Source organism: Pelobates fuscus, chromosome 2 (assembly GCF_036172605.1).
Source record: "Pelobates fuscus isolate aPelFus1 chromosome 2, aPelFus1.pri, whole genome shotgun sequence".
NCBI lineage: Eukaryota > Metazoa > Chordata > Amphibia > Anura > Pelobatidae > Pelobates > Pelobates fuscus.
Window position 1 is genome coordinate 428,621,598 of NC_086318.1, and position 65,811 is coordinate 428,687,408.

General features: G+C 40.7%; 1 protein-coding gene across 1 annotated transcript; it reads right to left on the bottom strand.

Moving 5' to 3' along the window:
- Positions 1-10,754: 10,754 nt before the first annotated feature.
- EHD3 (EH domain containing 3) lies at positions 10,755-53,516 on the bottom strand. The gene is made up of 6 exons (XM_063444074.1): positions 52,842-53,516; positions 43,956-44,132; positions 39,741-39,838; positions 20,112-20,524; positions 17,257-17,421; positions 10,755-12,570 (listed from the first exon to the last, which is right to left on the bottom strand). The coding sequence occupies exons 1-6, from the start codon at positions 53,063-53,065 to the stop codon at positions 12,043-12,045; spliced, it is 1,605 nt and encodes a 534-aa protein (XP_063300144.1). The 5' UTR covers positions 53,066-53,516; the 3' UTR covers positions 10,755-12,042.
- Between the last annotated feature and the right edge of the window lie 12,295 nt (positions 53,517-65,811).

Genomic DNA, 65,811 nt, shown 5'->3' on the forward strand with positions numbered 1-65,811 from the left:
TTTTAATAGCCAAACCAATAGACACCTTACCCAACAAAGACCAAAAGCTCCTAAACAAAATAACTCTTGCAGCCAGGAGGGCCTTAGCACTGACATGGCTTCAAGCAGACACCCCACACATGGACAAGATAATACAAAACATCAAAGAAGCCTGTCTCATGGACAAGCTGACAGCTCAGGTATGAGACACATACCCACGCTTCCTCAAAGTTTGGGAACCCTGGGTGGAATACGCAGACCTACACAGAACGACATAACCCTTCCCCCCCCCCCCTCCCGGCAGCAGAGCCCACCCCATCCCGGGAAAGGTGCGCCTACAACTGCCCAGAAATAGGCCCCCTACACCAGCACCGGCTCGAGAATATACTCAGACCTCCGGTAGTGAGCCCCATGTGGCAAGAACCTAACGCACAGACCCGCATACCCCACAGCATGGGTCTCTTTCCCCCTCCCCTCTCCCCCCCCTATTCTCCTTTTCTGCTCTTTCTTCTTTTCTTTTCTCTTCCCCTACCTAACCACTCCTCTAAACTTATTTTCTCTACTGAATAATGATCAACGAACATGTAATGAGCACAAGTATAATACGATTTGAACGACAAAATTTTGAAAATGTCAGATGATGGGAGTGCTGGTCGGCACCCACGCAAACCGACTGTGAAGACACCCACACTAAAGTCTATATTGGCTTCTGCGTAAGCAACGAAACTATGACTTGTAACAACAAAAATGTATACGTTTTGGACGGTTTCTGCGCAAACCGGTCCAACTGCACAAGACGTGTTCTTGCATTTTCTGACAAACCTAAAATTAAGAATAAAAAAAAAAAAAAGTAAAATTAACTATTTAGATATGAACTGCCCTTGAACTTTTCCCGCTTGCCGCGCACTTGCTCTGTGGTTGTGTTTTTTCAGGGGAAGGGCTGCATATTGGAGGAAGGAAAAGAAAAGGCTTAAAATAACTGTGTGTGTTTTCTATAGTGACAGCTTCCCTGGAACAGAAAATAGGTTCCAATTAGGTGAAAAGGACATCTCCTACCACATCGCCGTCAGCCGCACTCAATGTTCCACAGAGACCTCACTTTATTTTCACATTTCGATTGGAAATAGACGAGAAATATATCAAACATCAGTTCTGCAACAATAACTAATCACTCTAGCACTAGAGTGTTTCACAATAACGTGGTTTTATGTGGTTTTCAAAGAGAAGGTCCGTGTGAGCTCTTTGCTTACCCAACGGAAACATTGTGGTGAAATTTGCAGAAGTTAAAAACATATTTAACATTAATTCACTAGGCACTAGGCATTATTTCCTAGGAGTCTACAGTTTTGTGCTGCACTCAGGGAATCTCTGTATACATTGAATTTGCATTGAATGCCAGGCTGTGCCAAGACACTCTTTGATATACATCAAAATGCAATAAAAAAAAAATCTTAATAAAAAAGTAAATAAAAGCACAGCAAAAATGCTTATTTTGCCATCTCACATTCTCTAGGTACCTTGTATAAAATAATTTTAACCACTAGGTCTCAGCTCATGGCAGGACCCTTCTTATCTTTTATATTGGTCTTTGTATATTTACAGTTTCTTCCCCCAATTGTGCCACACTGCAGAATGTTGGCACTTTATAAATGTCAGTAATAATAATAAGAATAATCTTCCAGATGTTATATCTAATAATCATGGATTTAAGTTAAAGTGTTATCAACTACAATGATTTGAAGTGGTCATGGTGTCTCTAGTCCTTACCTGCAGTGTTTCACTGTGAAATGCTGCACATACAGAGATTAACATCTTTTCTACCGAAGGTGTAAGTCCACCTCTGGCAGCATTATTGGGAGTCATTAGCCAGCCCAGAACAAGAGTCCTGAGCTGGCTAGTATCAATTCTGTTCAAATTTGGCTTCTGATGTCAGCATGCTCTGCATGCTGACCCAAGACGGTCTATGGTGGCACAGTCCCCTCCCTCTGTCCTTCCCTCAGTCCACAGTCCCGGACCTTCATCCTACTCCAACGAGGAGGGGAAACATCAGCTGAGGAAGTTTGAAGTTGACCTCGGCATTGGAGAGTAAATTAAGTTTATGACTTTTTAAACTTTTTTTCTTTTGCATTGGATAGGGGACACCACATTTTTTTATGAGAACACTGTTTTTTTTGGTTGGAGTAACCTTTTAATATCCATCAGTTTTTATTTCATATGTCTCAAACAGGTCCAAAACAGTTTATTCTGGCCCAGGTATCTCCTGCCTATCTTAGTAGTGGACCTTTAGTTCACTGTATTTCAGGGGTCAAGTCCTGGGGAAAAAAGTGTGGGAACTCACCCAAGATTCCCGCCCCTCCCCCTTAAAAAAAAAAGTTTTACACTCCTATGCATATAGTGCAGTGCAGGGTGTGTATAATGAATGTAGTGTTTGTAGTGAATGCAGAGTATGAATAATACATGTAGTGTGTTTGTAGTGAGTGCTGTGTGTAATAAATGTAGTGTGTTTGTAGTGAGTGCAGAGTGTGTATAATGAATGTAGTGTGTTTGTAGTGAGTGCAGAGTGTGTATAATGAATGTAGTGTGTTGTTGTGAGTGCAGTGTGTGTATAATGAATGCAGTGTGTTTGTAGTGAGTGCAGTGTGTATAATGAATGCAGTGTGTTTGTAGTGAGTGCAGATTGTGTATAATGAATGCAGTGTGTTTGTAGTGCGTGCAGATTGTGTATAATAAATGTAGTGTTTGTAGTGAGTGCAGAGTGTGTATAATGAATGTAGTGTATTTGTAGTGAGTGCAGTGTGTTTGTAGTGATTGCAGAATGTGTATAATGAATGTAGTGTGTGTAGTAAGTGCAGTGTGTATAATGAATGTAGTGTGTTTGCAGTGAGTGCAAAGTGTGTATAGTGAATGTAGTGTGTTTGTAGTAAGTGCAGAGTGTGTATAATGAATGTAGTGTGTTTGTAGTGAGTGCAGAGTGTGTATAAGGAATGTAGTGTGTTTGTAGTGAGTGCAGAGTGTGTATAAGGAATGTAGTGTGTTTGTAGTGAGGTCAGAGTGTATCTAATGAATGCAGTGTGTTTGTCGTGAGTGCAGAGTGTGTATAATTTAATGTAGTGTGTTTGTAGTGAGTGCAGAGTGTGTATAATGAATGCAGTGTATTTGTAGTGAGTGCAGAGTGTGTATAATGAATGCAGAGTGTGTATAATGAATGCAGAGTGTGTATAGTGAATTCCGTGTGTGTAGTGAGTGCAGTGTGTATAGTGAATGTAGTGTGTTTGTAGTGAGTGCAGAGTGTGTATAATGAATGTAGTGTGTTTGTAGTGAGTGCAGAGTGTGTATAAGGAATGCAGAGTGTGTATAAGGAATGCAGAGTGTGTATAATGAATGTAGTGTGTTTGTAATTAGTGCAGATTGTGTATAATGAACGCAGTGTGTGTGTGTGCTGGATGAAGTGTGTGTGTGCTGGATGAAGTGTGTGTGTGCTGGATGAAGTGTGTGTGTGTGTGTGCTGGATGAAGTGTGTGTGTGTGTGTGCTGGATGAAGTGTGTGTGTGTGTGTGTGCTGGATGAAGTGTGTGTGTGTGCTGGATGAAGTGTGTGTGTGTGCTGGATGATGTGTGTGTGTGTGTGTGCTGCATGATGTGTGTGTGTGTGTGCTGCATGATGTGTGTGTGTGTGCTGCATGATGTTGCTGCATGATGTGTGTGTGCTGGATGATAGGGGGGAGCATTTTTTTTTAAACTTTATGTGTTTAGGTTTTTTTTTTTATTCCCCCTCCCTGCTTCTTACCTTGTCAGGGAGGGGGGAGATCGCCTGGTGGTCCGGTGGAGGGAGGCAGCCGCTGCACACAGGGGCCATCAAACGCTGTGTTTCCTCTCCAGCTCTAACTCTCGCGAGACTCGCCTGTGCGGAGCGTTGCCATGGTAACCCGTGGCAACGCTCTGACAGCCGCGGGTCTCGCGAGAGTTAGAGCTGGCGAGGAAACACAGCGTGTGATGGCCCCTGTGTGCAGGTAGCAGAGCCGGTCCTGCAGGACTGGTAACGGGAACGGCGTTCCTGCTTTGGAAAAAGTGCAGGAACGCCGTTCCCATGCGTTCCTGCAGGACTCGAGCCCTGCTGTATTTAGGTTTGAATGATATAGAAGGCAGACCTCAGAGTTGAAGGTGCTGGTATAAATGCATGAACACTTGATTTGATGCCACAAGGCCTGCTAATCAATGGACGGTGTTTATTCACACATAGAATGGATTGGTACAGACTCATTTCAAACTGAGCTCTTGGAGGTGAGAGGTCCCATCCCCTCTACTCCTACTGAAGCTGCTATTTTTTAAGTCATCTATCTGCTCTGTGTGCTGATTAAGGTGCACAGCAGGGGGAGGTGAGGGGAAAAGAGTTAAGAGTAGTCAGGAACCACAGTTTTTAGGGAAAAATGGACGAATAATAAAAAAATCTCCATCTTTAATTATTTTAAAGATTGGCTAAAATATTGAAGGAAAATCTGGGCCTCTATCCTAATATGCTTATGAAAGATCTTTTGTAATAAGTTCATCCTTTACCGAAATTCCCCCTTTAAAATGTTATATATGGTTACAGGGTTTTCTGGCAAAGTGAGATCTATCTGATAATGCAAATTTTAGACTAAAATAGCAATGGTGCATATATAGCTGATTTGGAGAATCTTTCCAATTTAATAATTTTGTCCTATTTTGGAAACACATGCACAAAACTAAATAACAAGAAAAAGGAACCTTAAAAGGCTGGAAAGTGGGGGTGGGGGTGGGGGGGGGGGGAGGAAAAGACACTCCCGTATCCCACTGCCGAGCCTCCAGAGTATAGAGGTCACCTGGACTGGTTAAAAGGGGGTAACCCTGGAAATTGTAGAAAAAAGGAAGAAAAAAACCCAAAAAGGGATGTCTTATATAAAGACCGCCCAGAGGGTAAATACCCAGTCCAATCTCAACAGTAGTGTAGTTGCCAAAAAATAAAAAAGCCTTTATTGAAATCTATTAAAAACCTGGGTTATCAGTGATGGACAGAATAATATAGGGAGAAATATGTATGGTAGGAACAGGGCTAGTCAAGAGCCTAATAGCCAAAAGGAACCCTCACAAGAAACGGAGAGGGGATAGAAGGCAATATGTACCCCCATACATAACTCGGGTAACAAAGCAGTAGGAGAGAACAGGGAAAGGGAGAAACACACACTCCCAACCAAACAGTAGTGCTATGCTAATACCCTATCTCCTATAAAACACCTTTGTGGGTGTTCTGATGAGGTTTTGCTATATTTATGGAGGCATGAGGGGCCCAGGGGGGCTAGATTGTGGTTTTAACACTATAGGGTCAGGAATACATGTCTGTGTTCCTAACCCTATAGTGATCCTTTAATAAGGCCATATCACACCTAGTTGAGTCAATATTTTTTTATTGCACGTTCGAATTACAATATGTTGGCTAACTCTCCATCTCCATCGTCAGAAGACGCAACGGCTGAGGACAGCACAAAATGAGCAGTGATTGTGACTAAAATACCTCTTTTTTTACATTTACTCCTAACACGAATTATGAGAAAAGAGTTTCACAGCCTTTTGGATTTCTTTTTTTTTCATATGGCTTTAAATAGAGTTTTTGCTATTGATTTTTTGAGTTCTCGGAAGATTGTCCTGTGGTTGACCTTTGAGGTTTCGGCATGCCTTTTAAATAAATCTCTTCACATGTTTTATTATCCTTGTGTTTGAAGAAATTAGAAAAATGCACTTTTATATTTATTTAGAAAATGCTTTACCAGGAGGAGTACATTGAGATGTCCATCATTTTCGAGTGTGCCCTAGCATCTTTAAACCAGGTTAATTTAGCATTTATAAAACAGATACCTATCTGCAGTGATTACGGTTTGTTTTGATTTAAGGTAAAGCATGTTTTAGAGATTATTAGATTAGAGGTTATTCCATTTTTGATAAAGCCCCAGCGGTGAAACGCTTTAAATGGTTATTTATATTGTGTTATTTTAAAATAAATGATTTTTTGGTTAGACTATTGTACCACTATCATTTTATATACACAACTATCATTATTTTATTTTTTCCTGGCATTTTTTACTCTACATATCCTGAAGTGGGGATTATACAACTAACGCTATTTCTAAAGTGCAGTGTGACCTGCACTTTACTTGTGAGTATATTTTATCTTATTTTATTCATCACCTTTTAATATCATCGGAGAGCACTATTTGCTGTTTTTATTTCCCTCTTCTCCTGAGAGTTGGACGTACCCCTTGGAGGACAAGCACCAATATATCCCATAAGCAGGGATTATACCGCTGTATGCCTACAAACCCTGAGCTGGCTATAGCTCACCTAAATGTGAGTGTAACATATATATTTTCTATACCATCACATTAAGTGTATACACTCCGCACGATTAGTCCTTTCACCTTGTGTCTTCCATATGACGAGACGGTAGAAACTACTACAACAAGAGAACCTACCCCCACAGCGGAATTAGTGACTATACCTACCTTATCTCCAGACACCCATTGGAACTGACCAACTATTCTGGACTGTATCTATATTTATTTATTTATTTTTTTTTTTTTATATATTTTTATTGTTGTTTCTATTTTTATCTTTATTTATTTATTTTATCCTTGGCGCAACCTTTTTTCTTTCTTTACTGTGTATCTCTTATATAGAGGGTTAGAGGGTTACCCTCTAAAGGTCGCTGCCTGTTTAATATATTATTAGCGCTAACCTTACCCCCCTTTTTTATTATGTTTTAGAGATTGCAGGTGTGTGTGAGATTTTTGTGGGAGGTTATTGCACAGTCACAGTGCTCTGTGTTAGATGGCTGCCTTGTTATAATGAGGAATGCAGGGTAAGGAGCAGGAATTAAACCTAAGCTCACCGGGGTCGTGGACAGCAGGCCTGAGCATGTAGCTCTGGTAATGTGAGGGTTTGCTAAAGAAGTGGTTGTGAGTGAAAAAAGATAACTAAATAGATGTCAACAGTCCCCTAATTTATCGGGACAGTCCCCCATTTTGGGGTACTGCCCCAGCAAAACTGGTCCTGGAACCTGGCCCATATTTAAAAAAATCTGCCTGCAGACTTTGAAATGCAGGGGCTGATTGGACACTAAGACCATGCACAAAGAGAGTCAGCCATACTCCGGGCATTAGACTTGGACATTCGTTTATGGTCTCTAAATAATAAAGTGGGGGATGGACCTATTGTTTATTGTCAGTGGTAAGGACTAACAAAAATGATTCACCCTTTTCATGACTAGCGATTCCCAAGCCAATAACGTGCACCACCATGGGGGCAAAGGAGACCTGTGTCAAGTCCCCCTTTATTGTATTAGTGACTGGGCAAATAGATATGGCAATCTCACAAGGGTACCAATTGAGGGAGTTTTCTAGTAAACTGCTGCAAGATGCAGTAGCGGCCTACGTCAAAGATCAGAATTGAATTTGTCCGAATACAATTTTGAAACAAAAATAATGACCAAATTTGGTCTGAACATGAATGAACAAATGGACGTAAATAGTTTCGGGCGAAACTAAAATTTTTGTTGCACCCAAGTCTACAGCGCATGGTCAGCGTGAGGGGAAGACTGTCAGTCAGCCTGCAGGAGTGGGCCAGCCCTTTGACTAGCAGACCTGCCTTCTGCCGAGTGTGCAGTTTGCACTCTCCCTGCCCACCTCTGTCCTGGAAGATGGGCAACGAAGATTGACAGGTATCAGAGTTGTATTTTGATAAATAATTATTTTGTGAAAATGTCTTTTTAGATCACTTTATTAAATTAGATGAAAATAATGACAGAATGTAACCATCATTTTTCAGAACACTTTGATAAATACCCCTCAATGTTTCTGCTCTCTTTACTAGCATTGTGTGCCCTGTGCTTGCATAGACTTGGGTTGTGATGTCACTTGCTAAATCTTTAATATGTAGTTTAAAAGACAATTGAGAATGATTAACACAAATTACAGGGGATTTTTCAATCTTATATATGACAGTGCTGTTTCCTGAAAATCAGTCGTTCTGCTTACAGTCCAAATGAGAGTACACACTCGAAGAATATTCTGTATATATAAAACATGTAACAGGGGCCAAATTCTAAATCAACAGTGCTTTGATGTTTAATTGGGGATTGTTTTATTTAAACAATTTTTGCTTTGTTCTAACATCACTTTGACAGGTTTGTCAGAATTACAAGAACTTGTCTTTAGAAACCCAACACTCAATCATGGAGTTGGGATCAGAGAATATTTGGATTTTATTAGCATGGTCTCCCGTAATAGGTCGTACAGATGGAGCAGGTTTTAAAAAAATATTAACATCAGTAAATAGTGGAGAGCAGACACATAAATGATCATTATTTGTGGAAGACATCATTTTGTCGATTACTCAACCCAAAACGTCATTGCCACAGTTAATGGACATATCCTCCCTCGGCTCCATATCCTGCTCTAAGCTTAATACCAACAAGACCCAGGCGTTACCTATCTACATGTCACATGACAAACTACGGTTATCCCAACAATTCCAGTTTAACGGGTGGAAAAAAAAATTGTGGTATACTTAGGAGTACGAATCACTAAAACACTCTCAATGATATTTAAACACAACCACTTACTCACTACATTACACCAAGAGTTAGAGAGTTGGAAGGATGCGAAAATATCATGGTCAGGCCGTATAAATGCCTTTAAGAAGATGGCCCTTCCTAAACTTCTATACAATTTCTGGATGATCCTATCTCCGTGCCTAAACACTGTGACAATATTCAAAAGCTATTCTCAACCTTTATATGGAATAAGAAAAAAGCATGGGTGGCGGGATCAGTCCTACAGAGACCCTATTCAGCTGGTGGAATGGGTGCACCACATGTATGGGCTTATCACAGAGCAGCTCTCTTAGCACAGACAATAAACCTACATGCACCACAGGGTTTACTGGGATGGGTTGATATGGAAGGCAAGCAACAAGGTAAATCCATACTATCACAAATGTGGACCTCGCCATCCTTCCGCAACAAAACCCTAACCTTATTCCCTACAACAAGGGCATCAATTGTAGCTTGGGATGCCTTCTTCTACAAACCGCACTCCACTGGTTAGCACCTCGACTCATTGAAAGCCATATCACCACGGCTGTCAGTACGCCAATGGAAAAACAAGGCATAAACAAAAATATCTCAACTAATAGAGGGAGGTCAACTTATCCCTTTCCCAACCCTCCAAGAAACCTTTAACCCCTTAAGGACACATGACATGTGTGACGTCATGATTCCCTTTTATTCCAGAAGTTTGGTCCTTAAGGGGTTAAACTACCATCAAACTTCACCTTTCTATATCTACAGTGCAATTCTGGAACATGTAAAACGTGCGGAGAGAACCTCCCAACCAGAGGAGAGAGACGCACAAAGCTTGCTCGTCTCTTGTTGGAACACCCCACTGAAACCCAAATTGCTCTCCAAATGCTGTAAAACACAAACCAACCCTAGAACTCTAGCTCCACTGACATTTATATCAAAATGGAAAAGAGAAACAGGGAAAACAGATACACAAGAAAGATTGGTTAAGAGGCTGAATGCATTAAGAGGAATGACCAGATGCTTCTCACATGTTGAGGTCCACTGCAAGAGGATATATCGCTGGTGCCTCACACCAAACAGACTCAAACACAGACACAAAAATGCTTCGGATACGTGTTGGAGGTGCGACTTTGATAGGGGTACTATGACTCATGTCTGGTAGGAGTGCCGAGGAATAAAACCATTTTGGGCCACTGTGGCAAAACTAATTAGAGCATTGGGGCTCAAGGTTCCAATGTCTCCAGAAACATTCCTGTGGTTAGAATCCCCACCCCACAAAAACTACAGTACCCTCTCCCACTCAGGGGCGGATCCAGAACATAACCTCAAGAGAGGCACTGGTAGATTATTTTTAAAGGAACAATCCAGGCTCAATAACCACTACAGATCTCTGTAGTGGTTACTGTGCCAGGAGTGCCTTGGCTAGGGGCTTTAGTAAGAGATAGGGCCTGTAGTAGGGGAAAGGGGCGGTAGTGTGTGCGTAGTGTCTGTGTGAGTAAGGGGTACATCTCCCCTCTGGTCCGTGAAGGCACACAACAGGGCCGGCGCTTGGATAGCGCCAGACCTGCATGGGCTGGCAAGGGAGATCGAGATTACTGCTCCTACTTAAGATATATTAGATTTTTTTTTGCTACTATTTTAGAATATATGCATATTAAGGAGCTTTGGGTGTATGTGAGTTTAATTCAAGAATAGGTAGAATCATGATATTCTATTTAAAATAGTCTGTTTCACCCACATTCCCAAAATGTTTATAATTTCCTTTAAGATATTTTGTTGCACTAGGCATTTTCCACCAATGACCAAACTCACAAGAGCATGCCTGAGGCATCATGGGACAGCAATATCACAGAGGAATGGCAATTCATTTATTTTTTTTTTTAAATTCATCTTTGCCATTTAAGTCATTCCTGTAAATGTTGCAATAGCGTTTACTGGGGTGAGGGATCGAGAGACTGTCTTTTCTCAAGAAGTGACTATTTTGCTTTATATGACATAATACCACCACTTTCAATAAAAGGATTTGCAGTTCGCGCACAGATTAATGTGAGAATGAATCACAATGAACCTGCTGTATGTGTGCTACAAACAGAAATGCCAGCACAGAAATTTTACAAAGAGGTAATTTCAAAAATAACCTTGAATAATAAAAACACAACGAAAGTAGACATTTTAGCAATTTATTTATAAAATAAGTTATATATATATATATATATACGCATAACTATCAAATTAAAATACCACTTGCATACACCATCTGTGGACCTCTCCGACTGCGGTCCAACCTGCTTTCATTGGTAACTGCTCTGCCCCATCACAAGTCTGGTTTTAGCAGCACCTCTTAGACTACGCCAACACTTACCCACTAGAATATAAACACGTCCTCCGATGTACTGACAAGTACAATATATCAAGACCAAGATAAAGGATCCAATTACTACAAGAAGGAATATATTAATTCTGCAAACACCGTGATCACTTTCTTCTTCCCTAGGTTGAAAATCGATCTTCAACCACTGCTGCACTCCACAAAATGTGTCACTTTATTTATTTTTTTAGGTCTGCTGTTCAAAAAGAGGCAAATAAAAAAATACTGGGACCCAAGTTTAAAATGATTCAAGTCTACTTGATTGATGTTTTCAAAATGTTCATTTTCTCTCCCATCTGGGCTTCAAGTAGAGTATTTTGAATCAGACACACCCCAGAGTATTTTTTAATAGTATACCCCATGGTTAAGGGGTTATGAATCTAAAGTATTTTAATACTGCTTTACTTTCATAATGTAGGTATTTCATAGGAAATGTGCATGGAGTATTTGTGGGTTTCATTGAAATTGTTAGAAAAACAAACTGTATAAAATGCTGGTTTACCAGCCTACTGTTAATCTGATTCCGTGTATTATAAAGATATAATGAATATAACGGGGGAAAAAAAAAAAATAAATACTTATGTCTTGATTACAGATCACAAGATGCACGTGAGAATTTCAGTTAAATTACACACACACACACACACACACGAGCATTTTCCTTATAGTAATTCAGTAGAACACATACAATAAATCTCTGAAATTTAACAGTCGGCAATAGACTCCGCATGTGTTTGCATAACAATACAATGAGGTATTCAGAAAGAATCACAAAAAAAAGTTTTTGTTTTTTTTAACTTTAAAAAGAAAAAGATGCATGATACATCACGAAGAAAGAAAATGGAGAGTTGTCTTTTTATCTTAACTTTCTTGAATAAGTTGTTCCCTTTTTAGTACGTGTAAGAAGCTGAAAACACTTAAATTAACTTCTTAAGCGGTTAATGTAAGAATAGATTTGGTTTTAGGATTTTAATATGTGAGTTGGTCTAACTGAAAATGCCACAGCAGGCCTTTCTCACATTAGATGTATAACTTAGGTAAACACATGTATCCCTCTTTCAATTTTGTGATTTAATTATTAATTTTTTTTTTTCTTTCCCCATTTACTCTGGAACTTTTCTTTTAGATGGTGGAAGGAGATGATATGGTAGGTCATTTGGTAGCTCATGACCTTCTAGTTTGACCTTGATAAGATGATTGGCCAACGCAAACTCCTCATCGTCCAGCAGTCCATCTTTGTCGATGTCTGCAAGCTTCCAAATCTTGCCCAGCACTGTGTTGGGCAGCTTAGACTTCACCATTTCTCTCTTGGCATTGGCACCAGTGACTTTTCCGTTGACAGGAGATAATGTGTAAAAGATTTCATCATACATGGGCTTATCTCTTGACACTACCCAGTCAGCATCATCAATGCCTTCTCCAGCTCCTTCTCCATATCCATGCCCAAACGGCCCATTCTGGGTACCCTCAAATGCACCACCTTTGACCATTTGAACTGGTTTTTGAGTCTCTTCTTGCCTAACCAGGACCATCAGATGAGCAATGTCATGAGATAGCATGTCATCCACAGTCTCCAGGAGTTTACTCTTCAGTGGCTGGAACTTGTTGAAGTCTTGTGATTGCAAAAGATCCTGAAAGAAAGACCAAGAAAAATAGTGTTAATTTACTACCCAACAGAGTCCTCGTGGCCCTCAAAATGAGCCCTCCAAATGTTTTATCTGTACACCCTCTGGAAGAAGGCTGGGATTTACTAAATCCTGAACCATTAATGGTGCATGCATTTAGCAATCAATGTAAATCACAGAAGCTTGTGACAAAATAGATTATCTACTATAGCATTTAAAAAGCAGCCTAATAATAAACATCATTCAGAAACTGAAACTGTATAAACAATTAGTGATCTTTTGCTTGTCAACAGATTAAATCCTTGATCACAAGAAACTTATTTTAATAAACAACTTTTTAATCAAAAGAGAAACATTTTTATTTGTGTAGGTGTTTGGACATCAAATTCATAGATGTACAGAGCTGTATGTAGTGTGTATTTCACATTGTTAGGTTAGACAATGATTGGGGTATTCTGTAATTTGTTGTTTGCTTGTAATTTATAAAGTACGTTGGGTTGTTGAATGCAACAAGAGAAAAATAATGTCGCAATGTGTTGATAAATCCTCCGGGGAATGATTGTTTGAATGTTTAACTTAAGCAATAGGGCTTCCTCTTTTGCTGACCCGAAATTGGTTAAAGAGCTGCTGAAAAAGATCATACCGGGATTTTGATCATTATGCCATTGTTAACAGCTCACTGGCAACTTAATATATTGAAAATTATCATACGATAAAAAGAGATTGAGACCATACGTTCCAAAACCCACTGGCTATGCCACAGTAAATGCAACATTATATGGTATGTAGCTGGAAGCTCTGTACACTTGCCGCTGAGCATGACTGAAATATGGGAAGAGACAGTTGGAACACATTAAGTTCTGTTTCTACAAAATAGGTGCCATAGCAGAGACTCATACCTGGATACATTAGAGTTGTATCCAGGAGTCTCCTGGTTGGACAAACAATTACCGGACACTGCTGCAGCTAACTTAGAGCCTAAATGAGTATTCACTATCTCTTGTCCTATTCTGTTAATCTATTGAATATGGCTGTAAGATCCTTCCCAACAAACAGTAGCCAACCCACTTTTGGAGCAAACAAATCTGATCTTCTTGCATCAGAAAGGGTCAGGGCAAAGACACCTCTAAAGTTCACCATTCTACTTGGAGTGATTTTATTTCTAAACATTAATTATCAGAAGGATGAAAGTATCAGACCATGTGATTGTGATATACTGTAACACCGTGCTTAAAGGACCACTATAGTGCCAGGAAAACGCACTCGTTTTCCTGGGACTATAGTGCCCTGAGGGTGCCCCCACCCACCGGGCTGGATGGAGTGGAAGGGGTTAAACTTACCTCTTTTTCCAGCGCCGGGCGGGGAGCTCTCCTCCTCCTCGGCTGAATGCGCATCCGCGGCAAGAGTCGCGCGCGCATTCAGCCGGTCTCATAGGAAAGCATTTACAATGCTTTCCTATGGACGCTTGCGTCTTCTCACTGTGATTTTCACAGTGAGAAGCACGCAAGCCCTCTAGCGGCTGTCAATCAGACAGCCACTAGAGGCTGGCTTAACCCATAGGTAAACATAGCAGTTTCTCTGAAACTGCTATGTTTATTAAAAAAAAAGGGTTAAACCTAGCTGGACCTGGCACCCAGGCCACTTCATTAAGCTGAAGTGGTCTGGGTGCCTATAGTGGTCCTTTAACTACTATAAACAATTTAAACTTTTACCACCAAGCACTTGGCCATTTGCCAGGGATGGACCTGAAGGTTCCTCTTTTCCAAAGACTATTTTAAACTCCCCAATATCTTTATCTTGTTGAGCATAATGCCACCTGTAAGACGTAGAGCATTTGATGACAAATACAATTTTAATAAGAATCCAAATTTTGTTTTGCTGCGGATAGTGATTTTCCCACGGTGAGAAGCATCAGAGACGTAGATGACAACTTGCAGGTTATGCTACGTGGAGTGTTTCTTTAAATTAAATGCTTAGTTTGGTAATATATGGTAATCAAAATGATGGTCTAACTAAAATGCTAACTGGCTATGGACAAGAGCATGTGAGTGACCACACAGAGAATTTTAGTTTTCATTAAGGTCATTTAAGACTTCCTAATTTAACTAACTGAGCGTACATATCGCCTCTAATATGCAACCCGATTTTTTTCTTGCTTGCAATGGTTGACACAACCGAAAAAATTATCGAGGAAACTTGGACAGAGACATTTGGTGGGATATGAAGAGAATTTGTCTGGATACATTTAAAAAAAAAAATACCAGAGCAAATACAGACTTTTGGAGAGGAACATATGTATAAATATATGGAATATTCGATTTTAATAAAGGCATTCTACAATCCCACAGGCGTGTGAAGCGATTATTGAAATGACAAATGTAATGTGACAGTACAAGCCATGAGGTTTATAATAACAGCTCAGAGAGAACCCAGCATCTATTTTTAACACAGTCTATGGCAAAGTGCCTTTCATTTGTAAACGAGAAAACAAATCTTCCAGTTTTACTTTGTTTATTTTAGGGAACTATCCAAGAATTTTATAGCCAGAATATTTTATGCTCTGACTGTTGTATATGAATAAATCAAATTAATTATATTGTTGCCTAGAAGCAATCTCCATCTTTCGTAAATAAAATCTCTAAATATATAAATGTATTTGGCGACTGTCACTAAAGTAGTTTATTTAGATTCCAACACACTTAATGTGAACAGACCATGGAATGCCAGTATACACACACAGTGTACACGTGCCAGACAATGATCTCTCTCATATAGAGGTAGAATTTATTTTTCCAAATTGCTGTTACAAGGCAAGCATGTACACACACACATATATATATATATATATATATATATATATATACACATATACACACACACACACACACACACACATATATACACATATATATACATATATACACGGGGAAACACTGACAGGGGAACTCCTTTCAATACCACGTATGCAAGGAGCATAGGTTGCTATGGTGCTTGGAGCGGAGCTTCGCTCAGTAAATTAATATATTTTAAGTCAGAGAGTTATTCACTAAAGGGAGAATTCAAAGTGAATTTCAAAGTTAAAGGAGAAGAAAATTTGCTACATGAAAAAGATTCTCTAAATTGGTTTATGCTCTCAGCTCAATTACTGTATAATTTGCAATGCACTTTGAATTCTCACTCTAGTTAATAACCATGATAGTACCATTGTGTCAAACATATTCTGAACCAGATTCAATGTATTTCTAATGTAAAATGTCACGCACACTATATATATATATATATATATATATATATAGTGACATTAGACTGTGAGAGTAGGATCTGCCAAAGATGGGGTACATTGGCGTTGTGGCAGGCTTATGCAATGTATGATCATATAATGTAACTAAATCCCCATTTTTTTGCCTAGATTAGGTGTTTTAAAAAAAAAAAAAAAAAAAACTTTTACAAACTAATACAATTTGTCAACATTGAAGTTGCTGTTTAGTAGATAGGAGAGTGCGCTGGATCTTGTGTATTGTTTATTGTATAATATGGCCCCCAGCAGCACCCCATTTAAGCATGTTTAGGTGAGTGCAACCATCCCCCCATGTTTCCTATATATATTTGGGAGTCTAGCCAACTCCTTGGTTTTGCACCCCTCCCTGTTACAGGTGCCTCATCTCAGGTCCCTATTTAGCCTTGTACTGCAGAGAGCCTCAGATGGAATTTTTTCCCAAGTAAGTGGGTTAATCTCATAAGAGCAGACATTAGACTGTGAGAGTAGGACCTGCCAAAGATGGGGTACATTGACGTTGTGGCAGGCTTATGCAATGTGTGATCATATAATGTAACTAAATCCCCATTTTTTTGCCTAGATTAGGTGTTAATAAAAAAAAAAAAAAAAAAAATCTTTTACAAACTAATAAAATCTGTCAACATTGAAGTTGCTGTTTAGTAGATAGGAGAGTGCGCTGGATCTTGTGTATTGTTCATTATATATATATATATATATATATATATATATATATATATATATATATATATTTTCATTCAAGTAGAGATTGTAGCTGTATTGGTCCAGTGATGCAGATGTAAAATAACAGATGAAATTAGGATTATCTAAAACCTTTTTTATTGGACCAACAGAATATTTGAAAGACAAGCTTTAGACTTGCAATATAAAAAAGTGATAATACTGCATACACATTTTCAAGGGCACACTAGGGTCTCCTCTGCCTGTATTCCTCAATATGAAATGGAGTATCAGGTCTGTCATGTAGCCAACTATTTTGTACATTAAGCCGTACCTGGGCCAGGCTTGAATAGAACCAATGCGGACTGCCTGGATGTGTGAGTGTACTCTGAGTATGTGCACACTAAAGGAACTGAGTGAACACGGTATGGAACGTTTCTAATCTTTAAAAGACAAGACAATCCGGGCATTATAACCACTAACTAGATCTTAAAAGGTTATGTCATCAGGAGTATCCCTGTCTCCGTCCCACGGTAAATAGGCATTCTATTTTTGGATGGTTTGACCTATAGCTGGGTCTTGCCTGTTCTTTTTATTGCACTAAAGCACAAGTTCCTACATCAATTCCATACACTCGTAGATGGAATTACAGCTTAGAAAACAAATATTTGTGGATAGTGAGGAAGAACAGCAATGAAACATTAACAAGGATAGGAATCGCTGCCGTTAAGCCGTACCTGCATCTTCTTTAAGTTTGGAAAGTCGCCTGGAGAAATTTGGTGCTCTCGCTCGATTCGGGAATAAATCTCTCCCAAACTAGCAATCAGCTCCTTCTTCTTATTGTCTTTGCCAAACACTGATGGCATTTCCTTCTTCAGAGAACTGATGATGTACGCATGGACCTTCGATTAAGACAGAATAAACATTGCAGCTTAATAACCTGCTAATGAATGCTTAAAATTAATGTCAAGAGGCTTGCCTTGAGAGGCTAGAAACTCATTTTTGAGGCACATAACTGATATCACAGAACAAAGATTTGCTTAGAAAAATACAATGATTTTCAGGAAAAAAGTAATCTAACCTTTTATCTAAAATTGACATTGAGAGGGTTTTTTGTGGATTCCCTTTGATTTATGAAATATGCACAACATAATCACTCCTATAGGGCCACTATGGAAAGCAAATAACCCTAAATATCTATAATCGGCTAGCTATTCCTTCCTGACAGCTCAGAGCTGTTCAGGCCCTGGGGAGTCAGCACAGCTAAACGGACAAGGGCCCATGTATGAGTGTGGGGATGGTACTAGTAATTGGCTATATGTGTTTAGGGGGGTGGTTACGGGTTTGTAGTGGGGCAGGGATCATCTTACCTCAGTGCCTTTTGGGATTCTGGCCAGCAAACAACTTCCCTCCCACCCACCCTAATTTTCTGTTTTTGTTCCGTCACAGCTAGCGGGGAGCGTGTCCTTGCCAACAGGGTTGGGGAGCAGATCGAATGTCAGGAGATGGACATGGTGGGTCTCAACCTCCCCTGCTCTGTAAGGTAAACTTTTAAGTTACCGAATAGGACGTGCCCATCGAGCAAAAAGCCGGCTGGTGGTAGAGCATTTAAGATTATGGGAATTTTTGGTTTGGACGAGGGGGGAGGCGAGACACCAGTGGGTAAAGTTTTGGTGCATAGGCACCTGGTTTCCATTCGTTGGCAAGGACTGTTATTTAAGTTGGAGGCTGTAGGGCAATAAGTGTAATTTATATGTTAATTATGGTATGTATATGTATATATTTATGTGTTTATTTATATTTGAATTAAAGAAAACGAATAAAGTTCGGATGAGTCCTACAGTTGTAAGTTTAATAAATGCTGTGGCCCGTTTCATCCAATATTCGTTGTTTGTCATTATTGGGAGAATTGGGATAGTCTCCTTACTCTGAGTCGCACCACATTCCCCGCTACGTACCTACATGTCTCCATCAAGAGCTGATTATTAAACTAGTACAAATATGGGTCCAAGATTCTTAGTGAAAGCAATATCTGGATCGAGTGGACTCATACAAGCACAGCCTGGCTCAAACGATGCGCTTTGAGGATTTGCACTATAGACAAATGATTTGGTCAGACATCCTTGCACTTAAACTAGCTCCCCATGGTCAAGGGTGCTCATATACTTTTTTTTTTTTTGCAACTAAAACTGCTTTGCAGTGTGGACTATTTACATATTGCGGTCTGTAATCAGAACATATGTTTGAACCGTCATGTTCTTTCGACAATGTTTAACTTGCATCCTTGTTAACATAGGTGTTGATGATGCATACCAATACTTATAAATCTGTTCTAATTAATTTTTTTCTTTTTAAATAATCTTAAACCTACTGCAAACTGGTGTTTTATGCATTTAATTCAATTACAGTTGAATCAAGTTAATTGAGTCAATATAAGGGTATATGAATATTTAATACACATATGCACCACAATAATGATAGGACACGGTCTAATTTATTATTTAACATCTTCCAGCAACTAACTGAAGGGGTGAGATCATCACGAAGGGCTGAATTTAGCAATGTACACAGGAAATACCAAAACACGAATAACGGGTAATGTGCAAAAGCTCCAACAAGTCAAAATATTTTAAAAATAGCAGCTATTTGACGTTACTATTTATACAAGAAAAAAAATACAAATTAAACAGCCTTCATACCTCCCCTCCTCTTCCGTGAATTTTTGACCTTACTCCCTAATCAACAACAGAATCTCGCTGATTTCCTGATCATACACTTAAAATATGCACTTCCGATTGACACCAATTCACCCATCATTCGTTTAGAAAGGATGCTATCTCGGGAAAACATTTTTGTCTGTTTGTACATATACGTTGTTTTAAAGTGTTTAAGTGTTGAAAGAAGTAGGTTTTAGGTTTGTTTACATTATACTTTTGGAATTGACTTATGACTAATGTCACTAGTGCCTGTCACATCTGCTTTCTCGCTGCTGAAAACGGCAACTTCATCTTATTTATATTTTAGTTTGCAGCATCCAAAATATACGAGGTATATTTTTGGAACAAACGTGTAAAAATAGAAATATATGTTGCGTTACAACACAAGTAATTCCATATTCCTTCGACTATTTCCAGACACCAAATTAATTGGCTTTGGAAAGCCAACTGAAGATACAACATGCTTAACCCCTTAAGGACCAAACTTCTGGAATAAAAGGGAATTATGACATGTCCCACACGTCGTGTGTCCTTAAGGGGTTAAAGGGATCCTATAGTGCCAGGAAACAAAGCAGTTTTCCTGGCACTATAGAGTTAATAGGTCCTACCCCCTCCCTCGGGGGCCCCCTCCCATGGGGCTGAAGGGGTTAAAACTATTCATGACAAAAGGTTTTGGTTTGGCAAATCCCTTTAAGGATGCCTTGAAAAACCATCTGCCATATAGGTGCTTAAAATGTGTTATAAAATGCACCTTGAAGAGACCATTTAAGTCTTTGTAAGCAAGTCTTGTTATGATTTTGAGAAGTAGTAAATATTTAAACTTCCAATTGTTAAAAATAATAATGTGCAGCCCTCAGACCAGTGATTCGCCTTACCTTAGCGAGGCGGGCTCTCTTTATCAGGTCGTTTAGTTTCCTTAGAGCAGCATTTCGTGGAAGACTTTGAATATCTCTAAACAGATCTTGCTCTTCAGCCTCAAAGAGCTTGCGATTGTCAGGAATGAGAAGCGGGTGAGACCAAAACGACCCAATGTAGACTCTGATCACCTCTGGAGTGTTCACAATCTTTCCCAAAGACCACATAAGTGCACCGTAAACTCTCATCAGTTGCTGGGTCTCAATCTGGTCGGCTTTATTAAGGACGACGCGCATTTTGTCTTCATGGTTCTTAAGGGCTTTGATGACTTCTGAGAACTCGTCTGAGATATCCAGCTTATGGGCATCAAAGAGGAGAATAATTCGATCAACTCTCTCAGCGAACCATTCAAGAACAGCAGCAAAATCATATCCTAGGAAATAAAAATAAGATAAAATGAATCAGGACATTTCCAAATTATTACTATTTATAATGAGTAAACAATATTTACAGAAATATTGGAATAACCTTCAAAATTATTGGTAAGAAAATAAATGTGTGAAGCGGGGAGGGGGAGTTTTCTAACTTTACTCATATGCCTTTCTTTCTGACACTCTTTTTAGTCGGGACACATTACAGTTAATACAGGACATGCAATGGAAGGCCATAGATTGGCTGAGAGATCTCGTCCACTTCTTGTTTAAAGCAGATGTTAGAACCCATAAAGTATTTTACCTCATCATGAAAAAGGATTTGGCAAACTGCTTCAGATCGTAGCTATGCTAACCAAGTCATCTTGGGTTATAAAAAAAGAAAAAAAAAAAAAAGTGTTGGCAAAATGCACCAAATAAGTCAGGTTAGACATTTGAATATGGTAAATATTTTTATTAAAAGAAACACTACCACCCCCACAGCAACTTAAAGGGACACTCCACTGAACAAATAAATAAAAATCACGGTTTATAAGATACAGTCTAAATGAAAACAAGCATGCCTTTAATTATGCAATATTTTCATTGGGGGTAAATCTAAAAAAATACTTGAAGATGCAGATCATAGACTTTGCAATGCAGCTCAAAGAGAAGCCTTTGCAAGGCAGGTGCTCTTGGCAATTGTTGCCTCTTGAGTTTAGCTCCACTGAGCTAATCAAAACAGGAAGTAACAGGACCAGCTGTCTGACAGCCGGGGGAGGGGTGTAACAACGTTCATTTATAAATTCTTTATTTTTGAGTTTACAAGAATTCTTCAACTTTGTGGGGTACAGAAAGGAAAAAGGCTTGCAACATGTTACAAGCATATTGGTTATAGTTTTAGGTTTTAACATTTTACTGTTTACATTCGTTTTTCCAGCTGTTAAACAGGTTGCTGTCGTTGCTCGGGGTCTGGAAGAACCGGGTGGGTGGGGGTAACTCCTCCGGTTGGTGTGACCACCATTTTCCCTGTGCTTAGTTACTGTGCTATGGGCGTTAGATTATGGTGTTGTTGTGGTGGGCTCAGTCATGTTCCACGCCCTGTTCGTGGGCTCTATGAGGTGTCGTGGTCTTACTCTGTCTTTTGCGTTGTGTTGTCTCGGTCCTCTGGGGATGTGGTGGTGCCTCCGGAGTCGGGGGTTTAGAACTTGGAGATTGTTTTAGTGTCGTTATGTCGTTTTACAGTGTTTGGTTGCACTCGTGGAGTTCTCCTGAGTCAGGTCAGGTGGTTGTTATGTTTGCTTGTTTATGTGGGTGGCGTCTGTTAGTAGTGGTGTTTGGGTATGTGGATTGGGTGGGTGTGGGAGGGGGGCCGTTTCAGTCCGTTTCTCCCCCCCTCCCCCCCCCCCCCGCAGTGCGAGTTCTCCTACAATGCCAACCAGGGGTCCCAGATCTTATGAAAAGATCTGGTATTCTCATGTACTAGTGCGGACAGTTCGTCCATCTCCATAGCCTCCTTAATCTTTCTGAGCCTCTGGGGCCGCTGGGATTTCAACAAGGTTCATTTATAAACGTGCCAGATTCTATTTACTGCGGTTTTTGTAAAATGAAAATAAATTAAACATTAAAGCTTACGTGCTGTAGGGGTCAGAGTTATCCCTTTAAGCTCATTGAATATTGCAATTGTTTAACCCCAAAGTTGGGTCTTCAGCTCCTGACACCGCTGACCTAAACTTTCCTGCTATAGTCAGGGGCGTTACAAGGGGGAGGGGGTGTTGACAGCGGCTGGAGGCCCTAGAGGGGTCCTAGAAGGTTCCGGATCTGATTTTGGCAGAAAAGTTTAACAGAAAACATGATTGCTCCCTGCAATTTGATTTTGATGCAACTTCAAACATTAAAAATGAAACATTTCAAAGTGTACGGCGTATGCTTTTTGGCTGAATTTCCGGTTAAGAGATTGTTAAACTGGTTATATGGACGAAATCAAATACATGTTAAGGGGACAAAGAAAACAACAAAATCTTAATCATAGTTTAACAATTTCACTAAAAATTACATATATACAGACACACATTTTTTTTTTATTCTAACTTTGGATATACGGTATGAATACAAATAAAAACAGCTCTACCCACAGAACAGACCTCCATAAACAAACAATCTGGTTTTAATGTTCATAAAATAAATTACTAATTTAAACCATTAGTGGTATTTAATAGAATGTTAACTTGAAGCAGGTTTTATTAAAGCACGGCATTGGCTGGCTAAAAAAAAAATAAAAAATAAAAAAAAAAAATGAACAAGTGCGAGCTATTTAGAATTAAAGAAATCAAAATCCAATCAATCACTCGAATCCCAAGGTTACTGATACGGAAAGGTCAGGGCTCTGATATCACATGAACGAATGTCCGCTCTGCCTCTACTCTACCACTTCCCTTCTCTTATCCAGAACACTTCCTCGGTCAGCATTCGAGGAATAAGAATGTGACAATCTGTCCATTCCGTGTGGTTTCATTGAAGGACTTTCTCATTTTTTTCCCACTCTGTTTTTAATTTTTTGCTACCGCTGATGCACACATCTGGCGTATATGCGACTATCCTGAGTCAAGGCAGGGAGTCCCCTCTTGTTCCCTCGGATACTCTTCATGTGACATTGTGCCTTGTTTTAATATCCTGCTAATTGCATCTCAACATAATGAAACAATTAGCAAAATGTACAGTCAAAGAGCATATAGTAAATAGGTGACTTTTCTTTGGTTTTTACTGTATGTATTGGGGCTGATGTGTACTATGGTCGTTGCTGCCGCCCAGGAGTGATGGGAGTTTGAACGCAGGACCTGTTTTTTGTCTTTGTATTCACTTTTGTATCACACAGCTATGTTACAATGCTGCCACCCATCCCATGTGTTCCTTATTAGGGGTCAATAAGTATATAGGGGTTTATATAAAAAAAATACCCCTTACGGTCTCATTAGAGATATCTTTGCCAGAAGCTCAAGGAAGCAAGGTGAAAGGTTAGTGAAGTACCCACCTGAAAGGTTTGCCTTGACGTGGCAGGTGGGCTAAAGTCTCTCATGGCCATTGGAGTAACTACATAACCTCCATGTGTTTAAATATACATAGGGATTTGGGAAGAGCACAGGCAACTTTTCTAGTGCTGATGTGCACTATGGTTGTTGCAGGCGCCCAGGAGTGATGGGAGTTTGAGCGCAGGACTTTTTTTGTCTAGTAAATATAATGACTTAACATGCTAGGTAATCATGTCAGTGAATTATAAGAAGGATCGCCATAGACTTGAACTAGCATTCGTAGTAATGGACCTATCGGAGGAGCAGGAAAATAAATATATCTTTTAATCTATATATTTTCTGGTAACCATAGATGATATGTATACATACCTGAAGTTTACATAATTTTGATAAAATAATGTTGTTTAGGTGCCATTATATTGCAGGCCATTGCGAACTCAGACACAACATGGCTGCCATTTGACAACAAATGGATTAACTGGTGTGTGGCGCCAAATAATGGTGCGATTTTGTCAAACCAATTGGGAGCAGTTTGACAAAATCTGGGGATCTCAGCCTGTCATAATTATCCAAGTTAGGGATAATTTAGATATATATAATTTAGGTATATATTTAGCGTAGTCAAGTTGGCTTTTTCATGCCATTCCCAAATATATTTTTTTTTAAATGGGGTAACCACTACAGGATTATGCTGCTTTAGACTGCTCATTTTATTTGTCATAAAGGATAGATTAAACAGACCGAGAACATATGGCTCTCTAGCTGGTGGGATTTAGCTCATACCGTCGCAGTATTAAAATGTAATCTAAGCTCGCTGAAGGGAATTATGGAGTATACAAGTCAGAGGCGTCACTGCTAGCTAAACATCTAGAGGAAAGGTTCACAAATTGCCGATAGAACTGCGCAAAAGATTTTACACAGGAACCTCTGACATTTTTATAACGGAATATTTTATTTTTAACCGGTGTACTCACTTCAGGAAATGACCATCTAAAGTCTTTAACATTTATATAGGATGTCACAATTTTATTATATATACACAACCAAGAATGACATGAATTATGTATGTTTAGGTCTATGGGATTTAGTCACTAAAACAAAAAAAATTTGAAGACATGACAAAAGAATTTTTGGCAAAAATAACAAATTTTTTTCCCCCCCACTACTTTTTAAATCCAAATATAATATCAGTTATAAATACAAACTAAGATTATTAGGACTTCTTAAAATATAACAAATATAAAAATTACTCTGACACTTTTTTTTATTTTTTTTAACGAGGTAGATATTTTGAGAATGTCTTTACAATAGCAGCCTTTTCCTTTTTTGTGCGTGTGTGAACAGAGTAAAATAATTGTATTTTTCATTTATACAAATTTAACTATTCAGAACTGAACGACAGGCAATATCATCCATTAATAATAGCTGGAGCTCTCTAGAGATACAATCTTTTGTTTGGCCGCCCGCGCTCTCGTTGGGGTGAGAACACGAGTTATATTAGTGTTCCAGAAGTGGTTCTCTACAATCCAACTGTGTAAACGGTCAGAGCCTGATCACTTTAAACAAAGCCAGAGATAACACCGTCCTGCTGGCTTTTTACATAAAAGAATAGGCACGTTGCCTGGATTTGGTGCCGTACACAGCTGGATTAACAACCTTTATACATCCTGATCCCAAAATGTTTACGCAGCAATACTTCTCATTTCGTTCCCATTTGCTAAATTATTGACCAATAGTTCCTCCCAGAGAGCTATGGGATAGAACAGCTATAATTGTAAGAGAATATCCTGAAACTAGGGACAGTATAGTTACAAGAGTGCCCTCTACCCCCTTAAAAGGAACACTCTGTGCACCATAGCAACTTCAGCAAAATGAAGTTGTTATGGTGACAGGAGGCTTCTTTTTAGGGTTTAACCCCCCCCAAAAATCGATGTTCCAGCAATGAATCTCTGTAAGCCTCTATGTCCTTCTGTTTGCTCAATTTCTGGAAACCCTTCAGGCAACATTGGGGAGGGGCATGTTGATTGGCTGAGAGCTGCCACTCTAGCCAGAGACTTGCCATTCATAAAACCAGCTTGAAAAGGGTATGTGTCCCTCAGTATGCTTTATAATACCTCCCAAGTGTCCCTATTTATGAATGATCGTCTGAGACTCAAATCATTTTGTACCTCTCTTGTACCATGCTATTTAAAAAAAAAAAATATATATATATATATATATATATATATTTATTTATTTATTTATATATTTTTTTTTTTTTTACTGGGAGTGCAATCAGTTTGGAATATTGGGAAAAAAAAACAAAAACAAAAAAAACAGCACCAGATCCCAAAACCTGCCACTATTTTGTAAGAAAAGGACAGATCAGTTAAATAGGCGGCCATCTTTCTGTTGGTTACCTCCCAACACGGATTCGAGAAAATCAACTTCCTGTAAGCTCATGTGGGTTATATCCCTTAATGTTGATGTACAGGTGACCTAGGGGTTTCCCAACAGTGTGACTTCACTGAGCTGTGATGGAGAATATGGTCAAGGCACCTTGGGTTTGCCACTGGATAAGAAAAGATGGAGATCTTATATTTAACTTCTTTAAAACCAAAAGCCTTATAAACAAGTTAATATAGCATTGGGAAAAGTAGCCGGGTAATATTATGGAATTTCAGCAAATGGTCAGTAGAGGTTACATTGTCAGGTGTTAACCATAAAGTTCATGCATATATTGGGCAATCTGTATTGATGAACAATAAGTTCTCATCAGAACAGACAGAGGGAGGTTAAGGAGAGCTTTGGGGCTACAACCAGAGGGCATTATTTGGAAAGCCGCAAAAGCCTTTTTAGTGCTTTTGAATACCTCCATATGAACATCGATGGCGACCACTATAACCACTGTCTTCTCGCTCTGAACAAGAAAAAAATTAAAAACACACACATATAAAGACAAATTGGGTGAAGCATGCAAGGCGTTCACAGTCTGACATGTCAAGGCCAGGTGATTTGTTAATTAACTGGAGAATGGCTAACCGAACTACGTAATCTATACTGTGCGATATAGCAGTGTTTTTAATTAATAACTAGGATATTGGTGCTCTAGAAAAGAGTTTTCATAAAAGTAATAATAATAATAATAATAATAATAATACTTCAGAACATAAAACAGACCACCCATTTTAAAATGGGTATGTTGGGTGGTGCACTAAGCTGGAATAGCTGTACATCATTTTATCATAGGTTTTAATTCGCTGTGCAAAATGCATGTAACTTGCAAAGTATACCACTGAAAGAAGATTCCTGTTTCATGACTGCATACTTTGTCTTTGTATCAATTAGCAATGATATTGTAGGAGAAACTAGTGGACAAGGGACAACACAGACGTACATCGACCACACACGGATACACCGTTTCTCGTTGCAGGTATTCTCAAACTATTGGCATTAGGTCACTTTTATGGTAAAGTCACAGTTTAATTATTTGAGTACTAGAGGTGAGCCACACACACGGCAAAGCATCAAAATATTATATAATAAAATCTAAACAGCAGCTTCCGCAATTAATTAGGATTTGTACATTAATCAGGAACATCGCAATTCCAACTCTTGCCTTTTATAGCTGGGAAACGCAAATAGATGTAAATGTAATAAAATGCATGTAACTAGCTTAGGGGGAAAAAAATAAAATGCACAGACTCAGCTTGGCATCAGCTGCAATAACTGGAGGTTTATCAATAATATAAGCACTAAATATATGGAGGTATGAATATAATTGAGCAATAATTAACACTCCAGATAATCCCAGTTTAGAATAAATCAACATTCTAGCAAAGGAAATAAAATACTATGGACAAGATCGCTTTCTGCAGTGGAATTTTTAAAATAAATGGAATAGCTGAAATATTTCCACATTAAAAAGAAGCCTAGATAAACCATGCACAGTCTTCATGCGCGTGTTGAATCCTGATCGACAGTCATCTCTTATCTAGATAGTGAAGCACAGATAAGCTGGCACAGTGTTTGAATTCCGCTGCAGGCGAACCCAACACCTCATCCCTCTGTCAGCAGTCTTCTGGTATCCTTTACAATAATTTCTAAGCCTTGCACTCCTCATCCAATAAAAATGTACACAACATCCAGCAAACTCCATATCTCGAATAAATAAATACAAAACAAATGTATCTTACTATATTCTGGTCTCGCCCTAGTTGCAATCTTTAGAGGACTTTTCTAGTACTCTCACTGGTTGTCTTATCGGTGTTATCCTATTAACTCCTCTGACTGTAGCAGAATATATAGAGGTCTTACTCCACAACTTGTTCTTCAATTATTAAGTTCTAACTATTCTACAATTCGATGTCGTGTTCTGGAATTATTGCATTGAAGTTATGAATTACCCATCTGGCAATCCCTTTCTGGATACACTGTTATTACTAAACCGAGCTTCTTTTACACTGTGATCTAGATCGAACACTGATCAGCCACAATAAAACCACAGACAGGTGAAGTGAATAACATTGATAATATGGTTATTATGGCACCTGTCAATGGGTGGGATATATTAGGCAACAAGTGAACAGTCAGTTCTTGGATTTCATGTGTTGGAAACAGGAAAAATAGGCACGTGAAAATTTCTACCTACTAAAAGTGGTGCAAGGAAGGACAACCAGTGAACCTGTGTCAGGGTCATGGGCACCCAAGGGAGTAAAGGTTGTGGGAAGTGAAGGATAGCCATATGGTCCTATCACACAGAAGAGCTACTGTAGCTGAAACTGCTGAAAAACAAAAAACAACTTATTTTGGCCATTGTAGAAAGGAGTCAGAGGAGGAGTCACTGCATTGCAGTTTGCAGCGTACGTGGCTGTGTAGCTGCAGACTGGTCAGAGTGCGAACGATGACCATTGTCCATTGCTGAAAGCGCCTTCAATGGGGACGAGAGCATCAGAACTGGACCAGCCTGGTCTGATGAATCATGGCTTCTTTTAGATCAGGTGGATGGGTAGGTGCATGTGTGTTTACTTGGGGAAGAGATGGCAGCAGGATGTAAAGAAGACAAGTCAGCATATGCAGGGTTATGCTCTGGGCGATGTTCTGCTGGGAAAACTTGGGTCCTGGCATTCACGTGGATGTTACTTTGACACATATCACCTACCTAGAGATTTTTGCAGAATATGTACACCCCTTCATGGCAATGGTCTCATTTAGCAGTGTAATGCACCCTGCAAGAAAAGTGTCAGGAACAGTTTGGGGAAGATGACAAACAGTTAAAGTTGTTGCCTTGGATTCTAAATTCCCCAGACTATTATTCTATGAGCTTCTGTGGGATGTGCTGGAGCAACCAACCCGATCCATGGAAGCCCACTTCACAACTTACAAGACACATTCAGGGGAAGAAAACAAAATACCTTTTCTTAGCCAGTCTGTCAGGGTTGAGATATTCAATTGCCACCATCAACTGTGACTTGTAGCTCAGTGGTGGTTAACCGGAGAATAACTGTCCGAGCATCATGGGAAGTTTTTTTGCACAAACCTTGGCCGTTCTAGACTAGCCATTGCTGCTCAAGCTCTGCAGATCCTAACAGGCAGTGACATTCTATTAAAGGCTCACGCTAAGCACCATTCTCCCTGCAAACATGTGTTTAGAGACATTTGAATGGAACTGCTCATTATCCCTCAAACTCCTGCTTGACAAGACTTTATTGGAGAAGACCAGATCCCATAGACCATAATGAGATGCTCCAGACTTTAGATCTCATCCTGCTTAGGAAGTTGCATGCCTGCTGCGGGCAGACTCATTAAACGCTGCATCGGCAGGGGTCGCTGTTAATAGTATATTTATTTTTTTAATTCCTGATATATAGAATATCAGTTTCATCCTATAGTTTCCATTTAAAATGTAGACACCTGGAAAATGTAGATTACCTGGATATCGAATATACAGTATAAATGAGAGACGAGAATATGACGACTTGTATCAAGCAATGAGTACAAGGTAGGTCTACTGAGGTCCTATACAAAACTTTCTGTTCAATGAGTATACTTGCGGCAAACGTTTTTTTCCCCACATACTGAGATGGATAGTTTGCTTATCGTGGTTTATAATTGGATATAAAATAAAAATAAGTTTTAATTCATTTAAAAACAATTTATTCCAATTTAAAATAATTTAAAATAATTTATTCCAGCTACAATCATTGGATGTTTTGTTTTATAATGTTCTCCAGCTATGATTTCTGAAATAAACTCAGTGAGTTAATGAAGTCATAGATACATTCTTAAAAACTGGCTTAAGCCGGATAATGGGAATTTTAGTCTTTAGGTTTCCGGTAGAGTGCGTGCAACCAGGACTGTCATGCTTACTGCAAGTAACATTAATTCAAATGAAGAAGAAAGACACACTAACAGCACTGGAGAACACGATGGGATCTTTAAAGGACACATTCTGATGTAGCAACAAATCCCAGCTACTCTCTCTGCACCCGTCCTTTGATCCACAGATTGCGTACTCCGCAGGCGCAACAATAACATTAAGATCAGGTCTGGTGTCTGTGTTCTGCTTCCCAGGACAGTAAACACAGCTGAAGGATGAAAGGTAGTTTGCAACAGAGCAGGCGTACATAATTAATTGTGCCCTGGATGGCGAATTCTACTGGCAGCACAGAAAGCAGTAATGCGTTGATGAGAAATGAACCCAGGATGGAAAATTACAGAACAAGCCAAATACCCTGACTGGAAAGGTTATATGATCAGATTTCTTGTGTATTACAATAACCTTCGCCTGCGAAAATATATTGAGTTTCCTGTAATATGTGTTTATTCCTTAACTTGTGTTTCGCAGCAAAATTATTTTTGATACATTTTAGAAAGTAGCGCTGACTAAACGCACATTATGGAGCCACAAAATAACACTGCACTGACTGTAAGGGTATTTGACCAGGTTTATCGATAAATGTGCAAAATATAACCAGTGTCATCAATTGAAACACTCACCGTTTAACAAGCTCGACATCTGGTGGCTTGAACCCCCTACATATCTTAAATACGTCTAATACGGTATTGTCTAAACTTCTTTCAACTTGTCCACAGGACCCACCAAAACACCATAAATTTATAATATCCCTGCTTCAGCACAGGTGATGGGATGATTGACCACCTCACTAATAAAAAGTGGTCTGGATTAGGGATGTGCATGGGCAAAAAAATTCAGTTCGGTTCAGCACAGCACTTCTGAAATTCAGCAATTCCCTAAGCCTAACCTAAACCCAACCCCAACCCTACCCCCAAACCATACTAGGGTTAGATTCCGGTCATCATTTCCCTAATTTTCCCTCCGTCTGTTTTGCCACTTTTCAGAAATCCGAAGCACTTTGGAAGCATCCGAATATCGGCTGAATTTAAATTCGAACCGAAACAAATTGCATAAATCTAGTCCGGGTGACTATAGTGTTTAATAAAAAAAAAAATATTATATAGCTTTACTTCGTAAGAAAAATACATGAAGAAAAAAATAAAATAAATAACAAAGAGGAAAGAACTTAGATTCTCAATATTATTGAACTTGGATTTTTCCTATATTTAACAAAATATGTATATGTACTGTGTGAAAAAACAAAAAAAGAAACAACTGTGTTTCTGTGTCTTACTGATTTGAAACAGTCGTCCTGGCTAAATCTTTAATATAAATCGAAAAAAAAAAAAGAAAATCGGCGCATTACATCAAAATAGGTTAGCGCCTGTTCTACCTGATTTTCTATGTTTTCTTGAAAAGGAGTAAAGTGACGGTTTCCCTTTGATTAAAGGGACACTATAGTCACCTGAACAACTTCAGCTTAATGAGGTTGTTTAGGTGAGTGCTACAGCTACCCGGAGCCTTTTTCTTGTAAGCACTGTATTTTCTGAGAAAATGCAGTGTTTACATTGGAAGCTTGGAACACCTCTTGTTGCAGTCAATCAGACGGCCACCAGAGGGACTTCCGAGTTCAGAGGCCCTAAAAAGGCCTCTCGTCCGATGCATTCTGGGTGAATGCATCAGACGGGCTATCAGCACACAAAGCACTGTGAACGCGCTTTGTGTGCTGACAGCCTGTCAGCACTGCTGTGGGCGTGGCTTCAGCTGACAGCTGAAGCCCGAACCCACAGGGATGCTGTCTGGCCACAATAGTGGTTGAAGGGAGGGGGGGGGGACGGACCTACTCTCCTCCCCCCCCCCCCCCCCGGCCCCCACCCCTGAGCGGTGAGTGGGGGCCCTAAAAATAAGGGTGGCACATACTGCCCCCCCGGCCCCCACCCCTGTGCGGCGGGTGGGGGCACTAAAATTATCAATAAGGGGGGACCTATTGTCCCCCCCCGGCCCCCACCCCTGTGCGGTGGGTGGGGGCCTTAAAATAAAAAATAAGGGGGGGGACATACTGCCCCCCCCCGGCCCCCACCCCTGTGCGGCGGGTGGGGGCCCTAAAATTCACAATAAGGGGGGGGGGCCTACTGCCCCCCCCCCCCGGCCCCCACCCCTGAGCGGTGGGTGGGGGCCCTAAAATTCACAATAAGGGGGGGGACCTACTGCCCCCCCCCCTCGGCCCCCACCCCTGAGCGGTGGGTGGGGGCCCTAAAATTCACAATAGGGGGGGGACCTACTGTCCCCCCCCGGCCCCCACCCCTGTGCGGTGGGTGGGAGCCCTAAAATTCACAATAGGGGGGGGACCTACTGTCCCCCCCCGGCCCCCACCCCTGTGCGGCGGGTGGGGGCCCTAAAATTCACAATAAGGGGGGGGACCTACTGCCCCCCCCCCGGCCCCCACCCCTGAGCGGTGGGTGGGGGCCCTAAATACAAAGGGGGTGGGGACCCTAGTTAACCCTCTCTCCCCCCCCCCCCCCCCCCCAAAAAAAAAAAAAAAACTTATCTCCCTACCTACCCCCTCACCCTAAAAATAATGAGGGGGGACCCTTTAACTAAAAACCTGTAACAAAAAACCTGAAACAAAAAATAAGATAAAAACAACTTACCATTCGATGTTTTCTTTCTTCTAAAATCTTCTTTCTTCAGCCCCAAAAAAGGCCAAATAAAAATCCATAATAACCGACGCAATAAAAAAAGAAAAAAAAAAACCCGAGCGCAAAAAAATTAATCCATCTTCACCCATGGAGGGCTCCGCGCAGACTGAGCTCCGCAGGGCGGGGGAAGGCTTATAAAGCCTTGCCCCGCCCTGCAATTAGGCTAAGAACACTCTGATTGGTGGGTTTAAGCCAATCAGAGTGCTCTTTGTCATTTTACAAGCGTGGGAAAGTTCTTTGGAATTTTCCCACGCTTGTAAAATGACACAGAGCAATGTGATTGGATGGCTTGAAATCCATCCAATCACAGTGCTCTTTGTCATTTTACAAGCGTGGGAAAGTTCTTTGGAATTTTCCCACGCTTGTAAAATGACACAGAGCAATGTGATTGGATGGCTTGAAATCCATCCAATCACAGTGCTCTTTGTCATTTTACAAGCGTGGGAAAGTTCTTTGGAATTTTCCCACGCTTGTAAAATGACACAGAGCAATGTGATTGGATGGCTTGAAATCCATCCAATCACAGTGCTCTTTGTCATTTTACAAGCGTGGGAAAGTTCTTTGGAATTTTCCCACGCTTGTAAAATGACACAGAGCAATGTGATTGGATGGCTTGAAATCCATCCAATCACAGTGCTCTTTGTCATTTTACAAGCGTGGGAAAATTCCAAAGAACTTTCCCACGCTTGTAAAATGACACAGAGCACGGTGATTGGATGGCTTGAAATCCATCCAATCACAGTGCTCTTTGTCATTTTACAAGCGTGGGAAAATTCCAAAGAACTTTCCCACGCTTGTAAAATGACAAAGAGCACTGTGATTGGATGGCTTGAAATCCATCCAATCACAGTGCTCTTTGTCATTTTACAAGCGTGGGAAAATTCCAAAGAACTTTCCCACGCTTGTAAAATGACACAGAGCACGGTGATTGGATGGCTTGAAATCCATCCAATCACAGTGCTCTTTGTCATTTTACAAGCGTGGGAAAATTCCAAAGAACTTTCCCACGCTTGTAAAATGACACAGAGCACTGTGATTGGATGGCTTGAAATCCATCCAATCACAGTGCTCTGTGTCATTTTACAAGCGTGGGAAAATTCCAAAGAACTTTCCCACGCTTGTAAAATGACAAAGAGCACTCTGATTGGCTTAAACCCACCAATCAGAGTGTTCTTAGCCTAATTGCAGGGCGGGGCAAGGCTTTATAAGCCTTCCCCCGCCCTGCGGAGCTCAGTCTGCGCGGAGCCCTCCATGGGTGAAGATGGATTATTTTTTTTTGCGCTCGGTTTTTTTTTTTTTTTTTTTAATTGCGTCGGTTATTATGGATTTTTATTTGGCCTTTTTTGGGGCTGAAGAAAGAAGATTTTAGAAGAAAGAAAACATCGAATGGTAAGTTGATTTTATCTCATTTTTTTTACAGGTTTTTAGTTAATGGTCCCCCCTCATTATTTTTAGGGTGAGGGGGGTAGGTAGGGAGATATTTTTTTTTGGGGGGGGGGAGGGTTAACTAGGGTCCCCCCCCCCCTTTGTATTTAGGGCCCCCACCCACCGCTCAGGGGTGGGGGCCGGGGGGGGGACAATAGGTCCCCCCCCCCTTATTGATAATTTTAGGGCCCCCACCCGCCGCTCAGGGGTGGGGGCCGGGGGGGGGACAGTAGGTCCCCCCCCCTTATTGATAATTTTAGGGCCCCCACCCGCCGCTCAGGGGTGGGGGCCGGGGGGGGGACAGTAGGTCCCCCCCCTTATTGATCATTTTAGGGCCCCCACCCGCCGCACAGGGGTGGGGGCCGGGGGGGGGACAGTAGGTCCCCCCCCTTACTGATCATTTTAGGGCCCCCACCCGCCGCTCAGGGGTGGGGGCCGGGGGGGGGGGCAGTAGGTCCCCCCCCTCATTGATAATTGTAGGGCCCCCACCCGCCGCTCAGGGGTGGGGGCCGGGGGGGGACAGTAGGTCCCCCCCTCATTGATAATTTTAGGGCCCCCACCCGCCGCACAGGGGTGGGGGCCGGGGGGGGGGACAGTAGGTCCCCCCCTCATTGATAATTTTAGGGCCCCCACCCGCCGCACAGGGGTGGGGGCCGGGGGGGGGACAGTAGGTCCCCCCCTCATTGATAATTTTAGGGCCCCCACCCGCCGCACAGGGGTGGGGGCCGGGGGGGGGACAGTAGGTCCCCCCCTCATTGATAATTTTAGGGCCCCCACCCGCCGCACAGGGGTGGGGGCCGGGGGGGGGACAGTAGGTCCCCCCCCTCATTGATAATTTTAGGGCCCCCACCCGCCGCACAGGGCGGGTGGGGGCCCTAAATTATTATTGATAATTTTAGAAAGCGAGCTGAGCTGTCAGTCAGACAGCTCAGCTCGCGAACGCGCATTCCGCGCACATGCGCGTTAAAGCGCTCAGGTTCTTCATAGGGCGGCATTCAATGCCGCTCTATGAAGAACGCGATTGGTCCAGCGCGAAGCCGTCCCATTGGGCCCCGCGATTTCGTCATTTTGACGAAAAAGGGGGCGCGGCCTAGCGGGGAGCTCGGCGCTGGAACGGAGGTAAGTTTTTAATATAAAAACACCGATTTTTTTTTTTTTTAATGAATGAAAGTTCATATAAAAGCAAGAAGGAAGGCTGGGGGACCTGTCTTTCTTGCTTTTATATGGTGACTATAGAGTCCCTTTAAGTAAAATGCATAGTTAAATCAGTTAATCTACTCTTAACTGCACGGAGTCAGGAATGTGTACAGAGGGCAAAGTCACAGGGTTACCAGGCTCTCGTTAGATCTCCGAGGCCAGAGACTAACTGGGTAAAAATGTCACACTTGCATAAATATTTATCAGTCGCCTTTAAAGACCTAAGAATGCAGCAACATTACACGACTTGAAAATTCCAAAAAAAGTCAGCAATGTGTGAAAAACTGCAAATATTGGTCAAATTCTGCCAGTTTTTAACACAAGAACAAAACCACATATTCTATATAAACAAATAATTAGCAGCTCTATGCCAAGTGACTCTACCCCAGGACACCAGACATCCCATATATGGCACTGCCAACAAGAGTTCTGAACAAGTGGGCAAACAGGTGCAAAGTAAACAGATCTGGGCGCTAAACCATTCATATACAGCAGATCTGATTTTATTATTATTATTATTATTATTTCATAGGGGTTAAAATGACAGATTTAAATTATTACTGTGATCCCAAAGTAAAACCCTCTCTAATTTCTAAAACATATTTGTTATATTCCAACTAAGATACATTATATTCTAACTAAGATACATTTTTCCTATTTTTAAAATCAAATTTTAGTTGTACAAAATTAGTGACCTAAAATTTTTCAGAACAGCCCCTGGCCACACCCACACCCCTAAAATGAAAGTGTCCCTCTTGGTCTGTTTGTAAATGGAATAAAAACACACCTTCCAACATTTCAAATAACTGCCTACCAACTATTAGCAAAGAAGAATACAACAGACCTGCGTTGCAACTGCACTTTCACAGTCTGACGACTTTGCTGAATTCACAATGTCCCCCAATCGTGACATCACCGCTGGTGGTCCGGTGGCCAGCAGGGGTGCAGATAATGGCGAGATTACTTACCAGAACATGTCCCTCACGGGCAGTGCAAGCATTCTTACTCAGTTTCTCTATAGTGCCAGGAGCTGACATTACTTGCGAGTTCAGCATTGAGGTCTATGAGGGATCCCAGGAGACCCTCCAGAAACATAGCAAATTCCCTGCAGTCATCACTGGTGGTGGCTGTCGGGACTGACTAAAAGTCAGGTTGAGCAGAAATACAGAGATGGCCCCTACTATGTCTCTGTATATCTCTTGATTCTATCTATATGAAAACACTAATTTTTCAGGAGGGGGTGACTGTTGCTTTAAATACCATGTATGCAGAGTGATTTTGCAGTCATACTTTGTACTCTGCGCCTGACGTTTTCTATCCAGAGATGCACTTTAACTACACCTTTACCTTTTCCTGTATCTGCACCCGGGATTATATATACGAGCTGGCCTGTCCTAAATGCATCTCTAAATCAGCCAAGTTTCCATTCGAAACCTGGACTGGATTACATCACAACTCATTTATCCACTTTTCCACTTGAAAGGTCAAGTATGAAACGCTCTCGCCTTGCTCCTTCATCAGAAAGGGTTTCAGATTTTGAAGCTGTCTCCACATAGTACAATGTTGCATAACTGATAAGATGTCACACTCCCACAACCACAAAAGATAACAGAAAATTCTTCGATTTGATAATACTCGAGAGAATTCAATCTGTAAGGAGCAACAGCTGGACGCCTGAACACCACTTATAGATTAGATTTCTTCAAATAATACATTTCTTTCCCGGTCAAAATTAAATTCTGGGCAAATATACCCAGAAAGCTGAAGATTGTGAATAAATATATAGAATCTGATGGAAAAATTCTACATAATAAATTATGCTTGTTCTAAGTTGGTGGCCATGATGGACACAAGTTGGTTTGCCCGAATCCACTTACTCAAAAAGCACTTTATTTCAGGTAACATTAGGATATGCGGGTACCATTTCTGCCTGATGCATGCGCAGCATAGATATATAGCCAAGAAAAAAAAAATGTATTCGCTGCATTTGATCGCAATTTGGCGGTTACAATTGAAAATGTACCCATAAAAACGAACTGTATACGGTGTGCAGTGACACAAATGAACACAATAAAATGGGGCATTGTGTGAGCAAGAATTAGATATGAATTTACATAACAAGGAATCAAAGTCAGAGAATAGGTCAGACAGAACAGCTGTCACAATATGTACCAAAAACAGTTTGATATGAATGGGGTTCATTCACTAAATAATAAAGTGTTGTGTAGCCAAAACAGAATTGCAAATTGTGTTTAGCAATAGATAATTTGGAAAAATTCTCCAATTTATAAATCACAACTTGTTGATGTATGCAATTTGGTTTCCAGTTCTTTATCATTCATTGTTAAAACATTCCACATTAAACATTATGTTGTCCCATTGCACAGTAATGAAATCTCAGACCATCTTCATTTATAAAGCACACTTAAAGGCACACAAGAGGAACAGTATAGCACAATGCTATAGTGCCCTAGTCCTTATTTGCATTATAGCCCCCACCAAATGCAATAAAATTAATTACTAAAGTGATACTTACCTTTTTCCAGTCCAGTGACTCCCTTAGTGGTCCAATTTAACGCTATCCATAGAGTAGCATTGAGGACGTGATATGCATACACTATAAATGCTGCTCATGCGTCCAATCAAATCATTTTCAGAAGAAAGCTTTGAATTCATGACAGAGTTTCACTCGTTGTTGCATAGGAAGCAACCCTATTGTGAGTCTGGCAGCCACTGGAAGTGTATTTAACCCTTCCAGGTAAACAAAGCGGTTTCTACAAAACATCAATGTTTTACATCAAAGGGCTGAGATGAAGCGGACTGGGTGCATATAGCTGTCCTCTAAGTACCATAACTACCATGTACAAGTAAGGATACACATTTGGAGCACCGAGTCTGCGAGTGTTGTGGGGGGAGCGAGGGGTGTGTGTGTAGCCTAATTGGTTGGATTTGTATGATGAATTGGTGGCAGCAGAGGGGATAGGTTTTAAGTGCATGGAGAACACAGCTTTTTGAAAAATGCTAATTATTTAACAAACCAACCAATGAGACTCCTTGCTCCATAACTACAATCATGTGTAGTAGTTATGGTACTTAAAGTGTCCCTTTAAATAAGCGGTGTTTTCATTAAAAAAAAAACTTAAATTTTTCCAATTGTGTAAAAATTTAATAAGAATAATAAAAAAAGGTAATTTAACAGCTCAAATAGAGTCAACATTACAGGGAAACCAGAATTCTTGTGAACGTTGCCACGCTAAACTGATGCAGGACAGTCAGTAATGGAGAAGAAAATAGCTAGCGTCTACACATTTTAAGATTAAATAACACTGAAACATATACCTCCACTTAAAACCTGCTTATTACCGCAGCTAAACCAAACTACACAGAGTTAATTTTAAGGAGCGATATTTGCAGATAAATCAGCAGGACCATTTCAAAATACCCCCTGGTAATTACTCCAATTTTAGAACTTGCGATTAAAATTACTGTGTGTTTTGGTACGTTGCCCCCTCCAATGAGCCATTCCAATAGCATCAACGATTGAGGGCAATCAAGTCTACCACTATAGATTACCCACTTTTTGGCAGAAATGTGACTCCAAGTTAGAGGTTTCACAGACTGATTGTAGCGGTTCGGTCATCAGAAATAATTTACAAATCCTTATAAAGCTCTTTGAAAAATGGATGTGTTAGTAGTACTGTACTGCAGATGTACAGTGTAGGTGGAGAAATATGAGGATGGAAGCATGGCTAAACAGCTTCTATGTAGAACTATCCAAATTGTCTATATTTAGATATTGTGCTTTAGGGATTTGATCAATTCTTGCAATAAAAAGTAGTATAGGTTATGTTTAGTTAGCTTCTCACCCAAGACAGACCTCAATACAGGCTTTATTTAAGAATTCTGAAACATAGAATGTGACGGCAGATAAGAACCATTTGGCCCATCTAGTCTGCCCAATTTTCTAGATACTTTCATTAGTCCCTGGCTATTCCATGTGTCCACTACCCTCTCAGTAAAGTAATACTTTCTGATATTTTTAAACCTTTGCCCTTCTAATGTCCTCACGTTGTGGTAGTTTTTCTTCTTTTGAATATAGGACACAGGCAGGTTGACATTACACAATTCAGTCTTCGTACTGCACACACATTGTGAAAGACGGGCTTTGGGAGACTTAAGCCTCTCCAGAACGGCTGTTATATCTGACAAATCTAGCACACTACAAAAAGACAGGCTTTTTTTGGAACAAGGTTCATCTTTTAGTATATTTCATAAAGCATGTTTAAAAAACAACAAAAAAACACTACATTATTTAGGATCCCTTATGTGCTCAATTAGATGTCATAAATCAATTCATTTGCTAACTTCAGAACAGCTTCTAGAAGGAATTTAACAGGTTTTAGAATAGAATTTACAGATTTATAATAGATTGAGTAATGGGACTATCTGTTCAGACTGCGGCTCCTAACAGTCAGACATTGTAAGCGTAGAGAGGTCACAGTGGCTATTGCAGATATGTGATGGGCTTATAAATGCCAACACACAATCCTACCTCGACTTATCCTCTGCTTCTCCCCAGAAAGTATCCCAGGAGTGTCAATCACGCTGATACTCTCGAGTACAGGGTTTGGAAGCTGTGCACAGACGAACCTGCAAACAGAAAACGAAAAGACGTGAAATGAAAAACATAACTGGAAGAAATTGTACATTACATTTAAGGTCTATTTAAAAAACAGATCTCTAGCCAGCACATTAGATACAAATGTGCATCAATTGATTGCGCTACTAAAATAGGTTGAAATGTGTAAATTAGCCAATATTGTAAAGGACCAGTTACTGGCTGGGTGTAAGGCATTTCTGATTACAACCACACCTCACCCCTAAATCTTCTGTATTCTGACCCAAGAGCAATACACTAAACCAGTTTAGAGGGGATACTGCGGAGCTATCCTTCTGCTAGACCAAATACTTCATTGCAACTGTAGACTGCTAGGACACATTACAATGTCCCATTCAGTAGAGCAGATTATTTTAAAATGAATTATTTTATATAATGCACCAGTATATAGGTATGTATAAAATATAAGGGCAGATGCTGGTAATGAATGTACGTTGACGTGTGTACCAGACATTGCAGGATTCTTTACATTCGGTAAGTACGTGTATGTAGATTGCATGTAAACTGATCGCCTACACAGTTTATCAGATATAAATCTACCTACTGGAAGGTATATCCACGTTTTGTGAATGATCGAGTCCCTTTAAATCAACGTTCTTGTCAATCACAAGTTATTATTCTCAGCATAGTTATAACAAATCCGTGCTGAATATTAGGATTATTGTTTGAATTGTTACTAAAGCTGTCTCCAGCATACCGGATGAGAACCGTGTTAGATAAGTACTCTGCAAATATCCTATTGTTCTCACAGAAGCATTGCTTGTGGAACATATTACTAACAAAGGAACTGATTACATTTCTAAAACATTACACCAATGGCTGCTGTTTGGAAGGGGAGAGGACCTTAGAGGGGAACTGGCAGGCCGTGCATTGGCCGTGTCAAAATGTTTCACAAAAAACAAAACAAAAAAAAACACTCCTTTTTTTTTGGGGGGGGGGGGGGGGAAGGGGGAGTGAGGATCCCAAGGCAGATTTATCGGATTGTGGAAAACTAGCACGGCAGGTGGAAATGGAAGATACAAGCAGGGTCGTTTTTTCAGATAATTATAGCACTATAAGGAGTTTATTAAATTAATTGTGGGTCTCTTTAAGAAGATGAGTTTTGAGGGGGACTTGGAAACAGTTGAGCAAAGCAGACAGTTTGGGTTCACGTGGCTGTGAGTTTTACAATTTAGTGAATATTCCCCTATAGAAGAGGCATGGAGTAATAACTCCTACTAATATTAGATTTACCTTGCAGTAAATCTTGCTGTAACATGTTTTATGAAAGTGAAATATGAAAGTGCAATTAGCAGTTCCGTTACAAGTATCCAGGCTGTGTCCAGGCAACCCACAGCAGAGATTTCTATAACCCCGACCTCACACTTCACTGCGATTAATAATGAGCAGAGTGCGAAAAGTTGCATTGTCACGGCGCTGAAGAAGGGTTGCCAGGGGAAGCAAGCGTTTTCCCAGAATACATGTCTCTCGGGATTCGAACACAAGTTTAAGCCATTAGAAACTAGCCACAGTTCTCCTCTCAGAGAGACCTTTCATCAGTCTGTCCGAACAGTGACCCAGATCTTAGAAACACGTCATGTGAGCGGTATAAACCAGAGCGTTAATGTTGTAGAAAGTCTAGTTGAAAGCAAATAGGCAAACATTAGAATTTTCCCATTCATCAACATTTCATTTTTTCCATATTGGCTGTCAGCCAGCATCTATCAGTAGCTGTACAATTTTCATTAGTTTGTGGAATCCTAATTTTTAGTAAAAGTTTAAATAAAAATACTGCCTACTTGGTCCACAAAGATGCTGCCATTCAGCTACTGTGAAGTACACTGCTCATGGCATGGCTGCCTGGGAATCCTAAGAGTGGCTGCCTATACCTTGTACAGGGTAGCATGTTACCACTGCCTATAGTCCAAGTCAGGAGAGTCTAGTGTGGACTCTGACCGATGTTAGTGTGCGGTTAAGCTCATCAACAGATCTAGCCTGATAACATTAATCATACCGCACTATATTTATAGTGCCAGTTCGGATTGTCTGCAGCTACAATTTTTTTTGAGAAAACACAAGACAGCAATATTTCAGTTGTAAATATCTGTGCATTATATACATTAATTCATGTATTTTTTTTCTAACTTTTGAGAATTATTTCTAGCGAAACATACAGGGTCATGCCCCCAATATCGGCATCCCATAAAGCATGGTGCCAGTGGGTTGAATAATTCTTCCTTTAAGGGGTTCCAGTAACGCTATTTGTGTCACTGACCCACTTCCTTTTATCCCACCCACTGGCATCATGGGATGCCTTTGTTGGGGATATGACCCAGTATGTTTAGCTGTAAAGAATTTTCAAATATTAAAAACAGATATAACAAAGCAAATTAATGCACGCAGTGCATAAATGTATACACTTCAAATACCATTGTGGTAAGTTTAAAAAAAATTAAAAAAAAAAACACCCCAAAAGCGATCGTAGGTACTAACAAAAGAACAGAAGAAAAAGGCCAACTCACCAAGGGTGGAACAAGCAGGAAACACTGGTTCAGTGATCTCTGCAGGGTCCTTCTACCCTGAGCAGAACACAAAAGCTTCTAATGATGCATTTGCACGCTGCTTTTTGGGGACATCATAGATCGAAGTTAGGACGGAGAGACAGGACCCAGAAATCAGCACTATCCTCCCAAAAATAGGAAAGTTGTTTGGCATGCAAGGCTATTTACTATATAATATAAATTTTGGGAGAGCAAAAAGACAGTGTGCAAGAGAATACCCTGAGAACAGACAAAAGCTCCATTACCTGACCCTTCGGTGGGTCCCCGCTCAGATCTCAAGCTGGTTTAGGCTCATCTTGTGCTATTACAGTGAGAACCTAAACCCTTTGCATAGCAGATGGATCCCACCCAAAAGAGCAGTAAGATAAAAGGGTGATCCAGACATGGAACTCTTGCCGACGGTGCCTGAAGAAGTATTGGCTATACCTCCCTGATGAAGCCGAACAAGACTGAAACTATCGTCTGGGGTTACTGTGTCCCTCGTGCAGCAAGAGCCAGCCTGCATTTCACATAGGGAATGCCTTTTGGGAAGGATAAGTTTGATATGCAAAGGGTTCAGGATCTCACAAGATGAGCTAAAACCAGCTGAAGACCTGACCAGGGACCCACCGAAGGCCAAGCTGCTTGAGTTGTTGTCCGTTCTCAGTATTCTCTTGCACCCTGAATTTCACATTTTAGACTAGAATAGCTGAAATGGAAGAATATTTGATTTCAAGGATTTTTACAATTCAGCCAATCTTAAATTCAAGACAATTCTCACTTTAGTAAATAACCGTGATACAGACACCATATTCTGAAAACAAAAGTGGTTAAAAAGGAAAGTCTACACCTATGAATGTTAAACATATGTCCAACATCTTCCAATTATTCACAGGAATCCTTGATCAGACAAAATATATATATATATATATAAAAAAAAAAAAAAAAAAAAAAAAAAAAAGCCTATGATCTACGTGGAAATCGTGAACGGTTCTAGAACACCAAGCAGTTCCCATTGGAGTATCCCATTCTCCTTTTCAACCCCTCAATAACTCCCAAGTTTCCCTACACAGGAAGAATAGTCATTCTTTGGGACCCAAGCCCCTCTGTCACCCTTCTATTCACCCTTTTCCTTTGTGCTCACAATGGACATTTTGGTAAATATAAGAAAGAGGTTTGTGTAAAAAAAACATTTTCTTCAAAATTATTTTTTCAGTTACCTAATTCATCACTAGCTAAAACCGTCCATGTCAGTGCAACCCACAATGCACCCCTTAACCAAACGTTTCCCTTATTGGCCATTTAACGTGGTATTATGCCCCTTAATACAAGTCTGTGGAGTATACAGTTAATGAGAATAGCTCATTTAAAACAAAGAAAGACGGTCGGTCACTTGTGGCAAAGCTTCCAAGCATAATTAAGAGGCAGGGGGACAGAGTCTACTTCAAGTTTGGCAGAGGACTACGGTAATTCGGCATTTACCATAATCACAGAGAATTCTGAATAAACAACCATTTTCCTGATGCCCATTCCAGGCAGAATAACATCCTGAGTCTAACGTCACACTGACCTGTTTAAGAAAGCGTTTCCAAAAGCATTCAGTTTTCTAAAAGGTTTTTTGGGATCCACCACGAGGGCATTGCCTGGGACAACCCCCTCCACATCACCCTGCATCACCGCAATGAAGGAATCTGTGGTGGGTTCTGGTCCAATCCTCATGCCAGGGAAGTCTTGTTCCAGGAGATATCTAGAGACAAAGATAATGGATTAACAGAGAACACAGGCCAGGGAATAGGTTTTAGTGACAAACTCTTGTACCATTAAAGGACCACTCTAGTGCCAGGAAAGCATACTCGTTTTCCTGGCACTAGAGTGCCCTGAGTGTGCCCCCACCCTCAGGGACCCCCTCCCGCCCGGCTGTGGAAAGGGGAAAAGGGTTAAAACTTACCTTTTTCCAGCGCTGGGCGGGGAGCTCTCCTCCTCCTCTCCGCCTCCGTTCCTCCCCGTCGGCTGAATGCGCACGCGCGGCAACAGCTGCGCGCGCATTCAGCCGGTCACATAGGAAAGCATTCATAATGCTTTCCTATGGACGCTTGCGTGCTCTCACTGTGATTTTCACAGTGAGAATCACGCAAGCGCCTCTAGTGGCTGTCAGTGAGACAGCCACTAGAGGATTAGGGGGAAGGCTTAACTAATTGATAAACATAGCAGTTTCTCTGAAACTGCTATGTTTATAAAACAATTAGTTAACCCTAGCTGGACCTGGCACCCAGACCACTTCATTAAGCTGAAGTGGTCTGGGTGCCTAGAGTGGTCCTTTAATATTTAGTAAAAATGTGTATTGTGTGTACATATATCTCCCAGAAGCAACCATTTAAAGCTACAGCACAGGTTTTCCCCAGAGAGGATGTAGACAGTACAAATTATGGTCACAACATATAGGGAAGATGGGGGACAAGGCAACTTCTTTGCAAGTAACCTGCACAATAAGCAGATGTAAATGGAGTACTTGTTTTGTCCCTTTAAACAGATATGATAATGGTTAAGTCATAAAATGCAAACAAACTAAACTTACAGTTACATATCACAAGACATCAGAAATTGGTTTCGGTTTCAAATCTATAAGCAGAGAACCTTGCCCTGAATAAAAACAAAAACACAAAACAAAAAGCAAAGTAGGGACTGCTTTGTGTCCTTTGTCCTACGCCTGACCCTTCCAGACACTGGGCAGAGCTACCACCATCAACAAGTTCCAATACCACCCCGACAGTAAATCGGCTACATCTATGGAGGATCCCGCGGTAAAGCAGGACTCTTCACAAACCTTGATGCTGTGCTCTTGCGCATGAAGTGTTAGGAGCAGAAGAGGACCGGCCATAAGAGGATGGTGGTGCCCGCCAGGCAACCGGACCCCCAGCAGTGATGTAATTGTCTGGGGTCTTTGCAAATTATACAAAGTCCCCAGACGGTAACAGTTCCACTTTAAATTAGTACAGATGATAGTTTGAGTCCCAAGTGCTAAATAGTGCTTGATTGCTACTTTAGTGAGAAACACTCAATACATATATCGCAATTAAAGGGACACTCCAAGAACCAAATCCAATGTATTTTATTGTAATAGTTAGGGTGTCATTATGCAAGGTTTCCTCCCATCCCATTTTCTTTGTCAAATTGCCACTAACTTGATAATGAGAAAGTTTCTCTTCTGTATTTTGTTGCCACAGGATTTGTACTGGTTGGTCACGCCAAATTGCAGGGAACGCTTTCATCACTGCAAAATGATTGAGGTCAGGTTCTCTATACCCTCAGGGGCAGAGGGGAGGGTTGGCTACAGAAGCTTTCAACAGTTGTCATTTTGCTTTGAAAATGTTTTGACAATTGCATCTAAAAGTATTTTTGCACCATAACTACTACAATAAGCTGCAGTGTTTAAGATGTTCGAAATATCTCTTTAAGGATGTGGTTAAGGTCAGGAAGCCAACTGAACATGTAAACACTAACCAGCACAGTCAAAATTGCAGAATTGTAGATTTTCCTAAACCGGTCATTAAGGGATGGCAGAAGCAAGCATTATGTTGAGAATTTAAAAACGTTTTTGTTTTTAATCATTTATATTCCATTAATTATCACCAAGAGATACAGATTTTACAGCAAAGCTTGAGTGTAGACATTACAGATACGGAGGGGTAGGGATGAATGCAGCGTACATTACAGTTACATAAAATAGATTCAGAGTATCCTGCAAATTGCTTTCCATTTAGCACCTTAATGATGGAATCCAGTTACACTTTATGTATAAACTTCACACATAAAACAAGAGTTACACCTCCATCGAATAACTCACGCCAAACAGGTATTCATAAAAGCAATTACAGACCAAAGTTGTAACAGATGAAATATTTGAAACAGATTTTATACCGAGTTCATTAAAAACTCACTAAAAAAAAATTTGTTACAAAAATTATGAGGGTGAAGATAACTCCCAAAAACATCCGTATGGCAATGATCTCAACCCCAGACATGACATTTATTAAACAGGATTTATAGCTTTATACTCATATAGCCAAGCTGTGACTAAAGTTGGGTTGAAGTCATTTTTCCAAATGAGCTATTTTTACTTGCATTTCTCAATAATGTCTTTAGCGAACACCTAGGTTTGCACACAACACAGCAATTTATACTTCACAACACAGGAGCTAATCAGGATGGGATACTGCTAACAGAGTAGGGGAGAACAATGACAGGAGGAGCAGGTTTTAGGTGCTGGATGAACACCAAAAATTAAAAAAAAAAAACAGTTAGACCAAAATTTTAGAGTCCTTGCACTATAAGCACTACAGATACTGTGGTGGTTATGGTGCTTTAGAGTGTCTCTACTCTCCGACTGCTCTTGCTGCTAGCGGTGGGTTGGGTTCTAAACTGGTTGTGCAACTAATAGGTTTATTTAATTATAGAACTATGGCAGGAAAGCGTCCGGACTTCTAATATAAGCTTTAGATGAGACTTTGCCAAGCAGCACAGCTAAAGCGCCAGTTTCTACTGATTATATTTTTGCCCTAAGCAGGGCTGTTTTTAACAGCAGCATTTGAGGAGGGTAATTTATAAACAACCTCTGGGCCCGTTTGGGTTTAATTTTTGATTCTCCTGGAAACATTCCAGAGTAGATTTTATTATGGTTATCGGAGCTGCCTCTTCGCAGGCGGCACGTTCCATCCTGCCCTCGATCCTGATCTCAGATTGTTTGGCACATCACAGCAAACAGTTTGGATACAAAAGTGCTGTATGTTAGGAGTTTAAAAGTTTGCAGTGATTATTTTATGTTTTATTTTTAAATGAAAGCAGGAACCAACTGTATTGATTCTCTTCACTGAGCTCAGATTTGTGAAAATAATTTTGGAAATGTAGAGGCAGGTCACTGAATTTATCATCCTCCTGAAATATGCAGAACCACCTTTATATTGAACTCCAAGGGGTGCCCAGTCCCTGGCACTAATTACTACCACCTTGGCCTCACCATTTAATGCTTGCAGTTCTCACGTCTGGCATCAATTAATATAAATCATACCTCCCCATGAAATGCTGTGAGAACCTAACAGGGCTCGATGTGCTCTTCCGAACCATTACAATTATTCTCCACCGTTCCATCAAATATATGAGGGTATAGGAATGCAAACTATTCATTTTTAAAGGAACACTCAAAGCATCTGTAACGGTTACGGTGCCAAGAATACCCCAGTGCCTTCATGCAGTACAATGACCAACCATTGTTGCATGGTTTGACAAGCTACCTGCCAGGTCCATATTTGGTCCTCTCTGGCAGGAGAAGACAGATTACTCTATAAAGCAATGCAGGACCACACTCAATGGCTGACACCATCCTGCATTGGCCGAGCTGTAATCTACAGAGACACTGGGCTTCTGCTGCTGGAACACCAGATATGGCTGATGTAGCTCAGGCGCCCAGTGACCCAGGTAAGTTGTCAAACATGTTAAAAAAAGGTTTGATATCTTACTGTGGGATGGCACTAGACCACTTGACACCATAACCACTATAGAGAGCGGTAAAGGTTATGGTTCCTGGAGCATTCCTTTGAATTGCCTAAATGCAATGTGGTGACATAATGCACAGATATTTGAATATTCTGCTAAATGAAACAGTTATCCTTGATAATAAATAAATACTTGCCATGCGTTGAAAGTAGATCCTGACAGCCTGATGGTGGTTTTGAATATGGTTTTACGGCAGTAATTCAGAGGATTTATATCCCAGTGTTATCGCTACAAGAATTAAGTGATTGGCTGGGTTATTCCGTCCAATCACATCAGCCTTGATTCTATAACACAAGGTGTTAAGCAAATTGGCTAATGTGATTCAACCAATAATGCTAAAAATGACAAAATCAAGCAAACATACATAACAACAGGACTACCTTTAAAAAGGCCTCATAAAATAAATATATGCACCGGGCCTCTTCTTCCTGTCTGCCTGCTAGCTTTCAGTACAATATGACATATCTGGTGCAAAAATCAGGAGAGAGAACAAGGGTTAGAGATGGGATCTAATGGCAACTAATGAGTTCCATTTAGCAGTATAAATGCATTATTTACATACATCCGCACAAGAAAAAAAAAAAACACTGAATGCAGGCTGCATGTATCCAATACAAAACAGCAGACATATTGATCTCATAAACCAATAAAACAAATTAAAAAATAATAAAATAAAAATAAAAAAAATCATGTGAGTTAGTTTCACACCATCATGTCACGGGGTGTGTTACAAGTGAACTTCACACCTTGTGATTCCAAAGCACCTTAATATGTCACCATTTAACTCCGTTTTCTGTACAATCTACGTCCTGTCTTTCCAGGTTGTAATATTATCAGACTGCCATCAGTATTACAGCTCTTTACCTGCGCCACAGACACGTAAACCGAAAATAACATTCGATCTATGCATTTTCCAGCAATCTCCCAGCAGGGGCACATTTTTTTTTATTTTTAAATAATTCTTTATTTACCAGTAGTGCTTAGGAATACAAGCTTGCATCGACATGATAGTCAACATATATAAATTGCAGTGATAAAACGGGTCAACTTGAGAGAGAGGCGCACTTTGTGTAAATTCAACATCGAGAGTAAAAAAACATTCATGTCTAACTGCTATATGAAGTAGAGTTCTAAAGACATACGGCGTAAGAGAGACATGGGTAGTACAAGCTGCATAATAATAAAATAAGCAGAGTATAGTAATGTGCCTAAAAGCTATTAGTTTAAGACGAGTAGTAGCTATATCTCAACTGATTAGACTGACCACCACCACTTCATGTTTAACCCCTTAACCCCTTAAGGACACATGACATGTGTGACATGTCATGATTCCCTTTTATTCCAGAAGTTTGGTCCTTAAGGGGTTAAGGACACATGACATGTGTGACATGTCATGATTCCCTTTTATTCCAGAAGTTTGGTCCTTAAGGGGTTAAGCTGAGACTGGATCATAGCCAGACACATGCTGCAGACTGTTATGTTAGGTTAAAATAAAGCAAAACAAAAAATATATAATTTGCTGGTGTGTAGGATCTAGGAGGATAAAGGAATGCAGACTGCTGTATTAATGTGATGAAGAGGCCATCAGCCCAGGAGAGTTCTACTTAAGGTTTGGACAGAGTCCTGCCTGAGGCACCTTCCGAGCTTCTGACCCACACAGTGAGGGACTGGTCTTTCTGTATCTGGTAGCTGAACCCTCCATAGTCGCCGTTGTATCGGGTGATGGGTATCCTGGAAACCCAGAAATCTGAACTCCACAATTGTCCAAAAACATTGGGATGCTAACGTTGCCATCACTAGCCAAACAACGTACTACTAGACATTGAACATTTACAGAGTTATTTTTGAAAGTTAGAATTCAAAGTGAATTTTGACATTTAAGGCCCAGTATCTGAACTGGAAGCACCATTGAGTTAGACAATTTTGCCAGTTTGACTATTTTTAACTTGAGTTTAAAATTCACTTTGAACTCACACTTTAGTAAATAACGGTCAAGCTGGTGAAAATCTGCTTAATGCAAGATTGTTCAGAGTAAAAACGACGCTGTGGATGATCACCCTCTTGGCATTTAACAGCAGGCCACCCTGTTGACAGAGCTACACATCAGCCTGCTAATCATATATAAAGTGATAGGTTACACTGTTTTAAAGGAGAACAGTCACTCTTCTGGAAATCGCACAACTGAATAAAACTTTGGAAACTGTGCTACAGGCATACTTCTAGCACCACAACCACTAGAACCAGCCTGGTGCCATTTCCTTGTAAGTAGTCAAACCGTTTTAGTAAACTTTGATAACTTACCTGGGTCCAGCTGAGCGCCCATGGCTACAGCCCCTACTTATGCCTTTCCCCTGCAGGATTATCAGCGAAGACGGGCGCCCGGGGATTAACCTTATGGTAAGACGGCGCCCAGGAACTCCAGTCAGCTTCAGTGAGATAAAGCTGTTTTTGGGTGGAGTGTTCCTTTACATTTAATTATATCCATATCTTGTATCTATTTAAATGCAAATAGACCATTGATATAAAAAAAAAAAAAAAAAAAAAAAAAAAAAGAGAAATACTTAATAGGCAATTGATAAATAATCTTTTAAACAAAAATCACTTCCATACGCGGAACAGAAGAATTGAAAACATATGTTACAAGAAGAAAAGTGAATTCCCACTCTGCTTCAGAGAATGCCCTGTATTCTATATATTGTAGTTAGAACCTTTGCTTTAACCCCTTAAGGACACATGACATGTGTCACATGTCATGATTCCCTTTTATTCCAGAAGTTTGGTCCTTAACCCCTTAAGGACACATGACGTGTGTGACACGTCATGATTCCCTTTTATTCCAGAAGTTTGGTCCTTAAGGGGTTAAGGGGTTAAACTTGGGACATGAAAATAAACATGAAAACATTGGGACTGTCTATAGAAGTTCGGGGCTCTTGGCATACATACACAAACACTCACATTTACCATGCAATATATCCCCCATTATAATCGACTCCAGCTTGGTTTCCCTTTGCATTTAGTGGGATATCCTCTGACTTCCTAATGGGAGTACTATTACAGCTGACTCATCACCGCTGGGAGACTTTACTAGTTACATGCATGCAGTCACTATGAATCAAGTCCAGGCAAGGTCAGTCTTTAACTGTGAGCCTCCCCACCGAGTCACATCTGCACCATAGTCTAACAATTATAGACAGTCTATTTATACTGTATGTGTGTCAAAACTTCATAATTCTGAGTCGAGAATATTTCTACACAAATAAACCCACAAACTGCAATAAAGTAATGGCATAACCAGCAGATTCAATTATACAAATAATAGTAATTGTAATAAGGCCATACATGAAAAATAAAAAAGGAACGGTGGCTGGTGGACCCCATGTAGTTATCAAACTGTTCACAAACAATTTGTGATTTGCTCTGGGACCACCAGGGTGTTCCTGGCACCATAACCACTACAGTGCACGGAAGGCCATAGAGTCAGCTTTACAATTACAGAAAGGTCTCTGTATTCACGAGGGGGAGTCACTAAACAAGGACTGGTGGAACATTAACAAGGGCCTGTCACATTTTCATGTGTGAATAGAGAGGCTTTTGAAAAATAGCCAAGTTGATTGTTTTTCCAATTAGATTATTTTGATTTAACATTTTCACTCTGGTTCTAAATTTTCCGTGATTTCCATAACATGGATAGAAACCCCCATGACGTCTCAACAATACATCAGGACGGAGACATTCACGGCCCACAGTGGTCATTCGATACACCCCAGGACATGTTTTCTTCCCTTTTGTAACCCATTTCCCCCTAAATTATATAAATGAGGTCTTCTTGATCCCATTATCACTGGAAAAGGAATATTCTGGAGTAAAAAGGAGGTGGTTGAGGGCAGGCACAGTCGCAAGCTGGTTTATGGGGACTGAGAATAGAGGGTCTATAATGGGGTTGACTGGTCATTCCCAGTCCTGCTCTATAACTATCATGAATTGGACCTCTCTTAATAACCATAACAATAGGTAACTTTATCAATAGGTAACACTTTATCAACTGCAAAATATTAAAGGATCACTATATAGTGTCAGGAAAACAAACCCATTTTCCTGATACTATAGTGCCCTAAGGATGCCCCCACCCTCAGGGTCCCCCTCCCTTGGCACTGAAGAGGTTAAAACCCCTTCAGCAGCTTACCTTATTCCAGCGCCGGGCTCCCTCGGCGCTGGTGACCTCTCCTCCCCAGCCGATGTCAGCTCCCGAGTGGAGCGGAATGCGCATGCACGGCAAGTGCCGCACGCATTCAAACAGTCCAGAGGAAAGCATTTCTCAATGCTTTCCTATGGACGTTCTGCACGCTAGATGCAAATTTTGCATCCAGCGTCGCAGATGCACATCTAGCGGCTGTCAGGAAGACAGTCACTAGAGGCTGGCTTAACCCTGCAATGTAAACAAAGCAGTTTCTCTGTTTACACCTGAAGGGTTAAAACCTGAGGGACCTGGCACCCAGACCACTTAATTGAGCTGAATGTGTCCCTTTAAGGAGACGCATATTCATATCAAGTTTAGATAACTGGATATAACTTTAGAATCCATGTTGATTTTATACATTTTTTTTCTCTGTTTCCAAAAATACACAAGATGTAAAATATAAAGACTATCTCCCCCCCCCAAAAAAACAAACAAACATGTACTTTCAGTATAACAATTAATAACATTGCAAATCAATTCTTCAAACAAATCTCAGAGCAAGTGATACAAATTGAAAAACACGAAAACAAATACAATGTTTCAATAATGTTGATACACATATTTACAGTTTTAACCATGAAACAGAACAACATTTTAAGAATGTTAATGCTCACATAGAGAGTGTACTTACTGCCCCTTCAGACCCTCATTCCATGCCCAGGTACCTACCTAATGAAAGTGGTCTTCCCAGTTGAGTATTGTCCCACCAGCAGGATCATAGGCTTGTTGTCAAAGTCAGCATCTTCCAAGGCAGGGGAGTGGAACTCGTGGAATTTGTAATAATCTTCCAAGGGGAGAAGTTTGGTTTTGTACAATTTCTTCAAACCTTCACTGACAGTCTGAAAAACCTCTGGATCCTTCTTCCTATCATCATTACCCAGCCAGCTAAACATTGTGATGGTGTCTACAACAAAAACCAGCTGCCAATGAGCCCTGTCCCTGCAGACTGCACAAATCTGGGTTTTATCTGAGACACTAAGCTACACCTGATCTATTTAAAAAAAAAAAAAAAAGACAGATATAGAAATCTAAAAAGTGCACAGCAAAAATGAGCAACAGAAACACAAAAAACAATTTAAATGTTATGTATTCCTCCCTATTCAGCTGCTAGATGCTTTCTGTAATGACTAATAGAACATTAACAGAATGTGTTACAATGTATCCCCCAGCTAAATATTAATATTGCTGTCAGAGTCAGTGCAGGCAGTAAGAGACACACAGCTGCTCCCCTCCCCTGTTTCTGTGATATTTTAAGGAAAGTGGTCCACAGCCTCACATCACTGCTCTCCTCTTGGATTTAATTGCCAGCAGCCCAGGAAACCAGAGACACCGGAAGTTCCCATCTCCGGGCAAGGCATCCTGGCTGTCAGCATGGGGTGAAGCCGGAGAGGGCGGAGCCATGTTGACGGGTGCGGCAGACTGCGCTGTGCCTTGACAAGCTCCTGAGTGCTGCAGTGATGTGGTGGATCCCTGCCGTGTTGGTGTCACACTGCCACCTGCAGGTCAGCAACGGAAACTGCAACAACAGTGTGTTTCAGAATGAGCAGCACTGTCTATAAATGTGATGTTTGGGCTTAAATTGGATTTTAATACCTAAAACGCCCATGGTGATGGAAGATGTAGCTTATAAAGCTGTTATTAACCAGAATGCATCATTTTATGTAATAACTTCTATTAAAATTTCAGTGAATACAATTTTTGTAGTTAGTTGACTTTTCATGACTATTTTATGTGTACAGAATTTATATTTTTGGTTTGGGTGGTCCATAATTAATCTTGGTTATAGCATCTTGGTTTTGGATGAATTTCAACCATGCAAACTATTCTGGAAAACAATTTGGGCTAACCGAAAAGGTGCGCAAACTGACCAATCAGTGCACTGACAAAATATAAATACATTTATATGGCTAGATTTTGCATAACACAATATCCATGCTTCTCACTGTCATAAACTATTATTAAGGAAATGTAAAAAAATAAATAAAAACAATTTCTCCCTGTCATTCTGCTGTGACCGGATGCGTGGCTCCAATGAAACGTCCCTGCATGCTCAGCTGCAATTTGTTTACTCCGAGGCCTGGTGAAGGGTGATTACATGAGGGGCACCTCCCATAGCAATAATCATTGAGAGGCACACAGGGAGTTTTTAATAGGATAGTACTTAGTCCGTAGTGCTAGTGCGTGTAGTTCTTATCTCGTTTCCCTTACACTGGCGATGTTGGGGGCTCATGTTCGCAACTTTGTGTGTTTTGGTCTTGTCCTTTTTCAACCACATTCTGGTTGGTAGTGCGGGATAGGACATGTCTTACCAGCTCAGTCGTCTTGCCTCTAACCTCTATGTTGCTGGACATATTTCCCCCTATTCCAAAAGACTATACACATTTATTTATGCTTATACTGGTGGAAGCTAAAATGTGAATCGTTACTACACATTTTAGCTGCCCTCACTCCAGTCCGTAATTGAGAGGTCGACTAACACGAGACTATACGAGGAGATGCCACATAGAGTAAGTGGCAGTCTTCCGATATTTCAAAAAACTTGGCGGAGTTTGTCAGACGTTTATCTTGCATAATAATAAACCTAGTCGTTTCTTTATCTACACCGGATACTACCGTATTGTGCTTATAACTAGTATTATGTTAATTTAGTTGTGTTTCTTGTACCCTTTTAATTGTGTTCCTATTTATTTACCATTCAGTAAACTCATGTCAACCCTTCTTGCTCCGGATTGAGATTTATTGTTTCTATTCTTTATTACCTTTTTCTTATGATGTGCATTGTGCATTTTGTGGATGACACAGAAAGTAATCACAATATTAAGACCAAAGTCAAAGGGTTATGGGAGTCACAGAATCAATAATGCCAATATGGGACTAGGATGCCATGGAACAAGATGATCGAGAACAAACCAAGTCAAATACCAGAGAATCGAGGCAAGAAACGCTACTGGGATCACAAGGAAACTATAACAGAGCACAGTGCATCTAAGGTTTTTAGAACCTTATAGTTGTGTTATTCACATGAGTCCAAATCATAAGTGGACATTGAAGGACCACTATGGGTCTGGGTGCCAGGTCCATCTAGGATTAACCCTGCCTGCGGTAAACATAGCAGTTTCAGAGAAACTGCTAGGTTTACATATGGGTTAATCCAGCCTCTAGTGACTGTCTCATTGACAGCCGCTAGAGGCGCTTCTGATTTTCACAGTGAGAATTTGCCAACATCCATAGGAAAGCATTGAGAATAGTGGTCCTTTAACCCCTTAAGGACCAAACTTCTGGAATAAAAGGGAATCATGACGTGTCACACACGTCATGTGTCCTTAAGGGGTTAAAGTAAAATAACATACAACCTGAAGAGTATGAAGGGGCGCAGTGTACTAGCGTCAAGCGTCAGAACCGACGTACAATGACACGTACGATACACATTACGCTGCCACAGGTAACCTTACAGCCGTGTCAGAACCGACATACAATGACACACATACCGATACACATTGCGCTGCCACAGGTAACCTTACAGCCATGTCAGAACCGACGTACAATGACACATGCACAGATACACATTGCGCGGCCACAGGTAATCTTACAGCCGCGTCAGAACCGACATACAATGACACACATACCGATACACATTGCGCTGCCACAGGTAACCTTACAGCCATGTCAGAACCGACGTACAATGACACATGCACAGATACACATTGCGCGGCCACAGGTAATCTTACAGCCGCGTCAGAACCGACATACAATGACACACATACCGATACACATTGCGCTGCCACAGGTAACCCTACAGCCATGTCAGAACCGACGTACAATGACACACATACCGATACACATTGCGCGGCCACAGGTAACCTTACAGCCATGTCAGAACCGACATACAATGACACACATACCGATACACATTGCGCAGCCACAGGTAATCTTACAGCCATGTCAGAACCGACGTACAATGACACACATACCGATACACATTGCGCAGCCACAGGTAATCTTACAGCCATGTCAGAACCGACGTACAATGACACACATACCGATACACATTGCGCGGCCACAGGTAATCTTACAACCACGTCAGAACCGACGTACAATGTCACATGCACAGATACACATTGCGCAGCCACAGGTAACCTTACAGCCATGTCAGAACCGACGTACAATGATACACATACCGATACACATTGCGCAGCCACAGGTAACCTTACAGCCATGTCAGAACCGACGTACAATGATACACATACCGATACACATTGCGCAGCCACAGGTAATCTTACAGCCATGTCAGAACCGACGTACAATGACACACATACCGATACACATTGCGCGGCCACAGGTAATCTTACAACCACGTCAGAACCGACGTACAATGTCACATGCACAGATACACATTGCGCAGCCACAGGTAACCTTACAGCCATGTCAGAACCGACGTACAATGATACACATACCGATACACATTGCGCTGCCACAGGTAACCTTACAGCCATGTCAGAACCGACGTACAATGACACACATACCGATACACATTGCGCACCCACAGGTAATCTTACAGCCGCGTCAGAACCGATGTACAATGACACACATACCGATACACATTGCGCGGCCACAGGTAACCTTACAGCCATGTCAGAACCGACGTACAATGACACATGCACAGATACACATTGCGCAGCCACAGGTAATCTTACAGCCATGTCAGAACCGACGTACAAGAAGGCGGGGTTGGGGGCTGAGTTTTGTCATGCCTAGGTCAGCACAAAACCAGGATACACCACTGGGTGGGGATCAATCTGTGCTCTGTCTGCACAGCTTCCTCGGGTGTCTATACTGATGCTGGGATTTGAAGTCTTTCCAGTGTCAGAATGAGTGCAGAGCAGAAGGGTTGACTGCGAGCTGTGCAGCCAATGCAAAGAATCATCCCAACTGGACCCAGGGATGAGGCTCCACTCCAGCTCTCCCTGCAACGGTAGGAAAATGGAGGCTGGAGGGACATCATTATATTATAAATAAATCAATAAAATAAAAATGTACTACTAAGTACTACTTAAATAATATGGTTCTGAGGAAGCAATATGCACTATAGGCGAAATGCGTTTTGGTATATTTTATTTGTATATTCACTGTTTTTACATTTTTGGTTACATACTTACCTGTATAGCAGCGTTTTACTTTGTGCCTTGGAACAGATATACAAAAAAGTAGTGAACTTCTCCTTTAACCCCTTAAGGACACATGCCATGTGTGACATGCTATGATTCCCTTTTATTCCAGACGTTTGGTCCTTAAGGGGTTAAAACATATATTTTTAGTAGTCACATTGTTGTGTTTTTTTCTGTGAGAACGAATAGCTCTCTATTTAGAAGAAATTGACCACATGAGACGCTGAATCATATTATTAAAGCAGTGCTTGTTTTTTCTCATTTATTTTCGTATAGTTGGTAGGATACCCCTTTTTTTGTGAATGGACATTTAGCAAAGTGTTTATTTCCTTCTGCGCTGGTATGACTTCTCTGTCTAGTCTAAAATTAAAATGAAGTGAGTGTGTATATGAATGTATGTGATTATATATGATTGTGGGTGTGCATCTAATTACTTTAACAAAAGAGGTTTAGTAAGTTTCGAACAGCATTCTAATGTATGTCAACATACACTTCCCTCTTGGGTGCCAAGTAAGCTAAGTGCACCCTGCCTTGTTTACTAAAATGATTCCAAGAGAGTTAGTTATTTTGGGATAAACCAGATCTTCCAGAACCTTTAAGCCAGTGGAGAACGTGATGTGCCCAGGGCATCTTAATCACCCCTGTCCATGTAGCAGTGTGTATGGCAGAGAGACTGCTGGGAAATATGTGTCAGAGGAAGCAATGAGTGCCAGTGTGCACTCAACTGGAATTTAAATAGGATAACCTGCCAATCTTTGAGGGGTGCAGAGAGCGTGTGTGCTAACAATTTGGTGAGTACTCAGCCTAGAGACACACGGAGCGGCTGGCATAATAGAAATCTGAGTTTAATGATGGACAGCCACTTCATCTCATTCAAGTGGTCTGGGCGTCATGTACCCCTAATTGAACCCTGCAAATCCCTCTTTTTTCAGGAAATGGGACACCCGTATTTAAGACAGGAGCTGTAACAAAATGCTCATCTGGCATTGGAATTACTAGCTGTGAGCCATCCTACTCATCATAATCCCAAAGCACCAGGTCTATATCTAGCCAAAAGTCTGCTTTTGGGGCTATCCATTAAACTGGACTGACAAGGAAATTGCAAATTATAGGCCAAAATAAAATAACATTTTTCTTATTCAGTTTTTTTTTTTTTGGTCTACAAATTGGAGTTGCCTTTCAATTCTTAGAGTTTAGTTAACATCCCTGTTTGAAAGGACACCCGTGACAGTGTGTGGGCAATGGGCCATGACTGCAAATCCCACGCTAAGCCTACGGAATGTCTAAGGTATGACTATAAGGATTGGCTGGATTATATAAACATTCTGAGTTCTAGTAAGAAGGGGCTATAAAATGGTCAGCAGGACTCACCTCCTGCCTCTTGTCTTCCGGAATTCTTCCCAACAAGTTCAAGTGCTGAGGCCAAGCCCACCCCACTACCTTGTTGTTTGTGTCTCTTTACTGGGAGTGGGCATGCTTGTCATATATGTTCGATAAGAACTGGGGAGAATTTGTGAAGTCATGAATTCTAAAGCTTTACCTTGAAAACAACTTTTATAGCTACTCACCCAGGCCAAGCAATGCTAAAGGTGATTCTGTGGGATTTTTGCTTGCCCCCCAATGTTCCTTCCAACCTTTGCCTCATTGCTCTTCTCTTTCCTTTTAAAGTCCATTCCATCCATCTCTAGTTCTCTCTAAGCCGGTGTTGCTGTATTCTACCACTCTCTAGGCTCTCCTTTACTCTTCTTCAAGCAATTTCTGCTTGGCTTCCTTACTTTCTTTCCTCTGATATTCCTTCCCTCATCCTTGGTGACTTAAACATAGTTATTAACCTACCTAACAACTCTTCTGCATTTTATCTATCACCTCCTCCTTTCTCCTTACTCAATGGACCAACTCCCCTAAACACATAGTCGGCAATACCCTTGACCTTGTTTTCTTCAATCTTTTCTCTGTCTCTAACACACCTTGCCCTCTGTCTGACCACCATCTACATCTACTAACCTACACTGTCAATGTGCCCCTCACTCAACATATTAAACCTAGCTTATCTCAGGCCTTCAGAAACCTAATCTCACTTGGTCTACATCACTTCACTTCCTCTCTCCACTTTCTCCCCTCTCAACTCTCTCTTGTCCCTCTCAAGCTACCTCACACTACAATTCTGTCCTATCTATTGCTGTAGATATGGCTGCACCAATCAAAGCTCACTCAAGGCATCCGTCAAGTCTTTAACCCTGGCTTTGCAAGCTCACCCACTATCTTTAACAATGCTACTGTACTGGAGAACTTTGCTGGACAACGTTTCGCACCACACCAGACTTTGTACATTACAAATAAATGCTAAATTCCTATAATTCTGCCCTTTCCCTTACAATGCAAGTGTATTTTACCACTCTCATTTCCACCTGCTCTCGTCATGCCAAATGCTTCTTTCATACCTTTAACTCCCTTCTTCGCCCCACTGCATCGCCACCATTAAAAACCCTCACAGCTAGTGATTTTGCATGTCACTGTACTGACAAGATCAACTAAATTAGGAATGCTGTCTCCCCTCTTTAATCCTCCCCTTCAATACTGCCATTCTGTATCTCCCCCCATTCCTTTTCCCCTTGTCTCTGAGCTAGAGATCTCTAAAGTTCAAAAAGAAAGATGACTAGGAGGTCAAAGCTACTGACCCGATAGTCAAAGGTTGGACTATATGGGTAAAATAGGGGGCATAACGCCATATATTAGTATAACAGAAAAATGAGAAATTCCTGTGTATCTGTATGATGAAAAAAGTGGCCCAAAGTTTCCTTCAGGTGCATGATTGCAACACACAGCCACAGGTTTTACCCATGCAAGAAGTAAGCAACTCAAAAAATAGGTAAATAGCATATGTTAAAAAGAAAAAGAGAAGGGGGCAGGGCCGGACCGCCATGCTGCAAAGTCGCATAACAGAGAAGCTCCTGAAACTTCATAGGTTTTCAGTACATAAAAACTGAAAACTGACAACTGGAAGCTTTGGCCCAGTGCAAGAAGGCATCCTGGCTCCGAGGAGAGGCTTGCTAACCGGTTTTAGTCCCTTGGAGGGGTGCTCTCCGTTGTCCATCATGGGGATCACTCGGGTGGTGAGTGAGGTGGACGCCGCTGCCCCACTATCCCGCCTTACAGTGCCATGCCAGAAGTATGAAGCAGAGTGGAGTTGGCCCAAATAGAAAGAGTAAAGTTTCCTTGATTGCTAAACAAGGGCTATGGATAGGTTACTATACAGAGCAGAGCATAGTGGTCAGGAGGTAAGTCAACACACTATGTCCCTTTAAGAACCCTTAGAATAGCAAGAAATGTGTAAGGTAGTCACTGTGGATAGCAGACAGCAATCCAAATAGGTGCAAGGAAGGTGATTGCCCCATTAATATTCCTCTTGCATATAAGGAGTTGGGGGGGGGGGCTATAAGTGGACCTCCCTGTCCCTCTGAGAGTAGTAGAATGGCTTGAAATAATGCTCTGTATAGTAACCTATCCATAGCCCTTGTTTAGCAATCAAGGAAACTTTACTCTTTCTATGTACATATTACTTCCTCTGTCCAGCTATCTACTCTTATCCATATATACCATATATCTTTTTCTTTCTGGTCCCATCCCTAATGCATATTTTCAACTTTACCTTGTCTACTGGCATCTACCCCTCTTCCCTCAAAAATGCAATTGTTAATCCATTCCCTAACAAAGCCATCTATTGACCCTACCTCTCCTTCTAACAACCGTTCCACTACTTTCCTTCACTTCTAAGCTTCCTGCGCGGATTGCATTTACCTGTCCAACTCACTTTCTCAATATTAATTCTCTCCTTGACTCTTTTCAATCTGGCTTAAGATCCCTCTATTTTTCTGTAGGACGAATGTAGGACGGCATAGTTAATAATAATAATAATAATAATAATAATAATAATAATAATAAAGGTAGTCAGACAGGTGGACAGATTGTTGGGACTTTGGCACAAGTTACAGGCACCTTGTAGTGAGTATCCAGCCATGCACAGACACTTAAAATTATGCGGGATCACATATGAGTTACAACATTTGCCACTCATTTAAAAGACAAATAACTAAGTTCTGGACCTGCTGTGAGCCTCCCCGTGTTGATCGAACCTATATATTTAATCTGGCTGAGCATTGTTCAACGACAGTCCAACCAGGTCCTAAAAGACAGTAAGCTACATCCTCCACAGCCCAATTGATAGTGTGTAATAATTAGGATCATTCCGCTCACTATAAATATGTCTCATATGATTTGTGTGTGGGAAAGTTACTGTAACACCTGAAGCTGTAGAATCTGACTTGGGATACTTGGCGTTCCTGTGTCTACACTCATCAATTAGTCTTTATAATTATGTAAGTTAAATTGCACGGAACATGCCACCACTGTGTTCTGAATTACAGCAAAACACATTCCACATGCAGAAAGCTGCTGATGTACTGCTATCCCTAAAGGCTGACATTGACATGCCTCCCATGACAAATTTCAACTACATTCCCCATAATGCTTAACCAGCCTTAAAGAAATACAAAGCTCGGAAAAATCTGGGTTTGACAAGGTTAACCTCCGATGTGTTCGATGAAAATATGGAGGTTTTGGGAAAGTATTGGCGCTCGTTGATGAAAGTTTTATTGTTCTTTTAATAAAAAATTCTAAAAGCCGCAGGAAACTTGGATAGAGTTTGAATCCCAACACTCTAAATAATATTTTTTTTTCCAACCCTCTCTATATCAGGGGAGGAGGGTCTGAAAAAAGCCTGACTACATTGTGCTTGTATGCCTTCAGAATATCTATTTACGTTTATAAATGAACTTTAATAGGTGACAATTGTAATTTTTTAAGTTTTGAGAGCATTTATTCAGAATTAACCATTTTTTTTTTACAGATTGAGGCAGAGTGGCCAGTGTATTAAACATTGTTGCTCCTTATTTCTCTATTTCAAATCAGACGTTTTCAATGTTTTTTTATCATCCCAAATCAGACAATAAACATACTAATTACAGCGAGTCTGGATGTTATCCAACGATTATCCATTAAGCTTGCACTAACTCGCCTTTCACTTTTTACATTAAGTGCTATACAACATGACTTATCCAGAACATATGTCTTCCGCGTTCTCATCATGGATTCGTGGACATGATTTTGGCAGGATCGCATGTGCGCTCGAATGTGTTTTGAATCATCTGACAATAGCAAATATTCAGTCACTTGTGAAGCACATTCGGACTGTGCTGGGATTAGTGAGGTAATATAGTACATCGCAGTAGCTGAAACATTTTAAGGTTATTTCTGTACATATTGTTTTTCAGAATATACAGTACATATAATCCCCATCACATGTACCAAATTATTTTATCAAATGTGTTAAGTTTTACATTGTTAACAAAAGGTAAATGGAACTTGTGCATGTTTCCCCAATCCTCTGGCCTTTGGAATTGGGGTATTACACTTTTAAGGCGCAATAAGGCATTAGAAACGCCAACATCCCTAAGGGAATTAGATAATCTCGATAGGTGATGTTCCACAAAGTTATCCTGATAGGCAATGTTTCACTAAATTATTCCAATCGGTCATGTTTCACTAAGTTATCCCAATCGGTCATGTTTCACTAAGTTATCCCAGTCAGTCATGTTTAACTAAATTATTCCAATCGGTCATGTTTCTCTAAGTATCCCGATAGGTCATGTTTCACTAGGTTATCCCAATCAGTCATGTTTAACTAAATTATTCCAATCGGTCATGTTTCACTAAGTTATCCCAATCGGTCATGTTTCACTAAGTTATCCCAGTCAGTCATGTTTAACTAAATTATTCCAATCGGTCATGTTTCTCTAAGTATCCCGATAGGTCATGTTTCACTAGGTTATCCCAATCAGTCATGTTTAACTAAATTATTCCAATCGGTCATGTTTCTCTAAGTTATCCCGATAGGTCATGTTTCACTAAGTTATGCTAATAGGTCATGGTTCACTAAGTTATCCCAATAAGTAATGTTTCACTAGGTTATCCCAAGCAGTCATGTTTCTCTAAGTTATCCTGATAGGCCATGTTTCACTAAGTTATCCCAATCAGTCATGTTTCACTAAGTTATCCCAATCGGTCATGTTTCACTAGGTTATCCCAAGCAGTCATGTTTCACTAAGTTATCCCAATCGGTCATGTTTCACTAAGTTATACCAATTGGTCATGTTTCACCAGGTTATCCCAATCAGTCATGTTTTACTAAATTATTCCAATCGGTCATGTTTCTCTAAGTTATCCCGATAGGTCATGTTTCACTAAGTTATCCTGATAGGTCATGTTTCACTAAGTTATCCCAATAAGTCATGTTTCTCTAAGTTATTCCAATTGATCATGTTTTATTAAGTGCCAGGACCTTTGATATTTATATAAATCATTTTGAGTTATCGTTTAAAGGACCACTCTAGGCACCCAGACCACTTCAGCTTAATGAAGTGGTCTGGATGCCAGGTCCTTCTAGGGTTAACCCATTTTTTTCAGAAACATAGCAGTTTCAGAGAAACTGCTATGTTTGTGGATGGGTTAAGCCTTCCCCTATTTCCTCTAGTGGCTGTCTCACTGACAGCCGCTAGAGGCGCTTGCGTGATTCTCACTGTGAAAATCACAGTGAGAGCACGCAAGCGTCCATAGGAAAGCATTATGAATGCTTTCCTATGTGACCGGCTGAATGCGCGCGCAGCTCGTGCCGCGCGTGCGCATTCAGCCGACGGGGAGGAGAAGAGGAGGATCGGAGGAGGAGAGCTCCCCGCCCAGCGCTGGAAAAATTTACATTTTTACCCCTTTCCCCTTTCCAGAGCCGGGCGGGAGGGGGTCCCTGAGGGTGGGGGCACCCTCAGGGCACTCTAGTGCCAGGAAAACGAGTATGTTTTCCTGACACTAGAGTGGTCCTTTAATAAATCTATTTAAATTTACATTTTTTTCCAACTGCCTCTACATCCGACGGTGATCCTCTGACACTTCCCACAGCTTAACCATCATTGCCCAATAAAATGCTTCTCAGACAGAAGCCCTGAGGAGTCGGACATAGGGTGCACACAAGTCTAGTGCACATATATAGGGAGCTGTAATACCAGGAAAAGTCATGCAATAAGCCATATAATAAGTACAATAAACCATACTCTAAATTGTACAATAAAACATACAATATGCAGTAAAAAAAAAAAAAAGCTGTACAGCAAATATGGGTCAGCAAATATATTTATCTTTCTCTACAACAGTTTGTGTGGTAGAGTAAAGCATTGTGGGTATCAGAACTTGCAAACAGAAGGATGATACAATACGAAAACCATTTGAGTAAAGATGTATCTCGTTTAACCCTGGAGGCTTCTGGTCTGAATCCTCATTGAGTGAACACTCTCTTATCCAGGAGAAAAATTGCAATACATAATTCCAGCTAACTGGCAGCACTTTGGGTGGTCTCATCTGATTCTAGCAAACCTTTTCTTTCCACAGTTCCCTATTTCTCGTCTGTCTACCTCCATTCTCCTTCCTTCTACATGGATAGGGGAAATTCTAACGGGTCCAAGAATCTTCATGTTTGCAGCTTTCAACAAGAGGTAATGTTCTATGCAATGTTACGAATGTTCTTCACATTCTCAAACACTTAATAACTGTGTTTAACAAATTGTTTTCTTAATAACCTTTATGGTTATTCTACTACATCTGTAATCACCATATAATGAGCCAGTGTTTCTATATGTTAACAATTAGCAGGGGATGCTGACCTCTGGTGGTGAAATGTGCTAACTGTCATTTGAGTTCAGCAGGGCAGCACATAAATGAATCCTCTTCTATGTTTAGTCCTTTTAAAAAAAGTTCAACTGTATCATCAGCCATCCTTAAAAATGTATGCAAACATGGATTTTCCAGCATAGTTAGCTTTGCAGAACCCTGATACTCCGCAGTCACGAATTTACAGCTTGAAGCTTTCATGCATTTAATTATGCATTTTCTCATTGGGGGTAAAACTAAAAATAACTGGTAAAACCTGCAGACCTCTTGTTTGCTGCCTTTTAAGTTTAGCTCCACTGGGCTAACCAAACCAGGAAGTACCGTATTTTCCCATGTTTTTTTCTAAAACATTTTGGTCTAAAATTGGGGCTCGTCTTATACACGGAATGTCACTGCAGGGGTTAGAAGGGAACAAAACACTTGTTCATGGGGGCCTGCCAGCCTAATTAGGTATGTGCTTGAGAAAGTGGCTAACAAGGTGTGTTCAAGAATCTGGGAGATCGTGCGCAACCGCATGCTTTCTCGCATCACTCTGGACCACGTTAAGACCTCATCGCTCCGGACTACAGATAGACACCGCCGGATGAGGCTTGCCCGGACATCCCCTGTAGAGTACCGTGGAAGTGGAGGAGCTTACACCTGCTTTTACATTCCTGAATGAAAGGTCCACCAGGGTAATTCCCCACAGTATGGCTTCTGTG

Coding starts and splice junctions, on each gene's coding strand:
- EHD3 (XM_063444074.1), bottom strand. CDS start 53,065: ATGTTTAGCTGGCTGGGTAATGATGATAGGAAGAAGGATCCAGAGGTT. Junction 44,133..52,841: donor GGGAAGACCACTTTCATTAG/GTAGGTACCTGG, acceptor CTTTGTCTCTAG/ATATCTCCTGGAACAAGACT. Junction 17,422..20,111: donor AGAGAGCCCGCCTCGCTAAG/GTAAGGCGAATC, acceptor TCTTAATCGAAG/GTCCATGCGTACATCATCAG.